The following is a 72,089-nucleotide window of genomic DNA, read 5'->3' as shown; positions in this document are numbered from 1 at the left end:
GATTCACTAATGCATCCCATGTAAAGAGTAAGCCAGGCCACAAATAAACATGGTTATGAGGACTATAGAATGAAATTGCTCAAATTGCATTGCAAAGTGAACAAAATTAAATGTCTACCAAAGAATTGTTAAACATTGCTATAGAAACTTACTTATGATATAAATGGTTCTGTAAATATGGAGTGACCTAAATTATCTGGGCTAAGTAATCACAAGTCACATATTCTGAAGCCAATAAGCTTCAAGCTGAATATTGACAGACAACACACATGCTAAGCCCTGGTGACTGAGTCACTGAAAATAACCACACCACACAAAGTGACACAACCATTCATGTGTTAACATACAGATTGCACAACACAAAAAAAAAAAAAAAAGAAAAACAGCAAAATAAACATTTTTGTAAGGGAACAAGCCTACATCTGCCCACATGTGAGTGACTGCACCCTATAAAAGCAGTAAAGCACAAGGAAGGAGACAAAGTCACTAATATGTAATAGTAACTGTCTACCATTTCCCCTTAATGCCTGATGCTTCCATGCTCACCAAGCTGCAAGTACAACGTAAAACAGTGCTCCTTCGTGACTGACACTGGCTATCACTAGCAGCAGTTGATAAGGTGGGTATTTCACAGGTTGGACTGCATGCATTTTCATTTGCACATTTCGTTAATAACTACTCTGCTTGTCTCTTCACTGTTTACTCCTGTCTCAGCTGCAGTTTTCCAGTAATGCCACCATTTCCATCGCTCCTTCCTCACACGACCTTTTAACTCTTCATTCCTATGACTTACTCCTCAGCCTTTGTTATGGTCTGACTTGCACCTTGGCTAACTCATTGCCTCTCAACCTTCTCCTTTCCCTTCTATACTTCTCTCATTTCACATTTCACCCAGTACTTTCACTTCCTTTCTACTTGTGTTTACATCATCCCTCTGCTTCTCCTCCCCTCTTTTTTTTTTTGTTTTCTTTCCTCTTTCTTATAAAGTCATGCCGTTACGGTATACTGTAACATATAGGTGGTTAGGCCATAAAAGTACAGAAGCAGATATTGGATGATATATTTTCAGCTTGTAGACTCTATCATTTCAATCGCACAATAGTATCGGAAATGAGACCACATGATTAATGGCTTTGTGGTATTCTACTCAGAGAAAAGGCACACAGTGTTACAGTTCATTGCACATTATATTATTAACTGCACATTCATATTTCTTACATGTCTTTTCATTTTGGATTATATTATACTTCTGAACGGAATGTGTAGCATTCGTGTGCAAATGCAATTCTTTTTAAGGTGAAGTTGCTGCCATTATATATCCATTGTATCTATCTGTGAATCATGCTTGCTACACTGTCATTTGCTTTTCTAAAATGCATTATATGTATTTGGTATTTGGAGCTTTTTTCTCTGGGTCTCCTCTGTGAATGCACTCTGCTCAGTCCGATTTTAAGGTTAAAGTCCAAAATAAGTATAACACAACATAGTATTGTTTTTTTTTTAGTTTCTGACTATTGTAGCCCAACAACAGTCTTTTATCTCTGTGGTCCAGTATGTACATGAGTATAACCTCACAAAATGAGTAAATGTTAGGACATACTGAACTCTGCACTGAGTTATCAAGCCACAGCTTACAAACACATTCAATACCAACACACATGGAACAGTTTTGTGTTCTTTTAGCTGCAGTCAAGTTAGATAATGTTTACATTGCCTTTACTCACATGTAATTATTGCTTTTCCACCAGCTAACTATTTATGCCTCTGTAGACACTATAGCAGTATTCCATAGCAGTATCTTATGATTGACAATAATCCAGCAAAACAGCAATATCAATAAAGTTCATTCATTTTAATTCATGATAAACAAGGTTATAATCCCTTACATATATCATATATCTATACTCTCTGTATTTTCTGTGGATGTCCCAGATTCTTGTTCAAAGAAACTATCCTATTAGGTGACCTAAATACTGACTGGACAGCTTGTGATTCCAACAGCCCCACTAACCATATTAATCTATATGGGTTCTCTCAACTGATTGAAGAGCCCACTAGAATAGATAAAAAAATTAAAAAAAAATCTATTCTTGATTGGACTCTTATCAACTACCAGGTAGGTTGCCTTCCAGATGGTCTCAGTGACCACCTCCCCACATTCCTACTATGCAAACACTCCAACCTACCCAAACCCATTGTTTACAAACTAATACGGGATGACCGCAACCTTACCCCACATTATCTCAATACTGTTCTCATCCACTGTAACTGGGAACCACTACAAACACTTGGATTAGACCAGGCAGTTGACTACTTTAATACTACTTTTATTAACATTCTTAACAAACTTGCCCCCAGTAGGAAAATTAGAGTAAAAGCTAACTATGCATTTTGGCTAAGTAGGGACACTAGAGCCCTACTAAAAGCCAGAGATAAAGCCTGGACAATCTGGAAAAGAGAAAACACCACCATTTCCAAGTAAAACTACCAACAGCTTAGAAATCAAGCCAAGGCTCAAACTAAACAAAATAAACTAAACTACTTCCTCAGTGTACCAAACAAATACTCAAAAATCCACAAAGATTCTGGCATTCTATTAACTCCTTACTAAAACCAGGCAAAACCACTACTCCAGCTTCAAACTCTACAGATAGTAATTTAGACATATCCACTCAATTTAACCACCACTTCACAAAACCCATCCTGGCTCTATCCAGCCAGCTAACCAATCATAGTCCATCACATACCCAAACCAATCAACCAGAAAAGACTCCCTCCTTTACTCTATCACCTGTCCCCACCTCTACAATTAAGAAACTCCTTCTAAAACTTAAACCCACCACCCTTGCAGCTGATAACTTACCTGCTACCTTCATAAAAATGGCCTCTGACTCTCTATCTTACCCCATCTCCATCCAAATCAACCACTCCATACAGGAATCCTATATTCCCAAACTCTGGAAAGTATCTTATATTATTCCTCTTCATAAAGGGGGTAACTCCTATGACTTCTCAAACTACCGACCCATTGCCATCTTATCTAAAATTCTAGAGAAATGCATCCATTTGCAACTTATGAAATTCCTGAACACACATCAGCTCCTCTCTACCACACAACATGGCTTCCACCCTCATCACAGCACAACCACTGCTCTTCTTTCATTCTCTAATCTAGTTAACCTTCACAGGAACAACAACAAATATACATCAGCCATTTTCTTGGACCTCTCAAAGGCATTTGACATGGTCTCTCACTCCATTCTGCTAGATTCTTTAGCCTCACTATCTTTCAACCCATCTACCATAGCCTGGTTCAGAAGCTACCTATCTGACAGGCAACAATCTCTCCAATGACAAGGAGCACTATACCCCCAAACTCCAACTACCATAGGAGTCTCACAAGGCTCTATAATGGGACCACTTCTCTTTTCTATTTTCAAAAACAACCTGAATAGCTCTACCCATCATGGCACACTTATTCAATACGCAGATGATTCAACCCTGATCTGCACTTCCTCATCTCCCACCATTCTAGAGCAACTTACCCAGGAAACCTTTAACTCTGTAGAAAAATGGATCTCAGGTATCCAACTAATCCTAAACCCCAATAAGACAAAACTACTACTATTTTCCCCTAACAATTCAAAAGCTATCCTCTCCTTTTCCATCACATCTAAAAACGGCACTACCATCTCCCCTTCTGACCACACCAAACTTCTTGGTATTGAAATTGACAACAATCTTCACTTTGATATCCACATCTCACAAACTATCAAATTGGTTCACAAAAAAATGGGCGCACTATATAGGCACAAAAACTTTCTCTCACACTAAGCAAGAGTCACCGTTGCCCAGAGTCACCTTCTGTCATCACTACTGTATGCAGCATCTATTTTTACCCATATTAGAAAAACTGGCCTAAATAAGCTAGAATTCTGTCACAATAAGATAGCCAAGTTTGCTACAAACTCCAGTTACAGAACACATCACTGTGTTGCACTAATGAACTAAAATGGCTAAAGTTACCACAACTACTTAACTGCCACCAGTTAGTTACTGCATATAACATCCATAAGTACCCTAAAAAAAATCATCTATATCCAATCTTCTTACCCATTACACTGCAAATCTGCATCTCCGATCTAGTGACAAATCTCTCCTCTGTATTTCTAGGGCAAACAATACTGCAGGCAAAGTGCTCTTTTCCCACACCGTTGCTAAAAACTGGAATTCCCTCCCCCATTCTCTGACCACTGCCTCTACCACCCCACAATTCAAAAACTCCCTCAAATCACATCTACTAAACACCTGGTTATGTCCTTGTATCACTTAACCTTTACTCTCCCATCTCCCCCCTTCTTTTTCCAACTTCCACGCTACTCACGTTAACCCTCTGCAGTACTAAACCCAGCCAGTAACTCTGGCTGTTAGTTGCTACTTCTCATAGCGGACGATTGCTCCTCTTTTTGTCACAATCATTATACACCTGCACATTAAATGGAATTCCTGACTGTTTCTCCTGGAAAATGTCTTTTTCCAATTTATTTTATATATTTTCAGTGTTTGTCTGGCAAAATGTCTAACTCCATGTTGTATTAGTTAAATGACCTTTGTGTAACACTGTATAAATTTGCTTCTCTTGTTTTTTTTTTTTTTTTTTTTTTTGTAATAATGCTTTGAAGCTTTTCTCCCCAGGCCTCCGCTGTAAATGGACCTGGTCCAGTTGGAATTTCCCAGTTAACAAATGTAAAATAATTAAATAAATTATGCTTTCTATGTGCTTTTTCTCACTGTGTTTGCTGACCAACAAGCCTCTCCTCTATCAGCCTACCTTGCTTGTTTCTCTGTCTCAGATATTACCCAATAAGGGTGGGCTGATGTCACAGAAGCAGAAAGATGCATTTGTGCCTTTGATGTTATCCTGGAAATGAGGTCATTTTTTTGACATATTTTTTCTTGCCCCTAATCCTAACCCTGGTGACTGACATGTGCATCTGAATCACCATAGATGTGCCCATGATGGCTGCTATCACTGGCTTAGGATTTACCCCCTACACACTTCAGTCCTGCACTAGTGATCTGCAAGACTCCACTTGCATGGGGGCAGGTTGGCCTGGCTTGGACCACCAACTCCCCTCCCCCAACTGGGAGAGCCAACAAATTCTGCTTGGTTCCATACTCCCCAACAAGCTCTTCCACCACCCAAGCCACAATTTGAAAGTGGGTCTTCTCAGTCATAGAGCTTTATCCCTCTGTGCCACAGCTCTGAGATCAGTTCTAAACTCTGTGTATTTATAGCAGAACAGTAATGCTTACAATAAGAATATAATGTCAGAAGTCACTGGTAAAGTCTTTTTAATCTTCTGCTTAATGCAGATCCTACTATTTATCAACATTTTAATTGAATAAAACTAAATTTTAAAATGTGTCCTTGATTTATGGCCTTTATTACTAATTAGTTTTAGATCTGTTCTTGATTCTTAACATAACAGGATGAGAGCTCTGTATGTTAGTATTTATAAGAACTTACTACTCAGAAAACTTAGGACATTCCAAATTCAACAACAGTGAGGACTGACTGTGTGTGTCTTATATCACCTCATTTTGTTTGGTCACTGAGCAAAGGTCACCAATCAGAAAGCTGCTGTATGAGTAAAAGGAAAGACCACTTAATGATGAGGATGGGGTATTTTTTTCCCAGTGAATGGAAAATCTTGTAGTTAAGTTATATAAATATAAAAGCCATGTGAGGGTGATTCTTCCCACATGGGGGTGCTTAATGCTTAGTTTTTAAAAGATCACAACTTCCTGACTGGTGCAGTCTTATGTCCACTAACATATGAAACTTAGCCATGTGAAACATGCTCTCTGTACCACACAGTTTCAGCACACCCCTTAGTGTGCTGCCTTCCACAGCTGTTCAGAGTCTGAGTACTCTGTTGAAAATCTGACTTCCCAACACACAACTACTCACAGTCATTTTTTTCTGCTTCTGCTGTACTACATTCAAAGGTTTGCTTATGTGCTAAAAATGGGCCAACAGTAACAACAATTCTAAAAAAATCTAGTCATTTTTAAATAGGTGATTCAGACTGGTCATACCCCATAAAACACAATCGTATCTACTTCCAACATAAAGGAGACATGCTTCCTTCTTTTCAGAAAGACAGCAGATTTGGGTTTCAGATAATCTATACCATACATCCCACCAGTTAGGAAGCGGAAAATCTTGCAGAGAACTGACCAGAGCTGGGTGTTCTTTATAGCTCTTGCAAAGAAGTTAATTCTGGAAGCATAAAATCCTGCTGTCAAAAATATTGCAATTTATTCTGTCTTTTCCCAGGCACTCTTATTTTTTTCTCTTCTACACCTCAATGTGTTGCAGTAAAACATGTGTTTCTTTCATACACACTGACTAAAACAGTATACTTATATTCATGTTTAAAACAGCCTTTGAGTATATCTGAATATTGTGCTGTACATTCTCAAAATAATGTCATATTCAAAAGTTCAGACACACACACAAACACACATGTGTGTATACAAACATACACACACATACACATACAGACTCACACACACATGATGAAACATAATGGTTCACAGTATAGCAAGGCAGATCATAATAGAAAAACAGCACATCAATGCACCCGTTAGTAAGTGGTTAACAGTGTAGTTTGTTATAGTATTTGCAATAAGTCAGCCTTATACATTGTATATCTTTTCATTGCAGTACATTTGGCATTCAATTTAATAAACAAAATAATAAGTTGCATTTCTAAATATATATATGTGTTGTACTTCTAAATATATATAAGTGCCTCTGCATACTAAATGATTTTATTTTTCATGGAAATGTGTGAATCTGCAGTTTTGGAAAAGAGCTCCATGGTATGCAACATGTATTTCACATACCATTTTAATATGATAATTTGAGCAATGTAGAAAACTTAGGAACATGCATTGCAGTGTTTCAAATGTATTTCATTTTGGTACACTGTTGTTTGGATGTATGGCCCACAGGGTTTAAGGCACAAGCTGAAAACACATTACATCTTAAAGATTTCTGTTTGCTTCTCAAAATGACTCTTTGCTAATTTAATAACTGAGCAAATCCCTTCACCAGGCAAGACATGTAAGGGTATTCCAGAATAGTGATATTTTTGTGAGCTGTTGTAACAGATCTGTGGCCTTAATTTGTTCAGCTGGCTTCTCAGGCTTGGGAACAAGTGCAAGATTTCTGAATCTCTGCGTCATCGTATCTCTCAGTTGTCACATTGATTTTTAGCCCCTGATTTTGTCTCAAAAATTTGCATTCTTATTGCTAATCCCTCCTAAAGCTGGTGATCTGGAGAGAAAACATGGTGGATTGTACTTAACAGACGACAGTAATTAGAGTTGCTTTGTTTACTTCAGAAAATGCATATTAATCCACATTCTCTCATTCTGTCGACTTCTCTCGTTAATGGTATTGACATCTTGAAAAGTGTTCTTGCCTGCTCCCATTATTTCTGGAAATGACCCTGATTCTGGAGGAAAGAGGATGGGAGCTATAATAGCATAGCATGTCCCAGAACCAGGAGCAGGGAGCTAAATCATTTTCAGCAGTTAAGTAGAAGATTCTGGAAAGATATTCACTGTGAACCAGCTTTCCCATCATTGAAATGAGTTATTCCTGCAGGCTTAGCAGCGTAGCACAGTATCATCATTCAGACAGAACCTCCTGGATAACCAGATGGGCCCCCTCAAGTTTACCTGGGTGGCTAGCCTAACCGTCCTTGAGGAAGAGGGTACAGCCAAAAGGTAGGTATTGATAAGGTGTTGATGGTCATGAATCGAAATTACCATGAAATTCCTATAACTCCTAAGAAACTTATGATAGGTTAGGATGATTTTGCATCTGACAGTAAGCTTTTTCTGTTTATTTAAGTCTATGTCCAAATCTTAATCGTTACCAGAAGTGTATATGGAGTTCATAGGTTCATAGGAGGTTACTAGACTAGCGGTTCTAGAGCCTTGATAAGAATAGCCATGTTAATCTTAGGTTGCCCTAATTGTCCTTGGTTAGATGGACGTACTTTACAGATAAGCATTGACTATCCCTGTTCATGAGAGATATGGGTACCACCCCCTAGGGTGAATTTGTGGTCACCCATCCATTTGCCCAGGTTGTGCTTGAATAGGGTCATTGAAGAGCTCTGCTTCACATGAATTGGAAGTTTATTCCAGAGTAGTGACAATCTCTGAGAAACATACATATTTCTCCAGCATGTTTTGTTAATCTCACTGGCAAGGTTAAGATCCCTGGAGCAAGTGACTCTACTGTCATTTGATTTGCAGATGTGCAGCATTCCCTTCAGGGTGGGGGTCAGACTCTGCCCTGTAGGCCAGGTACAAGTCGCCTCTCAGTAAACTATATGATACAGGGTGCAGTGACAGGGCTTTCAGTCTATCCACATATGTCTTGGTTTGGAGGCCCTGTATTTTCTTAGTGATAAACCTCTGTGGTGTCTCCAGTTGCTGCTAGTGTCTTGTGAGATATATGCAGAAGGGAGCATTGTACTTTATTAATGTTCTGATTAGGGTAGAGTAAAGTCGGGTTATAACATTCTTAGACCTGGATGCTATGCCTTTACTTATGAGATGCGCAATGTAGAAGGCTTTCCTTAACACAGTGGAAACCTGGTCATAAAAGTTCAGATTGTTGTCAACCTGTGTTCCCAGATCTCACACCACTGGGTTTGAACTTCGAGGAGTACTGTTAATTTTGTAATTAGTGAGGAATTCCACTTGGCCAAATGGGATAATAGTGCACTTTTTTGCGTTTAGTTTTAGAGTATGAGTTTGGCACCAGTCATTTGTTTGTGTTATCCTCATGTAATATGTTAGCATCATTGGGAACTAAATGATAGCACCTCATTTACAATCATCAGCAAACTTAGTATGCCAAAGGACGTCTTCTTTAGCCTGGACTTGTGCGAAATAGATTCCAAATAGTAGAGGGTCCAGTACAGACCCTTGTGGTACGTCACTGGTGATGGAACTACTGGTAGAGGTGGAGTCACCTACGTTAACTACTGGTAGAGGTGGAGTCACCGACGTTAACTACTGGTAGAGGTGGAGTCACCGACGTTAACTACTGGTAGAGGTGGAGTCACCGACGTTAACTACTGGTAGAGGTGGAGTCACCGACGTTAACTACTGGTAGAGGTGGAGTCACCGACGTTAACTACTGGTAGAGGTGGAGTCACCGACGTTAGCTACTGGTAGAGGTGGAGTCACCGACGTTAACTACTGGTAGAGGTGGAGTCACCGACGTTAACTACTGGTAGAGGTGGAGTCACCGACGTTAGCATGTGTTCTGTCTGTGAGCCAGTTAGCTACCATCTAGTCATGTAAGGGTTAACACCTAGCTGGCAAAGTTTTTAATGATACCCGAGTGGAGAATTGTGTCATCAGCTTTGGCTAGGTCCACATAGGTGGTATTACCTTCATCCAGGGCTTTGTTGACTTTCACAAAGAAGTCTACTTAGGTTTAATAACATGATCTACCCTTAATGAAGCCAAACTGGATTGGGTCTAGAGTCTGAAAGTCACCTTTGTCCTTGTTGATAAGGTCCATGATGATCCTTCCCATTGCCTTGCAGATGAGGCTGGTTAGACTTATGGGTCTATAGTTCGTAGAGTCAGTTGATGCCCCCCCCCCCTTTATGCAAGAGGATTACTGCTGCTGTTCTCCATTCTGCTGGTAGAAAACCAGCACTCAGGCTATGGTTAAAGACAACGGCAAGCAGGTCAACTAGGTCCTATTTTAGATTGCTTGGTAAGCAACCTGGGGTGTTATCTGGTTCCATTAAAGCAATGTTTTTGGCCTTGGAGACCACAGATATGACTTGATCTCTAGAGACACTAGGTAGAGAACTGGTGTCAGGTATGCTTTGGGGTATGGCTGGTGTCGATAAACGGATGAAGTTTGTGCCAAATCTGTCAGCTCGCAGGTTGGCAATTTCCTCAGGCATAGTGTGGGTGGTACCATCTACTACCAATTTGGCACATAGCTGGGCACTCTATTTTAAATTATGGATGTAGTTAAAGAATGCCTTATAATTGTCCTTGGCTAGGGATGCTATTTTAGCTTCATAATTAGATTTAGAGGACTTTGAAGACTTCTGATTTGCTTGTTCAATCTGTGAAGAGAATTCTTCCTCTGCAGAGGCAGAAGCCTCCTGTTCTTGGACATCAGTTTCTTCCTTTTGTTACACAATCTGTTTATACTAAGTATCCGCCAAGGTGGTTTGTTTTTTTGGGAGGGCCTCGTTTTAATTCGGTCAGATACAACTGAGTCTATACAGTTGCTATGATGATTAAACAGGGCATTTGTGTACATCTCTGCAAAAGAATCATTATTGCCTGAGCTTGCTTGGGGTATAAAACTTTTTATATCATCACTTAGTAGGCTGTAGTTTGCTTTGGAGAAGTTACTCAGTTTTGTTTTTTTTTTTTTTTTTTGCTGCTTTTTGTGTGTTACTTCAAATGAGTCTGATTTATGGTCTGATTTTACCAGTGAGGGCATCACACAGGGGGCAGGGCAATGACCACCCATGTTGGTGAGTACTATGTCAAGGGAATTACAGTCCCTTGTGGGATTGTAGACTTTCTGTTCCAGAGCATTTGGATTGACAACGTCCAGGAACCTCTGGGTGAGCATGATGAGCTTGTTTATGTTACCCAGCTCATGAAGGGATAATTGGAATTTTCCATGACTAAGGTGTTGGGCTGTATAGTCAGTGACTCCAGTAAATTCAGGTAGGCATTGTGCTTTTCTTGGTTCATGGAAGGGAACTTATAGCTAGCAGTGATGTGGTTGGGTGTTTTGCCTATAGTTATCTGGGCATGGAGTAGTTCAAGAGAGTCATACAGTTTGACCAATCCGGACATGTACTTGGTTTTAATGAAGACAAATACACCTCCACCTTTGGTTCTTTCACGCTCATTCTGAGGTATAAACGCATAGAAGGCATTGTAGCCTTGCACAGCTGGGGTGCTCTCTATGGCCTTGAACCATGTTTCAGTGACTGCACAGACATCACAATCTTCCATGGTTAAGAGTCCTTCCAGAGACTGCAGTTTTGGGTTTAGATTCCTAGCATTAAGCAACTGAAAAAGTCAGAAATGTTGTCGTTTTGACATTGCCTAAAAAGGCAGTATGGGGGAGGCAAGCACAGTAACCAGTATCCGAAAGCCTAGGGGAGACATGTGCAGACCATCTCTGGCAAAGCAGTGCGGTCTGTCAACCACATCTTCCCAGGCTGACAAATACTGGATCCCCCTGGAATGACACCAGAAGCTAAGACAATTGTTGAAGTCAATCATTTTTTGTTTATATTGTGGTATCACCCTGGGTGAAGGTAGAATGCTGCTTAAAGCTAGGGTCATACCTGCCTGTGATACATAATCTGAGAGTTCAGTCATGTCTCTCTTCATATAGTCCAGGGAGGTATGTCTCAAGTCATTCACCCCCGACATGGACTATGACAGAGTCATAAAGGTACTTGTTGAGTGACCTGAGTGCATTCATGATCTGATGGATCCTGGCACCCGATAGACAGCTGACCGTGACCCTCTCCTTGTCCAGCCTGGTGAGGGGGACATCTGTGTTTCTCACTATGGAGTCTCTTATGACCAAGACATTAGGTTTTGAGGTGTTTTGCCTTAGGGGCTTGTTTGGTGAGATACTGATATGTGTGTTGTTATGTGCAGTGGTTCTATACATGTTGAGGTGTGTGCAGATAATTTGCACTTGGGAGGTCTATTATCTTTTGGTAGGCTTCTAATGAGTACCTCCGCATATGTGGGTTTATGTATTGTGCCCTGAACTTGTGTGACAGGTGAAGTGTGTGAGCTGACAACCTGTTTGATATCTTGTTTTTTGTTACGTGAGAGGACTGTTTCCAAATTGATAGTGTAATTACATCTCTCACAAATGGTATTTGTTTCAGGGCTAAGTGGTTGTCAGTATACCTGAGGCAATTACTACATTGCTCATGATGCCTAAGTCAATCAGGCTGGCCTGAGAAATGGTGGGAAAAGTGACCATCCATAATGCAGGTTTATACAGTTTATACTGTAGCACTGTTGGGGACTGGGTAAGTTAGATCAGTTTACAATGTAGAAATAACAGAGGGACTTATTCTCTTGATGGTTTAGGGTGAAGAGCTGTAGCAATACTGCTCAGTGTGCAGTTGAGTTGCCTGCAGAGCAACAGGGGACTCTTGAGGATTTTACTGACAGGCATCTGTAAGTTTCCAGGAATTGGCATCTATACAGGGCACTAACCCCTGTTGTGTGATGTGCAGCTATGCACAAACACGAGACTTAAATACAGTCAAAATTCAACAGTTTTAAGACAAACTACCAATGTGAAAGCCCCACAATGAGCCTTTCTCCTGTAATCCCTGACTCAGATGGAACCTGAGCCACACACTTCTGCCACAAGGGTACAGGGAGGTCCTCTTAATGTAAGATGGCTGGTTTAGAGCATAGTTATACCAAACAGTGTAGATTCAGCAAGTCTGAATCTAGCCTGTGCTATATAAGGCAGTGGTACAGAATTTCAAAGTGCAGAAAAAAAATGCAGACACAATCAACCAAAAGAAACAGCAATTCAAATAAATGCAGTTAACAAAGTGCAATACAGGCTTTAAATATACTTATTTTTCAGTTATGTGGATACACTGGATTTCAGTTCAGATGTACTCCAGATCTCTGGCTAAAGTCATCAAACTCAGAGCAGCTCTGGTTAACTGAAAGCAAATCCTCACAAACATGAGGCTTAAATGCAGATGAAATTTAACAGTTTTAAGACAATTATACAGTATACATTATACATTATATATTTTTATTACATCTTTTGTTCTGTTTAACCTTGTTGGGGAGCCCCATTTTAAGATGAAGCTCACAGTAGTGTGATAACAAAAACAAGTAAACTTAAAAACAGATAAAAACAAGCATGAAATTCCATACTATATCGCTAATTTACTAGAAAGTTTTCACTAAAACAGTACATGGTATGCAGGATAGATATGATTAATGTGTGATTAATGCAATCACAAAAAAGAAAAAAACAAAATAAGTACATCAGAAAAAAAAAGCAAAGCAGCACTAGATGTGAACATATAAAAGATGATAATGTATAGATGCTATGGGATATAACTGTATGAAAAATGCAGTGCAGAATAGTAAAGCTTTATGCTATAGTAACAGATAGTAACTAGGTGACATAAAATGGATTGGTTGCTGACTGTGGAGTTGTTGATGTAACATCATTTGCAGGAAAGTCATTAGAGGGGAGTTAAAAATGCATGCACAAGAGGGAAGGTTGAATCTTTTATTTACTTGGGTAGTATTATGGTGCGTCACGTGTGTGTGTGTGTGTGTGTGTGTGTGTGTGTGTGTGTGTGTGTGTGTGTGTGTGTGTGTGTGTGTGTGTGTGTGCGTGTGTGCATGCATGCATGTGTGCGCGTGTGCGTGTGTGTGTGTTATACTAAAAGAGATCCAACAGAAGGAACGATAAGCTTGGAGACCGAGGTAGGCTCTACATAGTTTTTAAAGGTGAGTCTATTTGTATTTTCTCTTAATCCACAAGGAGGTTTATTCCATTCACACATTAAGTATGTCCCATGTGTTCTCTGCACAGTCTTATTTTGAAGGAACATTCATATTTTTATGCCTGGTTTACCCTTACACATGATGTTCCTATTTTTGGAGGCATGTCCCTAATTTCAGGCTTGATTTACCCCTTCACACAATTTATTGAATTCCTCCTCATCATACATTATTTTTGAAGCTGTCTAGTACATGTGAAACCACACAACATGACCAACATACTCATATCACCAATACTTTTAAACAGGACACACATTTTACATCTCCCTTTTTCAAAAGTACAAATAAATGACCTTGTGCAGTAGAATTTTGCAATACTGTTCATTAAAGTCTATGGATTTGTACCTTGTTTCTTAGACACTGCGCCCCATATTACCATCATTTTTGTCACTCTCTGCATTTTAAACAGGTGCTTCTGAGTAGTATCCCAAATTCCACCTGGACGGGAGAAGAGTTATGCTCTATTTGAAATTCAGATTTTATGCTATGGCAATGTGTAAACTAGGATTTGAGCTAGATATTGAGTAATGCTCTTTGTATAATATTTTATAAGCAAAGTTAAGGTGTACAAATCTGTGTTTGTTTTAATAATGCATCCAGCAGCCAGTTTACTTTACTGAGTACTTTACAGTGTGGGGTGGGGGAGGTGATTCATAGTATGTGGAAGCCCATCTGTTCCCCAGAAAAATTCACTTGCAAGGAGTACACATTAACTGACATGGTATTTCTCATGAGGGAGGGGCAATGTAATAATTACAAAAAAAAAAGAAACACAGCTGATAACTGGTGGTCTCTCTGGGCTACTTCTAATATAGGGACAAACAGGATATAAGCTGGAAGGGGCAGTAGCAGCCAAACATCTTCATGAAAGCAAAAGTACACGTGGGAATATTTGTTTTTGAAATCAATACATTTATTCACTAATACATTGTATGTGGTGCATTTTATTTGCTTAGTATGAAATATTCTCTAAAAGTAAATATGTTTGTTGGAAAGAAAATCCTTATTAAGTGTTTGATTTTATTTCACATTATCTCTGAAGAAAGGTCAAATTCACATGCCAATGAAAGATAGGTCTCATCATATAACGTGTACATAACTACCTTATTGTACCATAGAGTACCACCAAAGTCATGGGCCGTCATCTGCAGTTGCATAGCTGCCATTGTACTCTCTACATTAGAATATCATTGCTCATTGCAGTGACTGTATTCTGACATGATAGCACTATACATGTTTTTGTCCATAGCCCTAACCTTGACATCAGCAATCCCAGCTCTAGTAGGCATCAGCACATAACCACATTCAACAGTTTATTGACATTATGTGTGCATATATTATTTGTTTATGTAACTACTTTTGTCGAGTGGGTCAATATGCAAGAGCAGAGGTGAAAGTAGGTGTTAGGAACTGTCATGCAGCAGACTGTGTTAGGTTTATGGTTACAGTTAAGGATATTTTTGTGTTATCTGAGAGTATTGCAATTATAATTTGCATTAGACATATTAGGATTACTTGTCCTCTGGACCCATAAGTATACTTTAGACAGTGTAATATTCCATTTCAGACTGCTGGGTTACAGGATCTTTGAGTTCCTAGTTGTAGTGTTCCATACTGTTTTTGGAATGCAGTCTCACATCATATTGTGTCAGAATAGATGACTGAACATTCAATTAGACAATGTTACCACATCGGCACAAGCTATCATTTCATTATCAAAGAGTGAAGTATACCAAAGGGCAACACACTTATCCTGTCCTTGAGTCCGAACCTCAGGGATGAATTTTTAATCTTCACTGCCGTGTTACACGCAGACACAGCAAAATCAAACTAAGAAAACTTATGTTTATTGTCAGCAAGGGGAATTGCAGTTCTGCAACTTGCAGAAGAATCAAACAAAATTTTCAGAATGGATTGAGTTGTTAAACCGAGTTCCAAAGTTAAAATTGAATTACATTCAAAGCTAAAGGCACTGACAATATGAAATGATGATTTTTATACAAAATATATTGCTTTACATGCAGTGGCATGAATTTATGTATAGTGAATCATAGTTTACAAAACTGCAAATATGAAAAAGCATTTTGAAGGTAAAACATTTCAGTAACATCATGGTTAGGATTTGTGTAACTCCTAGCTCTCTGAAGAAACTTAATAGCTTGAACATCAAGCTGTTACAGTATGTACTGATTGAAATAGGATATTTAGTTAATTAAAATATAGGAGTACAGTCAGTTCAAGGCCTTGAAAGCAGTTAAGTAAAGTACCAGAATAAAACGTGAAAACAAGAGCAGGCCAGCAACAGCCTGCTTTGTGCAGGCTTGCTTACTGTTATTACGGCATATTCTGGAATGTTATTGTAGAGGGAGGAAGATAATTGTTGTTCCGTTTTCCACTGCAGTTAACTTTAAAGTAGCAGAACATGATCTGTGATGTTTGTTCAAAGGAATGTGTGAAATTTATGTTTCCCATAAGTAAAGATACATAACAGTCAACAACACATCAAGTAGTTAATGTAGTTAGATGAGTCATATTTTTAAATTAATTTCTTTAAAAACCTTAATTAAGAGATTCCAAGAAAATGTGTTAAGATCTGCATCAGATGCAGTTTTACAGCATGCACATGCTGTAATTATAGGGAGATTAAAGTTCTGCAAACACACACACACACACACACACACACACACACACACACACACACACACACACATACTGAAAAAGAAGAGTTCGGGAAAAACCTGTTTTACTTCTGAAAGAAAGTTTTCCTCACCTGACACCAAAGATAACCAATCATTCATATTCCAAGACAAACCAGTCTTAACTCGCCATGTTCAGATTAAACTAAAATGCAGTAAGCAAAACAAGCTTTAGCTATTGCCCTTCCAAATAACTGTCTGCATTGTCTTCCCATACATTTATACAGCACTGTTTAATGCTATGTCATCTAACACAGTCGGTTCTCCATCACGCTTACTACAAGTCCACTAGGCCACTGCTCATTTTCCCCCTTATTGCTAACTTTTCTAGAAGCATAAACACATCTGTCAGCAAATGAATGTTGATATTAGGGTATACTAGCTTCACATAATAAGCAGTTCTATACTTTTAAAAATGAACAGCAGCATCTGTTCATTAATATTGTCAATATTGTTATTTGAGAAGATGATTGCACAGGTTATGAGGGAGAAACATTCTGTTTATAATTACAAATGATAAGGAATTATCAACAAGATTGACTAGATCAGACACTCCTATAAGGCGATCTAGCCACCCTTGTTTATAATTCCTTATCATTTGACCATCATGGCTCTGCAGTAGGTTGGAAAGCCTTTTAGTGGGCTAATCTAATTTCCAAAGGTATCTCTTCTAGATCAAAAGAAGCCTTAATTATTTTACTTATATTATTTTACTTATCTCGTCAGATATATTATTATATATAATACACCCTTTGACATGCTCTTGTCTAAACAAAGCACCCAGCCTGAGAAACCCCAGAAATTCATAACTAAAAAGATCAATGACCTCAAATATTCTAGTTATTAACATAGTCTGGCAGACTGGCAGCCCTTTCCCTGCACTCATTCTCTTATATACTCTTTCCTGGAGATCTGGGTCTAGGCTTTCAGCCCTTAAAAGATTCAACCCCCTTTATAACCTCATATTCCTTCCCCAAACAAGTGGCACCTCAAATACCCTTTTAAAATGAACTGAACTTTCATCAACAGATAAGCTACACTGGCATGATAGATTCACATCCCAGTGTATCTGCCACATGCAACAACCTTCCTCTATATGTCAAGCAGAGTAACACCATTGCCACCTTCAAGGTAAACCTGGATAATTGGATGGATACTTTCATATTCTCTCCTAGTCTATCCTGTATTGCCCTCCTGGAAGCTGGCTGGAACTTTTAAATATGGGTTTTTATCTTGGCTTGCAATGGTCTGCAGACTGATTGTTTAGAACTTACTTATGATCCCAATAACCGATGAAACTAGGAATAATTACACCAACAAGATCATAAAATCATTTAGCAAAACATAATTAGTACAACCATACTAGCTAAAATCACTGCTAATCCCTCATATACAATTTATACTTCAACTAGTAAGTAATATTTTATAAAAATCTATGAAGGGAGGACATATTTTGTGATTTTTTTTTTAGTGGTGAAGTTTTCAGAATGATTATAAGTCAATACTGTTAGGAGGTTTAATGTTTAAAAAATGGCTTTGGTTGATGACTCGCTATATTACTCTAGGGAGGCAATGTAAAATTGTATCTATATATAAGGATGCGTTCTGAAAAAAAAACACAAAGTATAGAAGGTTATTATTGTTGTGTTTTTGCTTTCAAGCTAGCTTCAGTTATGCAAAATAGGAAAATGTGTCAGTGTTTGTACTTGTACCCATTATATGGATAAAGAATACTGAGCATATGGCTGTTTGTATGCCACCCAGTCTTCAACAAACTGTCTTAACCTAGTCTTAAGAAATCAGTACATATTATAAGAATGTTGTTTGCGATAAGGGATGGCAGAATGTGTTGTGTTGAAATAATTTATCCTGTCCTATAAATATGCCTCAAGAAAAGTATTTACATCTCACTTCTGTCACCATTAAAATGGGTGAACTTTCTACAAAAGTAGATTGAACAGTCACAAACTTAGTGTGCCCCTTTCTGTAACACGATAAAACAACTCAGTAGAATGAAAACACTCCCAAATGAACACAGTGATATGGCATAATGTACAATAAGTGATATAATTATGACATGGTGATATGGCATAATGTACAATAAGTGATATAATTATGACACGGTGATATGGCATAATGTACAATAAGTGATATAATTATGACATGGTGATATGGCATAATGTACAATAAGTGATATAATTATGACACGGTGATATGGCATAATGTACAATAAGTGATATAATTATGACACGGTGATATGGCATAATGTACAATAAGTGATATAATTATGACACGGTGATATGGCATAATGTACAATAAGTGATATAATTATGACACGGTGATATGGCATAATGTACAATAAGTGATATAATTATGACACGGTGATATGGCATAATGTACAATAAGTGATATAATTATGACACGGTGATATGGCATAATGTACAATAAGTGATATAATTATGACACGGTGATATGGCATAATGTACAATAAGTGATATAATTATGACACGGTGATATGGCATAATGTACAATAAGTGATATAATTATGACACGGTGATATGGCATAATGTACAATAAGTGATATAATTATGACACGGTGATATGGCATAATGTACAATAAGTGATATAATTATGACACGGTGATATGGCATAATGTACAATAAGTGATATAATTATGACATGGTGATATGGCATAATGTACAATAAGTGATATAATTATGACACAGTGATATGGCATAATGTACAATAAGTGATATAATTATGATATATAAATAATGAAAATAATAGTTTCTCAGCTTAGCTGGCAATGTTACCGAGTTGTTAGTGATTCCTGCCAGTCCTTGCTGTAAATGCACAATGAAAAATTATTTTACACTTATGATATTTGGAAATATAATATAATGTAAGTGCTTATGTAACTGTTTTTGGCTCAGGTCATAGCTGAAAAGAGTTTGTGGCTGAGTGTCCTAACCTGGTTAATAAACAAGCAGATAAATGATTAAAACCCTTGGGGGGGGGGGACTGCGCAAAGAAAAATCAGTTCTTCCTATAACTAGGAATCATTGGAATCCTAACCAAGATATATCCTTTAAGGAGTCTTGTTTCAGTTATGACATGAATTTATTAACTAGTTAATTAAATTTGAATACTAGATAAAAAGAAGAAAGGAAAAACTTTGTCAGCGATTCATATTGTTTAACTGTAACCTAAATGTCACAGGAAAAATACCAGCATGAATGCAATGAGAAAATGATTGCATATTACACTGTGAGATATCACGAATGGCTTAAAAATATTGAAGTTTGAACAGCATTCGCTCAGAATATTAACAATGTGCATCCCATTTCCAAATATGCTTTTTCTGGCAGTTTTCCATTAACCACATAACTACAAACATCCTCCTTTTGGTCCTTCTGCTGCCCTATTACTAATTTGACCCCTATCACACCGATCATTGCATACCATGTTAGCATGTGGGAGATTGCCGTTAGCCTTCAGCATTTATAGTCTTTGAGGCCAGTATGTTGGAGGCAAGATCTATTTGGAATAGCAATCATTATTCGAGCAGTGATGAGGCAGCTAATTTAATTCTATCTGAAATGGTGAAGAGTAGCACCATGACACAAGTGCAAGTTGCACAGTGCTATCTCAGGGATCCGTGTGCACATCTGCACATGGTTCAAATTATGTCTACTGAGTGACTCAGCAGTCTGGTGAGTGCATACATCCTGGCCTTCACTAGCCCATGTTATAACAGTGGTCTCCGTTAGGTGGCAGTCACACAGTTATATGAGCTACGTCCTACAACCCAAGATGAAAAAGCTAGAGTTAGCAAGTTGGCAACTCATTCCCACCCTTGCTGTCTGGTTCCTCCACTGCCTGACTATGTCTCTCTGAAAGTTAATTCTTGTTGAGTCATCTGAATCACATACTCTTTCTGCCTGTCTGCCTCTCTCTCTCTCTCTCTCTCTCTCTCTCTATGCACCATTTGAGCTGCTAGAATATGCTTCCCATTTAATGAAAGTAACTACAGCAACAATCAGTACATCTGGATAATCTTGAGTTGAGAAGTGTCATCTTTCATTTTTTTCTACCCTCAAGTTATATATAAATGGCAACTGTTCTTTAAGAAAAATAAATACTGCATTAAATACCTGCCATAGACAGTTTTTCTGACAAACATACCTAAATTTTACCAAATACTATATTCCCACTGTAAATATCATACAGTAAAGGGTCTGAATGGAGAGATGAAAAGTAAGCAAGCAAAGGCAAGTACTAGTGTTGAAATTGAATTCATCCTCAAGTTTTGGTGAGTACCTTTATGTGATAGACCATGTTTTTCACAAAATCTCACGAAGGCAACACTGATATATAGACTGTATTTATATAGCATATATCCTGGACAGAAGTAGGTCAAAAACTAAAAAGGATAGCTGGGTGCACAAGACCCAGGATAAAAAAGTGTCCAGTCCTGGTAGGCGCACTGGTGCCAGGACTGGAAAAAATGACAGTGTAGAATACTCAAAATATGGAAACATTCTTACAATGGGGCCAGGCTAGGCCAGGGGGAGGATGGCCCCTTTGTTGTAGAAGGAAGTAGCAGTCCACAGAAATCACAAAAATTAATAGGCCAAAGAAGAACCATAAAGACAATAGAGTGGACTATTGAAGATAAGAAAGAAATTTGTATTGTTACTATTACGCAAAAAGCCCAGCATTTCCAGACACAAGATATAGAAAAAGATTAAGAGATAAGTTAGAGGAAAGAAAAATATTTCTGCAGGAAAAACTGTCAGAAGCTTCAAATAAAAGTTTTGGGTCATTAATACAACATATTTTTGAAAAATAGTATATAGATCAAGAAACTTTGATCTGTTTAGAAAAAGAAGCATCTGAAAAAGTACAAAAATATAAACAACAAAACCTAGATAATTTTGAAAAGCATAAAAAAGAAATATGGACATGAAAGGAAAGAGAGATTTCATATGGTGCAATATATATGCAAAGGCGAAAGCCAAATTAATCAACATAAAATAGGCAGCCCCAAAGATATTCAAAGAGAAATACAGGCAAAGACATCCAGATACGGAAAATTTCAAATTAAAAAATAATATTGCAAATAGGGAATGTAGAAAAGATTAGTAAAGTAGAAATAAAAAAATAGAAGTTGAAGTTATAGAATGCCTACAAAGTGAAGGATTTGGTGTAGAAGGTCTAGCACAGGTTGCATCACAGCATGATGGAACCACTTCCCAAAGTAAGGAGAAACAGGAAGTTCAGAAGACATCTGAAAAAGAAATATGGACATGGGAAAGAAAAATAGATTTAATATGGATTAATGGCTATGCAAAGGAGAAAGCAAAACTAATCAATACAAAAATAGCAGCACCAAAGATATTTGAAGAGAAATATAGGTAAAGGAATCCAGACATGGAAAACTTTGCAATACAAAAAAATAAGACAACAAAGATGAAAAGTAGAAAAGGAGATCAGTAATGGAGAAGTTAAGGAAAAGGAAACCGATGTCATGAAGTACCTCCAAAGTGAAGGATTAAGTGAAGAAAATTTAATTCAGAAAGCACCACAACAGGACAGAGCAATGGAACTCCAAATTAAGGGGAAACCATTGGAATGGGAAGCAATCGGTCAAGTGTTATATAAAGATATATTGGAGCCTTCACAGAAATCCAGTATAAACATCCACTTGAAGCTGGACAGCAAGGGAAGGAGCAGGAATCTATGGAAACTCTGACACAGTAAATGTTAAGGACGGATAGGCCAGTGAGTTCTCATATGACAGAGCAATGGATAGTACAGGATGAAATTGAAGAGAATGTACCACAGGAAGATGAAATAGAACTTTCTATAGAATGCCCACAGGAAATGGAAAACAAAAAATGTGCCCTCAGTCTAGAAGGAACCGAGCTAAGAGAAGAGTTGATTGACTTAATAGAGATAGATAGATAGACATATTAAGATCAATGAAAGAAATAGACTGCAGAAAGTCAATAAAACCCAAAAAGTCAGACGTTTGATAAAACAAATAAACACAGTAATTAGGACTGCCCATAGAGATCCATGCAATATAACAGAAGCAAACAGGATATATTACTGTGCAGCTAAATTAATAACTGATAGTTCTACCACAAGAACACAGGGTAGTGAGGGAGAGAAAGGGGAGAAATCGAATACCATCATGAAAGTATCGAACAGAGAAAACTATAAAGCAACTAAGACAAGAAGTGTCATTATTATAAAAGTATAGAAGAGGGAACAGATCAACAAAAATACTCAGAAAGATAGACATGATACAAGCAATGCGCAGTATTAGAACAGATCAGGATCTATCATGCACTATTGCAAATATCAAACTAAAAATCTCAGCACAGGCAGAAAAACTTAGAAGATACATAGACAAATATAAAAGAAAAGTACAAAATAAGCAATATATTGATGACCCAAAAAATTTTTGCAGAGAATTGGGAAATAAGGTAAAAGGAATTGAAAGACCACAAAAAAAAAAAAAAGAAGAAATAGATACATTTTGGAGAAGTATCTATGAAGATCATGTGGAACATAACAAAGATGCTAAATGGATAGGAGAAGTAAAAGAAAGAATAATAAGTTTAAAGGTACAGGATATGAAATGGGATGCAGTAACAACCGGAGAGACTGAATCAAAGTTAAGAAAAGTCTCTAACTGGAAAACCCCAGGCCCAAATGCAGTACCTAACTTCTGGTTAAAAGTATTAACATCTTTTCACGAAGATTTAGCTATGAGTAAGAATTATTTATATGCACACCCCGACCAGATACCAACCTGACTAACAACAGGAAAAAAAATAAGAGTCCAAGGATACAACGATCACTGAAACAAAAAGAAAACAAAATCCCCAGGACAAACCACGATCCACCAAACTCCTTTCTGTAACACAGCTTTATTGTAGCAATGAGAAACACAAATAGTGCCAATCCTGGTTAAGCGCTTTCACGTATCTCCATACGCTTCATCAGAACAAATGTAAAGTGTTCATGGCACACACTAAATACTTAAAAACCCGCCAAAATCATTCACAAATTGAATAATTGTACAACATTGTTTAAAGTAACAACTACAAGAATAAAAAATCAAACAACCAGGTTTTGTACATATGCAGATGAAGTAAATAACATGCTCTTCCAGCGTATTAAACGCAGTACATCTTTAGAGACCAACCTGTAATAATTCGAAAAAATATACATTTAGTTCCAGTTGTCATATAAATGTATTAAATATTTGAGTAAATAAGTAAAAATACTGTAAGTATTGTAAATGTTGTAAGTGAACACCCAATCAACTATACTTAAAATGAAACAAAATTCCAATATTTAAAATATTAAAAACCTTTCAATATTTAACAAGTGGTTTTGTTGAAATCATTTCATTTAAACCAGTGAAGCATGCTGCATTCAATTTTAGTTGCCATTTTATCTCTCTTTCCCCCACAATTTTCTTAATGTCACCACCTCTGGGGTTGAGATTCACCTTTTCGAGAATGGCAAAGTGAAAATTGTGACTTATGTCATTACCAACTATATGACGAGAGAGGGCATTATTGTCATGCTTCTTCCTAATACAATACTGGTGGTCGTATATTCTATTCTTTAACTGTCTGTCAGTCTTCCCAACATAGAAACAAGCACATGTGTTACACATAGCTAAGTATATCACGTGACTTGACAGTTCCCATTCGCAAACCACACAGTATTCCTATTGACATTTCTTAACGTACACTTGGCACCTTCAAAAATAAAAGGACATTGTGCGCAACATCCACATTTTTGGGTGCCCTTGTTGGAGCCCAACCTTCTAAAGTTCTGTCTATTAGATTTGAACTCGATAATCTTTTTCATATTGCATCCAGTTTTGTGTACGAAAGTAGGCTTGTCGTTAATATATTCCTTAATGCCCTCGTCACTGGAAATAATATTCCAGTTTTTTCTAATTATATCTTTCACCTTGTCAACATGTTGTCCATATCTTAAAACACATGATTTAGAGTATTGTAAATTAATCTCTTTGTTTGGAGTCTTTTTTGAAAAATTCAAACTATTACCTTTACCTAATAGTGGCAAATATTTTTTGCCCCATTCTTGTATTACATAACCAGTCACGTCACTAATTAAATGATCAGGATAACCTCTTTTCCTGAATAAACCACCTATATATTCAATTTCTTGCCTCATCTTTGTCTCAGTAGAGGTCATTCTTGCAGCTCGGATACACTGCCCTTTTAATATGTTACGTTTTTGACTATAGGGATGTGTACTTCTAAAATCTAGGTACCCATTGCTGAATGTTTCTTTTCTGTAAATCTGTGACTGGAAAGTAGAACCATCATTGAATATATAGACGTCCAGATAATTAATACCTGTTGTATTACTTTGATACACAAATTTCAAATATGTGGTGGTGTTGTTTATATATTCTATAAAACTTTGTAACTGTGTATCATCCCCCTTCCACAAAATGAATAAGTCGTCTAGGTATCGTACATAGCATCCAATCCATTTCATCCAGTCCGAACTAAGAACGAATTCCTCTTCCCAGTCCAATAAGACCAGATTGGCATAAATGGGGGCACAAGAAGCCCCCATTGCTACCCCTGAAGTCTGTCGATAGTATTCACCTTCGTAATAGATGAAATTGTTGTCGAGTACTATTTCAGTAAATTCAATAAGAAGTTGAATTTTGTCCCAACAGTAGCCACTATGTTTTGATACACAGTTGGTAAATCTCTCAATACCCTCAGTTCTAGGTATACACGAGAAAAGATCTTTAATGTCTACAGTGACAAAAACCATATTTGGGCTCCACAGATCTTGATTGAAAATGCCCAAAAATTCCCATGAATCTTTCATAATGTGGTGGGTATTGGCTGGGATGTGTTTGAGCCAACTGTCCACCACTCTGCCATAGGGAAAAGTCTTACTGTGGCTCCCCGAAATGATAGGTCTAAAAGGGGGGTCGACTGTGTCTTTATGTACTTTGGGTATTCCGAAAATAGTGGCTAACTGCGGAAAATCAACTTTTAAAAATTTGTAAAGATCTTCATCTATTCTCCCATCCAACAGAAACTCTTCGAGATATAAATCAATTCTGTGGTGAGCTATGTTGACTTGATTAAGGGATGATTCTTCATATTGTTCCAAATTGTTGAGGATGTCAAAAATTTTTTCTGTGTAAGTATTTTGATCGTATAAAACAATCCCACCACCCTTGTCAGCAGACATTATCCTGATATTGTTGTCACACAAACTATCAATAGTCTTTTCTACCTCACTACTGTAAGTTCCTTGGATTCTGTCTCCTTTCACTGAGTTGAGAAGTGTGTATACTTCTTTACTAACAACATTTTCAAAGGATGTCAATGTGTAGTGCATTGGTGGGGTAAAGGTACTTCTTTTTTTAAGGGAATCATTGTTCCTACAGGTGGTGGAACTGTCACGAAAAAATACACCTAGATTTAGTTTCCTCAAAAAAAGCTTAATTTCAACAAGAGTGTCCACCAAATCAAAACGTTGGTTGGGAATGAATTTCATACCCTTGGAAAACAAAGAGATATGTTCTCTAGTGACCGGTAAAGATGTATAATTGAACAACTTAAGATCTCCTACTACATTAACTATGTTATTGGATAATGTATCTGTCACCAAGGAATCAATTCCACCACATCCGTTATTACCATCTTCTAATAGTTCCAATGTTTCCTGCCTCTCTGATTCTTGTCTACTTCGTCCCATCTGTTGTACCCCCTCCCCCCTGCGGATAAAAAATCTTTGCCTTCAATAAAATTGTTCTTATTAAAACCGTCCCTTGCATTGTAAGTATGATTGCCACTGTTTTTACTGAAACCATCTATAAACATGACCATTTTCATACTGTTTCAGGTCTCTAAGAAATTTCTTAGATTTTCTATCAAAACTTCTTTTCCCATTCTTTTCAGCATATTCAAATTGTTTAAAAAACAGTTTATCCCATTGAGGGAACACCAAGTCATTAGTGATTGTTTCACTCAACTCTTCTGCCTCTTTTAGTAAACCACTGAGTTTGTGGTCATTACAATTTAAAATAAATTCCATAAATTGTTTCCCAAAGTTGTCAAAAAGCTTATTACATTTGTTCATATTGTCTGCATTCAAATCAACCCCAATGGGTTGTTTGAAAAATCTAAGACCCATCGGAACAATATTACTGTCTAAACATTTCCTTAAATACATGTTGTCAACTTGTAAATTCTTAATTTTCATAAGCTTATTACCAAATGCAAATATCGTTTGTTTCAATTTTGGGTTAGGCAACCCTTGGTTAGCATTCCCTTCTTTCACTCTACACTCAGAACCTAACTCGTACGGCAAATTCAAGAATTTATCAAAATTGTCTTTAAAGTTACCATTGACATTAATCCCTGCACGGGGATTACATGTAGGTTTAAGAACAGTACCTTGAGTGTTTTTAAGTGTATCACACTGGGGCAACTCCAAAACGGAATAGGTCCTTTTGGGTGGTGCACGTTTCGGTTTGGCACCCGAAATTAAATAAACCTCTTCCGGATTGTTGCCAGATTCGTGCGAAAAATCAAACAACCTCCCGTGTTTGTCCATTCTGTTGATAGAACCACCCAATGTAGAATTTGCGGACACGGCAGGTCTTTGCCCGTTGGGTATCTCATCCAAACTGCCGTGGTCGGACAGTGAACGTGGTGATGTCAACCGCATAGGTGACGTCAACTGCTGCCCAATCACTTTAGATGCAATGTTTGTGGAAACTGTTGGCGGAGTCAAAAGTTCCAATAAACGGGTGATTTCACCCTTAAGAATAGCGACTTCAGAATGAACTTTATCTAGTTCTTCTCTCCACCCTGGAGAGAAGTTGACTGAAGTCTCCTCGATGGAATCCATGGCGAAAAACAACCGATAAAAAATAAGAGTCCAAGGGTACAACGATCACTGAAACAAAAAGAAAACAAAATCCCCAGGACAAACCACGATCCACCAAACTCCTTTCTGTAACACAGCTTTATTGTAGCAATGAGAAACACAAATAGTGCCAATCCTGGTTAAGCGCTTTCACGTATCTCCATACGCTTCATCAGAACAAATGTAAAGTGTTCATGGCACACACTAAATACTTAAAAACCCGCCAAAATCATTCACAAATTGAATAATTGTACAACATTGTTTAAAGTAACAACTACAAGAATAAAAAATCAAACAACCAGGTTTTGTACATATGCAGATGAAGTAAATAACATGCTCTTCCAGCGTATTAAACGCAGTACATCTTTAGAGACCAACCTGTAATAATTCGAAAAAATATACATTTAGTTCCAGTTGTCATATAAATGTATTAAATATTTGAGTAAATAAGTAAAAATACTGTAAGTATTGTAAATGTTGTAAGTGAACACCCAATCAACTATACTTAAAATGAAACAAAATTCCAATATTTAAAATATTAAAAACCTTTCAATATTTAACAAGTGGTTTTGTTGAAATCATTTCATTTAAACCAGTGAAGCATGCTGCATTCAATTTTAGTTGCCATTTTATCTCTCTTTCCCCCACAATTTTCTTAATGTCACCACCTCTGGGGTTGAGATTCACCTTTTCGAGAATGGCAAAGTGAAAATTGTGACTTATGTCATTACCAACTATATGACGAGAGAGGGCATTATTGTCATCCTTCTTCCTAATACAATACTGGTGGTCATATATTCTATTCTTTAACTGTCTGTCAGTCTTCCCAACATAGAAACAAGCACATGTGTTACACATAGCTAAGTATATCACGTGACTTGACAGACAGTTCCCATTCGCAAACCACACAGTATTCCTATTGACATTTCTTAACGTACACTTGGCACCTTCAAAAATAAAAGGACATTGTGCGCAACATCCACATTTTTGGGTGCCCTTGTTGGAGCCCAACCTTCTAAAGTTCTGTCTATTAGATTTGAACTCGATAATCTTTTTCATATTGCATCCAGTTTTGTGTACGAAAGTAGGCTTGTCGTTAATATATTCCTTAATGCCCTCGTCACTGGAAATAATATTCCAGTTTTTTCTAATTATATCTTTCACCTTGTCAACATGTTGTCCATATCTTAAAACACATGATTTAGAGTATTGTAAATTAATCTCTTTGTTTGGAGTCTTTTTTGAAAAATTCAAACTATTACCTTTACCTAATAGTGGCAAATGTTTTTTGCCCCATTCTTGTATTACATAACCAGTCACGTCACTAATTAAATGATCAGGATAACCTCTTTTCCTGAATAAACCACCTATATATTCAATTTCTTGCCTCATCTTTGTCTCAGTAGAGGTCATTCTTGCAGCTCGGATACACTGCCCTTTTAATATGTTACGTTTTTGACTATAGGGATGTGTACTTCTAAAATCTAGGTACCCATTGCTGAATGTTTCTTTTCTGTAAATCTGTGACTGGAAAGTAGAACCATCACTGAATATATAGACGTCCAGATAATTAATACCTGTTGTATTACTTTGATACACAAATTTCAAATATGTGGTGGTGTTGTTTATATATTCTATAAAACTTTGTAACTGTGTATCATCCCCCTTCCACAAAATGAATAAGTCGTCTAGGTATCGTACATAGCATCCAATCCATTTCATCCAGTCCGAACTAAGAACGAATTCCTCTTCCCAGTCCAATAAGACCAGATTGGCATAAATGGGGGCACAAGACGCCCCCATTGCTACCCCTGAAGTCTGTCGATAGTATTCACCTTCGTAATAGATGAAATTGTTGTCGAGTACTATTTCAGTAAATTCAATAAGAAGTTGAATTTTGTCCCAACAGTAGCCACTATGTTTTGATACACAGTTGGTAAATCTCTCAATACCCTCAGTTCTAGGTATACACGAGAAAAGATCTTTAATGTCTACAGTGACAAAAACCTTCTTTTCATGAAGATTTAGCTATGAGTAAGAATTATTTATATGCACACCCCGACCAGATACCAACCTGACTAACAACAGGAAAAGCAATGCTCATATTTAAAAGTGAACCTGCAAGCTACCCTAAAAATTATAGACCAATAACTTGCCTTCTGACGACTTATAAACTATACAATGGAATTGATGCCAACAGAGTTTATAGTCATTTAGAAGAAAACTCAATTATGGCAACAGAACAAAATGACAATAAAAGAAAGTCATACAGAACAAAAGATCATTTGTTGTTAAATAAAGCCATAGAGGAGAACTGGAAAAAGGGGAAGAATTTAAGTATGGCCTGGATTGACTACAAAATAGCATTTGATAGTAGATAAAAGAGTGCTTAAAAATGTATAAAATACACTCTACACTGATCGATTACATTGTAGTGACCATGAAACAGTGGCAGACCACTTTACAATTAAGCCATGATAAAGGCAACTTATTATTTCAGGGATAAAAATCTAAAGGGGGATATTCCAGGGTGACTTTCTGTCACCACTGCTATTCTGCCTTGCCCTTAATCTGTTAAGCTGTCTACTGAACAGCTCATGTCATGGCTATAATTTGGCTCCTAGAAAACAACAAAGTGCAAAGACTTCTCATCTTCTCTTCGTGGATGATTTGAAACTGTATAGCTCATCAGATGAGGAACTGAAAGCACAACTGCAAGTTGTCAAAACTTTTTCAGATGATATAAGAATGTCATTTGGTCTTGATAAATGTGCAAAGCAACCTTTAAAGCAGGAAAACTGCAGCACCAAGAAAACATCAGTTTGGGACAGGAATGTGATATAAAGGAACTTCAGCAAGAGGGAGTGTATAAATATTTGGGAATTGATGAAGGATGAACAATAAAATCTGAACAAAATGCAAATAAAACTTTGTAAGGAGTACTTCAGAAGACTTAAATTAATCCTGAAAACAGCTTTGACATCTAGGAACAAAACCAAAGCTATAAACCAATTTGTCCTTGCTGTCCTAACTTACAGTTTTGGAGTGATTGACTGGCCCTAAAAATTGATGGATAGATTAGATAGGAAACCAAGAAGGATGCTTCATGCTCACCAAATGATTTATAAAAATCAATGCATACCAAGATTAATATATTCCCCGTTCTGAAGGCAGAATGAGCCTACATTAAATTATCTGCTGACCTCACAAGACCCAAATGTAGTAAAAGTTGTGAAACATGAGGAGAATAAATCTAAGATGACTTCCCTGCTTAGGCTAGCAGAAGCATATCCCATCAAGCAGGAATGAAAATCAAACCACAAGTAAATAAAAATCAGGTAGCAACTGAATGTGCTAAAAAACAAAAGAAAGAAAGAATATAAGGTAAAGAACCAGATGATAAGGAAAGAAATGTGGAAAAAGCATAAATATAGTTGCAAGTATAGAAACCTTCTGGAAGAACCTCATGTTAATCAGGAACAAATGCAGGAATGGTTATAGAGAGGTGAATTTAAACCAAGAGATGAAAGGTTAATATTGGCAGCCCAAGATAGTGGGCTACATACACGTTGGTTTACAAAGACCATTGAACATGTGGGACAAACAGACAAATATAGGTTTTGTAAAACAGAATTGGAAACAGTTTCACACCTCATTGCTGGTTATGACATACTAATGGCAGAAGGATTGTATAATGAAAGGCATAATAATCTGGCAAGGAAGAACGACCAACTACAGTATATTTCTACAAAGCAATCTATTCTTCACTGTCTAGCACCTTGGTGTAACCACCTTTCCAGAGAATGAAAACTAATTCACAAGCAGAGCATTTTATAATCAAAAACACTCCATCAGATACCAATTAGAAATCTAATTGGATAACAAACTAATACAATTAAAGTAAACATTTCCAATTTACTTCAGCATTCAGTCCTAAAGAGACCAATGTCTCATATTTTAAAATATATATATATATATATATATATATATATATATATATATATATATACATATATGTATATATATATATATATATATATATATATATATATATATATATATATATATATATATTCTTTATTGGAAAGTTTTTCCTTTAATAAAACTTCATTTTCATGATATAATTTAATTTGTTCTAAAAATTTCCCTGAAGTAATAAAAAATTAGGATTATGTTTATCTTTAAAATGTGCAGCAATAACTTTGTCTACCCTATGATTCCTGATATCCCTAATATGTCCCTTAAATCTTGCCTTGAATGATCTTTTTGTTTCTCCTATATAAAATAAATCGCAGGAGCATCTCAAGGCATAAATTACTCCATTACTATTACAAGAGAAGGTACCTCTTGGTGTGAATTTAATTCCATTTATCTATTCAAAAGAACTTGCAATATGCTGGCATACCATACCGTTTCCACATCTTTTGATGCCCATAAAATTAATACTACTGGTTGTTGTTGTTTGTCTTTTTGGCTTTTCCCAGTTAGGGGTCACCACAGTGGAACTCCGGTCCACTAATGATTGGCAGTAGATTTTTTTTTTTTTGGTGCCGAATTGCCAGCCCGACGTTCAACCTTCAGCGAAGGCACGCCCATTCACGCATGTCTTTCAGAGGCCATTCGACCACGGGGAGGACATGCAGACTCCACACAGGAGGCACTCCAGCCAAGAATCAAACAGGAGAACCTCTTGCTGTGAGGCAACAAAGCTACCACTGTACCACCGCGGCTCCAAAATTAATAATGCCCATATTTGGTAATACAATTTTACAATGTATGAGCATGTCTTTCTAGTTTTTACTTCTCTTATATGAAATTGTGGGCAGCAAAGGAAGTATATTGCCCAAGACGCTATCTTTTAATAGAAAATTCCAATAATATTTGACTGTATTAACAATTTCATCACTCAACACATTGTAAGTAGAAATAAAATATATCTTCTCTTTTTCCTTATTTTGTTTCCTAACATATCCTATCCTAGAGGCAACCCTCTCCACAGAATGCATTCCTTCATTAATATTTAAAATTTTATTTTTTGCTTCTCTTATAATGTCAGAACTATAGCCTCTATCCAGAAACATTTTCATTAATTCAGTAATTTCCTCCTGTACATTTATTTGATTATTTAAAATTCTAGAAAGCCACAAAAACTTCACATATGGAAGTGAAGTTATTGTATGTGGGGGGTGGCAACTAGAGGCATGGAGATATTGACTACCATCTGTAAATTTTCTATGAACCCCCATTAAAATGGCGCCACCTTCTAAAACTTTTAAGATCAAATCCAAGAATGTGGCCTTGTTACCATATTGCAAGCCATCAAATGATAGACTAAAAGGATTCTCTTGTAGGTCACGAACAAAATTTTCAACTTTGTCATACCCCCCTTTACAAACAAAAATCAAATTCTCTATGTACCTAAATTAAAGTTTAACATGTTCCTTCATAAAACTATCCCTGGGATTCATGAAGCTTGCGCCAGGCGCAGGTGTAGCGTAGGCGGTATAACGCCAAATATGGCCACCGAGCGATTCAGGTACGATCCAATTCCACGTGCACTACCAGCGTACGCCAGATCTGTGCAGCTCTCGGCTCAGGAATGCTAATCACCCCATACGCAGTACTGCAGCATGCAAATGAAGGTACATAGCGATTCATGAAGTGGTGCAGGTGTAGCGTAAGCATACAGAAATGTAAACCAAAAAAAAACGGTTTACATTTTTCCAAACAGAATATTGGAGCCATGAAAGCAGACCGGACTCATGTATTACAAAGTTAACATATGCCAATGACTAAATATACAGGCAATGGCATAACAAAACATGCACAACACATAAAAAATAACATTTAATGTCATGGCCACAGTAACGCAAAGTATAACTGCAGGCCATGTGTGCGGAAATGGGAACACAAGGAAAATATATACAGATGTCATAAAATTGCAATGTAACACAAATCATGATTTCATCATAATAGTCAATAGTATGCATGCTACACCACAACCAAGCTGCAAGGGTTGCTAAGGGTCTGTGACACTGTTCTGCATGGTAACTATGAATTAGTAGTCAATGCCATGCAAATGAGGCAAGTAATACTGAATCGCAAACGTCCCACCTGCCTAAGGATGTACCATACGGCGCAGCGCTACAACACAGAGGAGTGGTCTGGAGGTATACATGACATCAGCAGTGGGGTGTGCCACTGTAGCTGTAAGCACATTGGAGCAATGCAAATCTGGGTTGCCCATTGCTAAGCAAAGCCGCAGGATAGGGGTTTGGATGTAGGTATAGCTTTGCTTAGCTGAGAGTACATATGGTGCCCGAAAGCGCATGTGTAAGTGGATGACAAGGTGCCCGAAACCCGGTAAGCAGACTCACGCACCGCACACCACACCTCAAACAGGAAGTTTACGGGAAGACAATAAGGAAATGCCACAGTAGGGTAATTGGAGTACAACTGAGTAATTAATACCTATTAACTCACAGTAGGCCATTGATGGCAGCTAACAAGGCTGCTAGTAGCAACCTGCAAAAGAGGATAGGGGAGGTGTCGGATTGCAAAGAAAAGAGAACTGTCACCGCAGAGCAAAGCAAACCTGCAGTAGATTGGCTGTAGAACACATTTTGCAACACAATCCTGGTTTGGGAAAGTACAAAGCAAGAAAGCAGTCTGCTGGATGTATGCCCAACAATGGGAGGGGAATCGTTAAGAAAAGTGAAGGCAAGGGCAAGAGGTGATCCACAGCAGCTAAATGTAATTCAACACCAAAGGCACCACAATAGCAGTAGCTGTGGTAAAACACATAAGTAAGATACGCTGCAGCTCTAATTGTACATACACACCCTATGACATCATCAGTGTACAAAGCACAATAGTATAAAGTGTGAAGGCACCTCACACACACTTGTGTATTCCCAAACACTGCACCATCGGTGTAAACAGACGGGGAACTTTTACAATGTACTTGTTGGGAGCTGCCATAGCTGTGATTCATCACCATGTGTTGGAGACTGAAGGTAGTGTGGAGGATGATGCTGACAACCACCTCAGGCCCTGGAGGAGGAGAAGAGTGTTCAGACCAAGGGTAACCTACCAGAGGCTACATGATCTGGAGATAGTAGAGCGTTACAGGGTGGACAAGGACATCATACAGCAAATTGTTGAGCTGTGCCGGCCACGCCTCAGATCCAGAAACAACAGAGGGGAACCCACCCCAGTGGACACGAAGGTATGTGTAAGCTTGAGAATACTAGCCACAGGTACCTTTCAAAGGCCAACTGGAGATATCATGGGGATCTCACAGGCATCAGCATCCAGGGTACTCTACCAGTTCCTGGATGTCATGTTACCACATGCCAATGAGTATATATACTTCCCCCAAACTCAGGAAGAGTTGGCCAGCAATATGCGTCTCTTCCACCATGTGGCAGACTACCCAGAGGTACTAGGTGCAATAGACTGCACACACATACATATCAAGTCACCACCCGGTGAGCATGGTAGGTGCTACATAAACCGCAAGGGATACCACTCCATCAACTGCCAGGTCATGTGCAATGCCCAGGGCATTATCATGGATGTGTGGGCTGGCAGCCCTGGAAGCTACCATGACTCCCACATCTGGCATGCCTCACAGCTGTATCAGGTATTTGTCAGGGGGGACATCCCATATGGTCACCTTGTGGGGGATGCTGGCTATGCACTGGAGCCGGGGATGATAACTCCCATCAGAAATGCATACACACCCATGCAAGAACGCCATAATGAGGCACACGCACAAACCAGAATCATCATAGAGCATGTGTTTGGGATGCTGAAATCATGGTTCTGTTGCTTGGACATATCTGTTGGAGCCTTGCAGTACTCTCCAGGCACGTGTGCCCACATCTTCATAGTATGTGCCATGCTACATAATATGATCCTGCGGAAACAGCTGCAGCCGGGACATAATGGTGAAGGCCTTCACAGCCCAATGCAATTGCCAAGGCCATCACAAGCACAGAGGAATTTAGACCATGAAACCCTGTGCCAGACCCAGTAGGCAGACGGAGGTGTGCCCCAATATGCCCATGCCTTGGCAAAGAGGGAACGTATAGCACATACACTGACAGTGTAGGCCCCTATGGACTGACACACTTTTCCACCTGCACACACAGTAAAATGGATGGCACACACACATGACCACCTGTAAATTGTTATGTATAGGTGGTCTACTGTGTGAATCCTACATAGGCAGCCCTCAACTATTGCACACACAACAGCTATTGGAACAAGGTAAGTCAACACCTGAACAGTAAATGAAGCTAACAGCATGTGTTGATACTGTATGTATAGGTTCCTAGGTACATCGGTAGGTACATGCCTCCTTGTCAGAGGCCATTCATCACCCTAGGCAAAATGTGTCTGCTGTCACCACCCCATCGATTAACTAACTGTCCCTCTGTGGAGTAGAGCCAATTGCGGGATCCATGTGTGTAACCACTGTTCCCCACCCACTCTGCATGGATTCCCTGGTGTGTTAATGAGGGGCGCCATATAATGTAATCAGGGATGTAGTTCCAAAGCATGGGGAGTACCCATGACAGGTATCCATCACCCCAGCATTCTCCAGTTATAGTTGTGGCAAGGTGTAGCACATTACAGTGTGTGTGGCTCACTGTGACATGGATTCCCATAGTTGGAGCACATCCATTAAACATCACTTGGACATACCATTAATAGGTCTCATCCATATATAAACTAACTGAGTTACACATTTGATTGCAGTATGGAGGAACAGCCGTAGTACAGTCCACATACAAAACACCATAACACTTGTACATATCCCAGATACCCAAGTGGTAAAGCCACTGACTGTGTCATGCATGTTCCCTGTTCCACGACCTGCAAGGGCCGTTACATAATCCCATTGGCACGAATAATGGATGTTGGATGCAGGTCATTAGAGCACGTTTAAGCACATGTTAGTGGGTTTATGCGCCGGCAAGTGATTTTAAGCGTTGTTTAAACATGACTACATGGATATGCGCAAAACAGGTCTAAGCTTTGCTGAATATTGCGCAGATCACGGTCAAAGATGGCCAGAACAGGTGAAATCAGCATTATTCACCCTTGTACTAATAATGCCTGCTCTGAGAGGTAAAACGACCACTGCCAGGAGTAGAACACGCAACCATGTACACAATCACCTACCACTAAGCTACCCGAGATGTACCAATGGCAGGTGCGTATTGTGACAGGTTAAAACACAAAAGGGTGGAGCTCAGGAAATAGTATGCACCGCCATGTACCCAACGAAAGGTGTGTTCACTCTCATATATATACAGATAGAAAGGGTGATAGAGAGATATATGTCAATATATACGGATATACATATATCTGCAAATATATAGATAGGTTAACAACATGTACACAACCATGGAGGTACAAATAAATAGGATACTGCCAACTACCGATTGCTTTACATACCGACACACATAATCACGAGGCTTTAAGACGGAAAGACTACAGTACCGTAACACTAGAACCGCGAGTACTATTATCACAATGTTAAGGGACATTTAGTTATTGCTGCTGGTGCTGCGGTCCAGGTAGGTACTGTGTTTAAGTGTGTTTCTGATTGCTGTAGTGTGTGTACGTGTGTGTTCTGAGTGCAGTGTGTGTTTCCATGGGACTGTAATGTGTGTGTGTGTGTGTTTGCTTTGTGTGTCTGTTTGTGCTAACTCAGAGGTAGATTATTACAGTAGGTGTGGTCATAGCCGGCCTTAGGCATAGGGTTACCACCTGTCCCACTTTGAGAGGGACAGTCCCTCTTTGGGCAGTTGGGTCCTGACAAAAAATATTAAAAAAGGCAAATGTCCTGAGATTGTAGGACATAGTTATGTCCCATATTTTATGTAATAGTTGCATAAAATAGTTATTCCTGTATCTAAAATACATAAATGTTACAAGAAACGTAATAAGCAACTAAACTGCTACAAGAATAAGGTTTTATTTAGGAAAAAAGGTAAGTTCTATCCGTGGGTATGTGTCTGTCTCTAATATCCTATGTGTGTCCTGCAAATGTCACACTATGGTCATTTGAAAAGGTGGCAACCCAAGCCAAAGAGGTTCAGTCACCAACACAACTGCAATGAGTGCAAATATCTGTGACAGAAATACACGAGACAGCTTTAATGTAGCAACATTTCATTACATATCGATGTATTTCCGGTGGGATTGAAGGATCAACATCACCTGCATGCTATATAGGAATCAATTAACAATGGCTTAATGAATAAGCCTGCAATAACCATAGTATTAGTCTACTAAATGATAGGTCTTCAATTAGGGAAGGAGCCCTCACACATATATGGAATATGTATAAATGCAGTCCCCACAAACCTTTATCTGCTATGTACACCCACCTACATCTCCCCCACACGCGAAACAATTGCAATACACACTGCAATAACATCACAAACATTCACTCACTCAATGACATCTGCAGAAGCCTTAACATACCTTGTGAGTGACACACTTGTAATGGCGCTATGTGAAATCATTGCTGTTGTACAATGGAACAGATGCCGATGTTACAGGTTTTGTTTGCAATAGTCACGTATCAGACGGTTGAGATAACAGCTACACTCACATGTAGAACTACATACTCTAGCCATCACACACAATCCATGGGGGACATGAAGTCAAAATATCTGTGTCTCTCCATATAGCAGTTGCAATTCGTCACAAAAAACACATCCAGGCCATCTTCCTCGAAGGTAGGGCAAAAGGACAACACCCAAGTGGAGTATTCAGTTATACCCCACTGTTGTGGTGTAATTGGCTAATGGAGTAGCTGCACAGCTGATGTGCATGTAATCATCTACTCCGGAACACCAATTGGTGGCAGGATAGCACATGTTACTGGTATCTACGTATAAAAGGATGGCTTGCCATACATTCAAACCATATGCTTATACCATAGAACCGTTGAAACAGGAAAGGAGTAAGACAGATATTTTCGTAAACTCAGGCCACTAAGAAGGTATGTAGAACACTCAGTATGTCAGTGTATGTAGTGCCTGTTCTGTATTAATGAAAGTGTACGCAATGCATACAGTGGGAAAAGGTATTATATAGTGATGTTTTGTTGAGCATAGTAACGCTTGTAGAAATTGTGTGTACTGCTGTGGGCCACAAGGTAAACACCTCATACATCACAAGGGATGCTACATAAGGGCTGTAAATACAACAATTCCACTCCAGCCGCTGTCAGTGGTAGGGTTTGTCCAACAAGTACGTGCCATAACAGGGGATAGTATATGTTGATATACTGTAACAGTAGGCATATGTATGGGCGTATAACTGAGAATAACATGTCTAAGGTGGTCCTGCTGTGCAATTATGCTTTGCATTATGGGATATATTTGCAAAAATGTGAAATGTACAGTATTGTAAGTAGATATGTCAAATATTTTACATAGCATTACTGTTATATTATGCAAACATCAGGTATGTCTACTTGCATGTACAATACACAATAACAGGATACATATGGCTTGTAGTCACCAGACAGTGTAACAGCATGATAGCTAATTGAAATGGAAGAGCTACTCAATTATCCATGCACAAAGGACATGTAATAGCTTCATAGGTTCATAGTTAGGTACTATGCTGTCTGGCCAAGTCCATTCGCAAGCCCAACTACAGTGTTTTCACTTGCGGCACCTCCCTAGGTTAGTGTCCTGTGCCTGTGAACAGCAGAGCCATTTGTGCCCTGCACCTGTGTACAGTACAGCCACTGCAGTGATCCCTGGTGTACATGTCTGTCTCCCATCCACCCATCGAGGTATCTCTTGAAGAGTGCTAGTGAGGGTCCCTGCCTGATGTAAATAGGAATCATGTTCCAAAGCATGGTGAGTGTCCAGTTTAAGAATGTATCCCTCCAGCATGTCCTAGTCATCGTTGTGTTTGTGTACATATCCCAGAGCATGTTGCTCTCAGTGGCTTTTGCTTATGTTGCTTATGTGGAGCATATCCATCAATATTGTTGTGGACACGGGCCTTGTATGTTCGGCAGAGATCACCTCTGAGTATGCAGTAAGCTAATGAGTACAGTTGTGCTGCATACATCATCCTTCAGAAGTCAGTAATCCTCTTGGTGTGTTAATGTTGTGGTATTTAAAGCCATTGCTGTTTTGTAAGGTTCACCCCAAATGGGGTGTTGTACCCTTGAACGTGTTTCATAAGTCAGGAGTACAGAGGTACAATGGCTGCCTTTGTTCTGGCTACAAACCCATTACAGATTAGGGTGGCCATGTAGAAGGATATCCATGCCACCTTGGCAATATGGTTATCAAAGGAGTGGGTGCTATCTATGTGTGTTCTAAGATCCCTCATAATGTCTTATGTATGTAGGGGACTACCGCCTATGTGATAGTCAGTGGGTGATTGGTGTAATCCAAAGGGGATGTCTATGCACCTTGTTGCCTGCATCTTGAGGTCATGTTATCGACACCAGGTATTTGTTACAGTGACACCCTTATGGAGGGTGTCTGTATCAGCTGGTGAATCAATCATGGCCCCTAGTTTGCAGTCATCTGCAAACCTATTCAGGGGAGGTCCTTCTGTGCTAGCCTGTACCTCAGAAAAGCATATACTGAACTTGAGGGGCCCTATGACCGAGGACTGGGGTACGCCAATTGTAACTGATTTACAGTAGGAACTAGTATATGCTACCCTCACTGTGTGGGTCCTGTCCGTGAGCCACTTTTCATAACATCTCGTGACGTAGGGGTTGATGTGCAGGTGGATGTGTATGTTGACAATACCAGAATGGGGAACTGTGTTGAAAGCCAATGAGAGGACAGGGTAGGCTGTGTGGACCTCCTTACCCTCATCTACTACCTTGGTAACTGTCTCAAAGGACTCCACCAGGTGTAGTAGTCATGGTCTGGCCCTAACAAATCCAAACTGGGTGGTATCAAAGGTTTGGAGGCCACCATTGTCTCTGTGAATGACTTCCATGATGATGTGCTCCATAGCCTTGCAGAACAGTCTAGTCAGGTATATAGGGCAATAGTTCCTCTGGTTCATTGTGGCGCCACCTTTGTGGAGTGTGATAACTGTTGCTGTGTGCCATACAGGGGCTACAATGCCTGATACAAGGCTATTAGTGAATTTGGTGCCCAAGTGGGGAGCCATGTCGTTCTGAGGTTTATGTAAATCGCAGCCTGATGTGTTGGATGGTCACGTGAGTTTGTGCTCCAGGCTTTAGAGAGTGCAGCTTTGAACTGCGTAGTTGTGACCACAGGGACTCTGCATTGTTCCTGTATAGATTTGGGCCCTTTAGGGTGTGAGAGGGGTGTAAAGTTAGTACTGAACCTATCTGCCAGGATGTTGCCAATATCAGTCGGTTCTGTAATGTTCCTACCTAACCACTGTAAGTCAGAGCAGATGTGGGTATTGCCATCGAGAGTAGTGACATACCTCCATAACGGTTTGTGTTAGTCCTTGGAATGAGTCACAGTAATGTTTACGTAGCTAGCTTTGGAGGATGTGATAAGGGATCTCAGATTTCTACTGAGGCTGACCAGGGAGCTACCCCACCCATGGGATTGTACTGTACTTTGCAACAGTCTCCTCCCTCTATTGTACATTATGTCCATGGCAGTGGACCCCCAGAGTGGAGTCCGTTATCTGGTGGGTACCATCATGGCTCTGTTTGGGATAGCATGATCCATGCAGTCGTGTAAGTACTAATGAAGTGCAGTTCTGTATGATTCAGCATTTGTAACTATATTGTCCATCTGCACAGGTGTCATGACGTTTACTACTGCTGTCATAAGAAGCCTGAAGTTGGCTTTGTAGAAATATTGTACTGTGTTTTCCGTGAAGGGTGTGGTGCCGGGATGTGGAACACAAGGGTGATTAGCATATGTTCAGATCTGACCAATGAGGGGATAACCTCAGGTGTGGAACACCAGTCACACATGTTGGTAATGTCCAGGTCTAGGATATTGTTGGCCCTGGTGGTGGTGTGGATAGGTTGATCCAGCTGATTGGAGGTTATGAATCCCAGAAAGTGCTGGCCTAATGTGTTGGTACATGAGTAGGTATCCCAGTTAAGTGTGGGGTAGTGTCAGTCTCACATCAGTAGTTCCTGTTTGAACCCAACTTTCCAGTACACCAAGAAGTGAGGGCCATTAACTGTGGGGTATGGTGTGGAATCCGCAGCAAGCTACAATTTGTATAGCAGTTATGGCCACAGTTAGTTGCACTTGGATTACCTCTGATGCATTGTGCTAAGCAATCAGCCTGGAGGTGTGTACATCCTTGTGAAATATGGACACACCTCCGCCATGGGTGTTCCGGCCCTGGTTACTTGACTGAAAGGTGTGGTCTGCGTAATAGCCTGTTAGTGCAGGGGTGCTCTCAGGAGCCTAGAAGCAGGTCCCAGTCACTGCAGAGGTATCAAAGTGGTCCATTATAAGGAGTGCCTCGGGTGAGTGTGTTTGAGATAAAGATGTCAAGCATTGAGTAACATTACCCTCAGGTTTTGCTTGCCTGTTCCTGTTATGGTGATGAATATGTTATTTGAACTGTGTCTAAAATAGGCACTATAGGAGCAGCAAGAGCCTTAGACATTATCCGTAATCCCAGGGCCGACAGGTGCAGGTCATCTGTGCCAAAGCATCATGTTCTATCGACCATGTCATTCAAATCAGACAGATACTGGGTACCCTAGGAATGACACCAGAAGCATAGCCAACTGTTGAAGTGAATAATTTAGTCGTTGTACTGCGTTATCAGTCTGGATGAATGCAGAATGCTTCTCAGGGCTAGGGCGATACCTGCCTGGGCTACAAGATCGGATAGTTATTGCAGGTCTCTGTACATGTAGTCCAGGAAGTTACATCTCAGGACATTCACACTAACATGGCATATTGTACCTGTTGAGGAGTGACCTGAGTGCATAGGTTATGTTGCGGATCCTGTTACCCGACAGCCAGATGAAAGTGGCTATCACCTTGTGTAGCCTGCTGAGTGGGACATCAGTGTGACCGCCTACAGAGTCACCTATGACTAGTGTGTTGGGTATGTTATATCACCCTATTGGTTGTAGTTGATGAGCACACATGAGGCTGTGGGCTATAAGTAATTGGTGCTGGTTTGATGATGGGGGCTGCCTGCATTTCTGCTTCAGAGTCCTCTGTTGCTTACACAGAGTACTATTGAGAAGCTCCACAAATGTTGTAGTCTTACTATGTGTGGCCTGTGGTGGTGGAGATCTAGTGAGACTATGTGATGAGTGGGGTGTGCTGCAAACGTTTAACATCCCCACATGATTGTCAGGTTCAGTCTGGGTTGGAGAGAGCATTACCTCCAGCATGGCCACATATGTGCATCTCCCACAGGTTGTAGTGTCGTATGTTAGGAGGTGAGCATTGACTGTGTACATGAGACAATTGCTATATTGCCTCATGATGCCCATATTCATCATATAGACAGACGATAACACTGGGAAATGACACTTGGACATGCCTGAATATTCAACCATTTCTCACTAGATATGTGAGGTAAGTGTGTACAACAGCTGTTGTACTCTAAGCAAGCTGGAAATGTAAGTACAAACAGTGTTTACCTGTAGGAAATGAGTAGGATTGAGTGCTATAGTAATTAGTAGCTCAAGAAGTGCTTACATGTTCTGAACAAGTGCTGAGCATGAATAAGCAATACAGATAGGGTGTCGGATAACATAAACTTACTGCCCCCCAACAGGTACACAATAACATATCCATGAACATTACAGAACCCCTGTAACCATAACTATGATGGTACAAGGTGCACTCAGGCTGCATGTGACCTGTCCACATCCCTGGTTATATCATACACATATGGCAAAACAGTTTGCTCTACACATACACATCCATGTAAAACATAGGTTCATGTCAGTCTGTGAAAACACTGAATGGTGCACACCAACAGTTATCACAACCCACAAAGTGGAGACCCCACTCATAATGGAAGGCACTGCACTATTACCCTGCTGAGTATGGTCTGAAAGTCCATGAACCTTAATCAACGTAGATGTTGTTAGCAGTACAGATGTAGATGACAGTACGGATGATTTCACACTGCATCTCATACCTGTGGCAGGTCATAGGACATCATCACCCATACTGTGTTCCACCTACACTCGGTATAATAGATGTACCTTTGTATGTCACAGGAGTGTTCTGCCAGTGGCCTGTTGACAGAACCAACACTACAAAAGGTGTCTGAGTAACATGTGCATATCACACCAGTGGCAGCTACAGTAAAACAAGGTTAATGTTTTGTACTCCCCCCTCATTGTAGCCCATACCACACAGACAAATGGGAGGTATCTGCGTATGTAAGTATGTGAATGGCCATGACCTAGGAGCAATAGCTGGCTCAGTGTTGTGGACAACATACAGAATGGGATTTGTGGGTGAGGTGCGTGACATATGTGCACAATCTGACAGCTGCTTATTGCAATGTCACCGCTAGGTTAATAACCCCTACCACCTAGGCAGCAGTCAACATTATGGACACTGTGTGTAAGGGATGGTGCTGGCAGTTTACCTCCCTGAGCTAGTGACATCACCAGGCTTATTACGTAGTCATAAGAGGCAACCATAGTCATGACAGGGTGCCATCCATGAGCATGGAGATCATTGTACAGCCATACTGATCACTCAAGTGACCAATATCGGATCACATATCACCTTTAAGGGGTATTGGCCATGCTTGGATGGGCGACACCAGCCTTCACAATCCTCATCTCCATTATGCAGCATGCTGCCTACCCTGCATAAAGACATGTCCAACACTGTGATGTTGGACATGCTACACATACATATCCTGATCTGAAATTCATACGTCATGGACAGCCACCTTCCTAGTACAAGGATCGCCACATGCTGGACAGATCCCTGTGCCATACATGTTACATACTCCTGCCATACTATGCAAAGCTGCACGTCATCTCTGTCAGACATGGTGTGATGACTGCATGGTAGATGTATCATTAACTGTCTGGCTCAGTTATGTGGCACTGATTCACCTGGCGGCAGGAACATGGCTGTTGGATACAGCTAGAAAACCTTACATCCTATGCTCATACATGGCCCAGGGCATACACACTACCACATGACCTTGGCCGTACATGCTATAGTTGATAACCATCCCTGCAAATACCATCCGGCTAGCCATTGTCCCATGTGTATCACATGTGCAACACAGGCGATACGTGGCAGGGTGTTGAACTGCTGTACAGTGCCATTTAGATGTATATGGCAAAACACATGCATGTAAAGGTTTCCGTGTGCATGTCTGCATTGTCACAGCTCATGTCCGTTAAGGCAGTGTATGTGTTGATATGTGACATATACACAGCATCAAGGTCAACAGCATTAATGTGGACACATCCAGGCATGTGCTGATAGGTAAGAACACCAGTACAGGCAAACAGACATGCCCACATCAAGACAGCATTTACATGGAGTATGAGCAATGTATTGAGGTGACACACATATGTGGTGATAATATCCAATCCCCATCGGGTGTTACATGTGTGTGTGACACAAACATGTCAGTGGTGTCAGTGTCATGAAAATTTGCAAAGACAACTGTTCACATGTACTAAATGTAATACACATGTATGTGCAGCTGTATCTCTGTGCATCTCTGAGATACTGTGACCTGCCTCCATCATTATGTCTTCCAGATATGCCTCGATCAAGACTGCCAGAATATAGCCGCTTGGAGGATGAGGCCCTCATACCTTACCTCCAGGATAACTATGAGGTATTGTTCAGCCATATGCCACAGCATGCCCAGCAGCATGATGACCTGTGGCAGGAACTTTGCAGGAGGGTTAATGATGTGGGTGGCCATAACTGCACCTACCAGCAGGTGTGCAGACATTGCATGGACCTGATCAGACATGCAAAACAGCATGCAAATGCAATTGCCAGGGAACAAGGTACAACAGGTGGTGGGCCACCAACCCAGCCCCCACTCACACCTACCGAGGAGCTACTGGCCAGCCCTGGGACCCCATCAGAACAGCATCCACAAACTCTAGCTGCCATCATGGAAGTGGGTATCTCCCAACCCCCGAGCCTGGAGTTGCCTGGTGAGTCACTACTGTACATATAACTATTATATCCCATTTAGTTGCATGTGTCACTGTACAATATGTAATGTAACATCATATGCAAGGTATGTTTACACACATGCTGCATACAATAGTATGCTACCCTGTGTATGCACACATGTGCATACTCCATAGTATATCCTATTGTACTGGTGAATGTGTTAACATGCACATTGCACCCTGTAGCTGTCATACAGTCATGGATAATGATCATACTGCTGTGTCACCCCTATACAGGTACCTCTGGTGTGCCACAGAGACAGCAGGCCATTGCAGGTGAGACAGTTATCAGTATCAGGCATGTTAATGCACAGATCTATTCACCATGTGGCCAGTTAACACATGTACACATAATGTATGGTCCAGTCACGATATACAGGTCGCATCTTTAATCAATCACACTGGCTACCCATGTGCAATACATACATACTAAATGAAACACCGACATGAAACCACAGAAACTGTCATTGCTAGATGTGTGGACAGCTGTGCATACACCGGTGGAGGTGTTGTTCTATGTAGGAATATGTACTAAACATCAGAACAACACATGTAGGGTACGCATACAGTACTACACAGTGAGCTGGAGTATGGGCAGCCCACAGGATTCACCATTGTGGAATATGCCCCTGCAATGAGTGCACAAATTGGGATGTGCCATCTGACATGTCCATGACATGTAGTGGTCCGGCTGCAACATTGTCTCACTATCCCATAAAACATACCCCGCATTCCAAACATACAACCCTTTGTCTGCATAACCCTGTGGACAGTGGAGTATCTGACATCTATGGGTGTATGTCATATGGGACAACACAGACATGTGTGATAGATGGCCATCACAAACATTTGGCCAACACATGTTCACACATGGCCATGGAGGATGGCCAGAGACATGTAGCAACACACAGTAGATGTGATGTGTATGTGTGTACACCCTGTTGCACATTGTCTACACAAGGTCCAACTATAGCCTTTGTCGAATGGTTATATAGTATATGTGGAACACTGGACATCCTAAAAGCCTGTGCACAGCTTGTGGAGGTGTCACTTAATTCAACCACATAAGATGTGTTGAACATCATGACTGTGTCACAGCATGACAGTAGTCACCTGTACAGCTTCCACATACATACCCAGACACCACATCAGGCCGCAGATACCATACATTTCCCTTGCTGCTGTTGGAAATCACTGACAGCTGTGCACCTCGTGTGTGTGGTACATAAATGTCATGTGGGACATGGTGTATTGACAAGTCTGCCATGTGTGGACACGGTTGCCAGGCAGCTAAGAAATGTTAGCAGTTGTGCAGGGGTGTCATCCGTATGTCTTTCGGTGACCTGTCACACATGACACATCATGGTTTAGTACGTATACACCTCAGCGACACGGGTCACAATCCACAGTATTTATGTATTGTGTATACACACAGTCATGGCTATGCACTGTGTATGTATTCCACACTGTATAGCAATAGAGACGCCTCATGATTCCATGCAATGGCACTGTGTCTGTACTTCACACTGTATAGCAATATAGACGCCTAATAATACCCTTCAATGGTCATGCACATCTGCTAAAAGTGCATTCTATCTGTAGGGCATACAGACAACACTGCAATGTGACACCATTACACCGCTGTACATGTGTCAGGACACCATTGTGTCAAACATGTATGCATGTCAATGCACACGTCAGCAGATTACATGTCATACTACATGTTAATGTCAAGGACATATGCCTCACATCAGCCATGTGTACTGTTAACCTGTGATGGTCCACATGGTGTATCACAGGGATGCATGCTTACTACCATGATTGTGTGAAATGCATGGCTTCTGCTATGACACATGCTTGCTGTTGTGTGCAACCCAGGGATGTATGATAACTACCACTATTAATGTCTGAGCTGCATGTCATCTGCTGTATCACATGCATGTTGCATGCCTTCTGTCAAATCACATGCATGGTGTGTGTGTGTGTGTGTGTGTGTGTGTGTGTGTGTGTGTGTGTGTGTGTGTGTGTGTGTGTGTGTGTGTGTGTGTGTGGGTGTCTGTGTGTGTGTGTCTGTGTGCGTGTCTGTGTGTGCGTGTGTGTGTGTGTGTGTGTGCGTGTGTGCGTGTGTGCGTGTGCGTGTGTGCGTGTGTGCGTGTGTGCGTGTGTGTGTGTGCGCGTCTGTGTGTGTGTCTCTATTGTAATGTAGAGTCTTTGTTTGCCTTCACAGGTGATGTAGGTGCGTTATCCTCCTGCGGTCCATCTGATGTTAGTGTCCCCACAGACTCTAGCAGTAATGATGAACATATGCTTGAGGTACAGGCAGGGTTGTCAGGGGCTGAATCTGTGCCATTGGTTGTCATCCCACCTATATCCCCCTCTTCCCCGCATGCAGTTCTCATGCCAACACATACCCATCACCATAGAGGAAGGACAGTTAGCGTGTGTTAGCTTGGAACAGGAACGTGTGGTGGCTATGGAAGATGTGTCTTCACACCATGGTGTCAGTCAAATGACTGCAGATGTGCCACACAGGCATGTGGCCAGTGCTGCTCATAGGAGGACCTCTGGCCGACATGCACCTGCAGGACAGAGTGCAGCAGCTGGTGTCACCAGACTTAAGCCAATTGTTGAAATTGATCATCTTGTCTTCATATTGTGGCATAATTCTTGGTGAGGGTAAGATGCTACTCAAGGTCAGGGTCATACCGGCCTGGGCTACATGCTCAGAGGGCTCCTCTATGTCTCTTTTCATGTAGTCCAGGGAGGTACGTCTCAGGTCATTCACACCAGCATGGACAATGACTCAGTCATATTTGTACTTGCCTTGGAGTGACCTGAGTACTTGAGTTATGTGGCGGATCCTAGCGCCCTACAGGCAGCTCACCGTGACCTTCTCCTTGTTCAGCCTGGTGAGCAGGATGTCAGTGTGCATGACGACAGAGTCACCTATTACAAGTGTATCAGGTGTGTTGTTTAGCCTTAAGGGCTGTGACTATTTGGCACACTTGCTTTGTGAGCTATGTGTTGCATGTGTTTTGTTTTGGGGTAGCGGTTGCTTGGGTGTCTTCTTTGGAGGTCTCTGCTGCTTAGGCAGATTTTTATTTAGGGCCTCTGAGTATGTTTTTGTGTGTTTATGTGTTTGGTTTGCTGTCGTGGTCGGTCTATGTGAGACTGGAATTGTAGTGAGGGTGGTTTCCTTCTCCTCCTGACTGGTTATGCCAGTACTAAGTTGAGAGAGCTTAGCCTCCAGTTTGGCTATATGGTTGCATCTCTCACATGTGTTGAAATCTGTTGGGAGGAGGAGAGGGTTGTCTGTGTACATGAGACAGTTGTAACATTGCCTCAAGATTCCCAGATTCACCAGCTGGACTGGAGAGGAGATTGACAACTGACCTTTGGACATGCTAGAATAGTATTGGGAATTCCTTTATAATTGAAAAGAAGGGCCAATGGGGAACAAGGTACTCAAGGGGAGTTTGTGAGGGTGTAGTGCTTTTAATTTTTTAGAGCTGACTTATATAATTGCTTTAGTGAGCAAGTGCCAGGTAACTTAAATGCAAAAATGACAAACAGTAACTTTCTTTCAAGTGAAACAAGGAAATAAGTACAGTAAGCAATGCAGATATCACTAGGGATCCACAGAAGCGCTGAAAAGCCGCTTTTAAGTGGAATTAGCGTTTCAGGGAAATAAGCAAACAAACAACAAGCATACAAACAAAGCTAGATTCAGCAGGCCCGGATCTAGACTATGGTACAGCAAACAAGGTGTACCAATTTCAGTAAGAAAAAGTTCAAATATGCAGGCACTATAAGCCTTTAACCAGAAATTCCCAGCTCAGAAGGGCAGAGTCCAGCCTCTCCTCCCACAAGAGTGCAGACCATGAACCTTCTTAATGTAAAATAACTGGCCTGAAGGCCAAGTGCTTAAACCAGAACTAATACACTTTTAGAATAACAGACACTGAGCCCTCAATCAGCAGTTCCCAACTTAGAAGGATGTAAGCTACCTGTCCTGCCACCACAGTGCAGGCCACAAACCTTCCTAATGTAAAACAATTGGTCTGAAGCCCAAGTGCTTAATCCAAAAGACTTAGAATGATAGCTACACTTTAATCAAGTTACTACCAAGCAGTAATAAATACAATTGAATACTTTAAAGAATGCCTGGATTAGTGCTCAAGTTATACAAACAAAGCTAGATTCAGCAAGCCTGGATCTAGTCTATGCTACAGCAAACAAGGTGTACCAATTTCAGTAAGAAGCAGTTCAAATATGCAGGCACTATAAGCCTTTAACTAGAAATTCCCAGCTCAGAAGGGCAGAGTCCAGCCTCTCCTCCCACAAGAGTGCAGACCAAGAACCCTCTTAATGTAAAATAACTGGCCTGAAGCCCAAGTGCTTAAACCAGAATTAATGCACTTTTAGAATAACAGACACTGAGCCCTCAATCAGCAGTTCCCAACTTAGAAGGATGTAAGCTACCTGTTCTGCCACTACAGTGCAGACCACAAACCTTCTTAATTTAAAACAACTGGTCTGAAGCCCAAGTGCTTAAACTAAAAGGCTTAGAATGAGTTACACCAAGCAGTAATAAATACAACTGAGTACTTTTAAGATGACGCAAAAGCAAAATAAAGTAGGAAGAAACACAAATACAGTAAAAGCAGATACATTTTTTTTTAAGTGGAAAGAGAGAAAGGAAAGAGAGAAAGGAGTAGCAGAAACTAAGCTGATTGGCCTTCTCAAATGTTCTCCCTGTACTGGGTAGAATGAGGTAATGACACTAGACTGGGAGGAGGGTCCCAGATCAAATTTACACTAGGGGCGGGCAACTGCAAAGCCACCAACTATAAAAACACTATACCAACAGTGAGGGAGGGTGGGAAACAAACTGCAGAAATGTTTCTCACAGCTGAAAAGCAGCAGTGAGCCTTTGAATGAAGGTTTTAAACAGCTAAAGGAGCCTCTAGAGAAAAGAGTTTAACTGCAACAAGTTATCAGAAACAAACAGCCCAACAGATGCTTAATAAAAGTGGACAATTTCCAGTTAATACCTCACACACAGTGAAACTAGCTAGAAAAATACACAGTACACAAAGTGCTATAAATAACAAAGAAATAAAGAACAAAATAAACAAAAAAAACAGAAGTAACAGTGTTTGCAGTTAGAATGCATTGTTTTATGTTCACAGTATGTGTCTTGGTAACAACAGTAACAGCATGTTGGTAATGATGTCCTGCTTCCCTCCTTAAGGTCTAATTGCATGTGCCATTAAGTACCAGTGTTTGCAGTTTCCCATGTGTAAATGTGGAGTACTCACAGGCATGTATGGCAATACCAGCATGCTATACGTAGCCTCAACCTCACTGTTAGAAAGGCTGACATTCCAAAGATGTCTACACATCAACTGATCCAGGAGCATGTGAGCTGTGTACTAAGCTACAATGGCTAGAGACGTGACATCCATACCGGGTGACATCACAGGTACAGTAACATGGTGCAGGGGGTTTACACAGCGGTCTAGGTGATGTCAAGGGTAGAGGCCAGTTGATAGCATGAGGCCTCACTGTGTAGCAGTAATACACTTTCACATTACAGGATGAGAACACACACAGACACACACAGTAACACACCCACACTCACGGGGTCAATGACACTATAACACACACACTTATTAGTGTTGAGGTGAGGACCCCTGCCTATGTGGTAATCACCATTACAGTACTGTGCACCCACATGATGCGACATGGAGAATGAACATGTACAGGTAGTCAGTAATGCCTAAGACCGATGGCATCAACAGGGTAGTAGATTGCATCACTTGGAGGGGTTAGGGGTCCTATCTGTTCACTATGATAGCATACATCCTCACTCCATGCACCAGACAGCCATACATACATCCACACACACACACACACACACACACACACACACACACACACACACACACACACTGTGGAGTCCACAATTGAATTCACCTATGTCATGCACATACAGATAGCTAACATGTGTGTGATACACACACCACCCCCTGCCTATGTCTTGCTTTCTACACTGCAGTATGTACAGATCTCTACAACAGTGTACAGGGGTGTGTAACAACTGGGATGTATTCCCCACCATAAGTGGCATATATGGACACACAAGCAAACACACATGGCAGTACTGTGAATCAAACACATGCTATCTTATGATACGTCTGACAGACATGCAGCAGTATTGCCCGCATTACAATGTGTACCAATGCTACCTTCGGCGATTGTGCTGCTATATGCACATGGGAGGACTTAAGTGTTACAGGTGTCAAGTGATTTACAGTCAGTGACACCATGACCGCTGTGTAGGTTGTATGTCTTCACCTTCAATTAACAGAAACAGCTTAGTGTTTGCACATGTTATGGTAGGACAGCTTGTGACACACCTGTGAGCTGTCTTCAGCAAACATCCATCTGCAAAGTTGGCCCACCACTTTATGTACACACATCCATCCATACCTAATGTACATCTTACCGTACTGTCAGTATTTCACCATATACAGATGTCAATGATGGGGCTGCACTGCAACTGCATGTTGTAGTAAGACACAGATGAACTGCAAACATCAGCTACTGCACATGCATAGTAGCTGACTGCACACCACTACATGTACATGTGTGTAGGTCCTACCTTCCTGTCATGTAGCCATGTTTGAATGCATTGCAATTGGTGGACATGTGTGATGACATACATGACACATGGGCTGTTGTATGATATGATAGCTGTTATGGGTAACCAGTACAGAGGGAATGTTAACTCAATCAATATTGCTATCACATCTTATGTACTGTTAGCATTCAACAGCCATGGACCTACCTTCCATGTGCATGCGTGTAATTGCTGTAGCCACTTGTCTGCACAAAGGACAGCAAAAGCAATGCTATGTACATATGTGTTGCATGTGTGTGTGGGGGGGGCATGTACATATCCACAGCAGGTACATGTATGTTATATCCAAACATGAGTGTGTTTACTGGTGTACAGCAACAGTTATCTGTTACAGCTGTATATGACCCAGGGCCCAGGGGATGTGTACAGCCGACCTGGTTATGAACAGTGGTAACATTGCATTGCACAACACATGATGGAACCCTGTCAGTACATGGATAGTCTGCACAGTTGCTGTAGAGCTAGGTACAGTCCACTGGTCATGAGTAACATGGTGTTGTACTAATGTATGGATGTGTGTTGCTGGTGCAAGGACATGGTGATGTCTGAGGGCTATATCCTAGAATGTGGCATTTGACACTGATTTGCACCTGACACATCTGTGATGGCTTTTGAGAGTGTACTGGTCAGTACATGTGAGTGGCCTTCATGTACGTGGGGACACTACCACCTGGAGCGGTCTGTAACGGTGTTATGGCCCACATGTCTGCATCTGAGGTATACAGTGGTAGTGCTATTGTGCACAACTGAGCCTTATGCCAGGTGTTCCTCACTGCACAGATGTCAGTATTCCCCATTGTTGGATGTAGATTGGCAGCTGTGATTACAAACGCTACACATCTAGCACTGTTTATCATACACATATAATGCAGTTGTCTTCTAGGTGTCAGGGTGTTTACCTGGTCTCAGGATATTCATCTATGAATGGTACTATATGTGCAAAGTAGCCACTCCTGGCAGGGCATCACCACGGGTGGTATTAGTGTGCCAGGTTTAGATTGGTACAGCTAAGGTGATGGACAGCAGCAGACTTTGTGTAGAAGACCGGTGTCTGATATATGTAGTGTAGCGTTCATGCTAACAATGATGACTATCGACACACTGTGCCCTTCTGTGTTTAGAATCAGAGTGCATACAAGACAGCCCTTCACTACTGTGTGAGCACGCCCAGTACGCCATTGTGTAGATGGACACATAGTGCATTCCAAACGGACGTGTGCTACTAAGTGTGTGAGCATACCCAGTGACACCTTGTGTCAGTTATGTGCCTCTATGTGTATGGGCATGACCATTGTAATCCTGTATAGTGATAGTGGTCATGCAGGCAACAGATGGCCATACCCCACTTCAGGATGGATTCCTACATTGAACACACTGGTTCACAGGTATGTACACTGTAACTGACAGCATCCATGTCGATGTCCGCATTCCTAGAAGGTCATATTGACTGTCTTGAAGGGTGTAGTGTCTGTGCTGCATCTCGTATCTATGTAGTGTTGTAATAGTAGTCCGTAGATAGGCAGTTGTCCTGCTCACACCACTGGTGTGTGTTTGTCTCTGTCTGCCTTGGGACAGTAATATGCTTTTAGACTGCTCACACTCCATACAATCCCTATCAGCGTTTGTTCCATTGATGATGTTACCCACCTAGAAGTGTGCCTCTGGGAGTGCTGTGCTCCAGTAATCTTGGTAGCGTGTTCTGTAACTGTGTAATGCTGTAGTGTGATAAGGTAGTTAGGTCTATATTCTAATTCCAGCCCTGCCAAGTGTGTGTGTGTGTTTCCAGCTGCCTGGAGACAGAGTAATGCTTTTAGACTGCTCACTCTCCATACAATCCCTATCGGCATCTTTTCCATTTCTGATGATGTCAACCACCTAGAAGTATGCCTCTGGGAGTGCTGTGCTCTAGTAATCTCGGTAGTGCATTCTGTAACTGCGTAATGCTGTAGTGTGATAAGATAGTTAGGTCTATGTTCTAATCTCAGCCCTGCCAAGTGTGTGTGTGTTTCCAGCTGCCTGGGGACAGAATAATGCTGTTAGACTGCTCACTTTCCATACAATCCCTATCGGCGTCTTTTCCATTGCTGATGATGTCACCCACCTAGAAGCATGCCTCTGAGAGTGCTGTGCTCCAGTAATCTTGGTAGCGTGTTCTGTAACTGTGTAATGTTGTAGTGTGATAAGGTAGTTAGGTCTATGTTCTAATCCCAGCCCTGCCAAGTGTGTGTTCCCAGCTGCCTGGGGAAAGAGTAATGTTTTTAGACTGCTCACTCTCCATACAATCCCTATCGGCGTCTTTGCCTTTGCTGATGATGTCACCCACCTAGAAGTATGCCTCTGGGAGTGCTGTGATCCAGTAATCTTTGTAGCGTGTTCTATAACTACATAATGCTGTAGTATGATAGACTAGACAGGTAGGTGTTCTATTCCAAATCATGACAGGTGTGTGTGTTTGGCAGTCATATCCTATGTGTTGGTATCTGTGAGTGGCTAGCTCCAGGATGTGTTGAGTGTGTTTTGTTGCTTTCCAATATAGTGTTCACAAATGTCATGATCGCCGAAGAGACTGGGTTGGCAAGACATACACATACATCCGCCAATAGGTCTGGTGAGTAAATGTCAGCAGCCCTACTCTTACCCTTAATACAGTCTGACCCATGTGACGCAATGAAACACACTTGCCTTGATAGTAACACCACTACATAATGCAGGTGGCAGGTGTGGTTTCCTTTTCATTCTTGTCTAATGCTTTGGTGTCATGTGGTCTGCTGTTGTGATATAAATTCTATATCTACATATGTGTGTGTGTATATGTATATATGTGTGTGTGTGTGTGTGTGTGTGTGTGTGTGTGTGTGTGTGTGTGTGTGTGTGTGTGTGTGTGTGTGTGTGTGTGTGTATGTGTTTGTGTGTATATATGTATATATATATATATATATATATATATATATATATATATGAATATATATATATATATATATATATATATATATATATATATATATATATATATATATATATATATATATATATATATATGTATATACATGTATGTTTGTATATATATATATATATATATATATATATATATATATATAGATAGATAGATATAGATATATATATGTGGACATTAGCACACATAAATCTACATGATGGAATACATGTCCTATACTATTGAATGTCTGTGCTGGATGATCTGTACATGATCACCTCAGATGTATGTATATCTGCCATGGCTTAGTGATAAAGCACATCGTCTGTGGTGTGCACGGTCCCAGGTTCTAGTCGTGTAGAGACCGGTTATTTTGTTGCTGGGAAGAACAAGGGACACCGAATACGGTGATAGTAAGGCACCTTTAACCAATTGTGTGTGGATCTGGGCGACAGTAAGCAGTGGTTATTATTTAGGAGGATCAGCATGGGTCATATAACTATGTATTAGAAGACAATACTATGCAAATGAGGTTAAAAATAGTGAATCCCGTTTATCCCCAGGGTGTGATGCAGATCCCAAGAGTGTATGTGTATAGATAGCTGGGTGCAGGACTAGAATATAGGTAAAAGCATGGGGGGGGGGTGTCAGGCATACTGTACGTACATTGGAGCCCTGTGCCTCGGGATTGCTCCTGCCTTAGCACGCCTAAGCTAGGGGTGTGTCTATACCTACCTAGTGAAATTGGGAGGGACAACAGCAGTAGTGTAGTAGTCAAGGTGAACAAGCTGCGCAAACAGGTAATAATTAGCACAATCAGCAGATTACATGCCCAGCCTGGACCAGAACACTACGGAAAAGTGGCCAAGCACCATACACACAGGTTTCTTCCACACTCTACACCACCGGTGTATACATGCGGGGACATTTCTCGACACAATCTAACCAAATGAGAAGGGCTGCAGCAGGCAACATAGACCAAGATGCGCAGGAGGCTGAGGGTGGTGAGGATGTGAATGTTGCTGAACAACCCTTAGTAAGGAGACAGAAGACTTTACAGACCCAGGGTAACCTACCAGGGGCTACATGAGCTGGAGATAGTGGAATGCTATGGGGTGGACAGAGACCTCCTACAGCAGCTTGTGGAGCTGTGCGGGCACACCTGACACATCCAACAGGCTGAGGGAAACCCATCCCAGTGGATACCAAGGTATGTGTAGACCTAGGTATACTAGCCACAGTTACCTCCCTAAGCACAACTGGGGATATCATGGGGATCTCACAGGCATCTGCATCCAGAGTATTGCACCAGTTCCCAGATGCCATGTCACCACATGCCAGTGAGCAGGTACATGTCCTCAACACACGTAAGGTGTTGACCAGCAATATGCGTATCCTCCACTAAATGGCAGACTACCCTGGGTACTATGTGGTATAGCCTGCATGCACGTATGCATCAAAGCACCATCTGGTGAGCAGGGTAGGGCCTACATTAACCGCAGGTGCATACCCTCCAACAGCTAGGTCGTATGCGATGGCCAGGGCATTATACTGAATGTGTGTGCTGACTGCCCTGGAAGCTATGATGACTCTGATGTATGGCATTTGACGCAGCTGTACCACACCTTTGCCAATATGGACATCCCCTACAGTCACCTAGTGGGAGATGCTGGGTAACCACTGGAGTCGTGGCTGATGACACCCATCAGCAATGCACACACACCTGAACAACTAAACCATAATGAGGCACATACACAGACAAGACATATAATTGAGCATGTGTTTTGGATGCTCAGGTCACGGTTCTAGTGTCTGGACACATCCGGTGGAGTCTTGCAGTATTCACCAGCTACATGCACCCAAATTGTTATGGTATGTGCTATGTTACACAATATGATCCTGCAGAAACAGTTGCAGCAGGAGCAACATGGGGCAGGGCCACACAGCCCCCCACCAATGCCAATGCCTGTATAGGCACACTGTGACACGGAGGAGGAACTTACCTGAGCTGGACCCAGTAGGCGAAAGGAGGCATGCACAGTAAGAGATAATGCATGGCATATGCACCGACACAGTAGATACCCAGGGAATTTCACCCTCTCTGACTCGCACAGACAGTAAAAGGGATGCGAATCATGACAATACCTGTGCTCAGCCATGTATAGGAAGTGCACTGTGTGCATCTGACATAGGCAGCTCTCCAGCACCATCCTCAGGTCTGGCACACCACCAAGGTAAGTCAATCAACCTACCAATTGGCAGTTGTATTAGAATGTGTTTATACCTGTAGCTATGGTATGGATGTGAGCATACAAGGGAATTTGGTGGCCGACTGTTAGGGCAGCAGACAGTACACATCCATGGTGGCACCATGACATCTGTAGCACATACCAAGGTCACAATAGTAACCAGTAGTACACAGGGTGTCCTAACCCACTGCAGGTTATGGGTTGAACATCATGTGTGTCCATACAGCCCACACAAGTCTCATACAGCTGGGCAGGTGTAGACCAATACCGACAAATGCTATACAATGGCCTCTGGATATGCCCAGTGGATGACCCCAACCCCCACAGACACACACACAGACTACAGCAGGCCAGGCAGTTGGATGTAGGTTGTGAAGGCTAGGACATCTGAAACCACTATGCTGGTAATTAAAGCTAGGATCTGAAGTACACTGGTATGCCTCTAGCCAGCAAATTAGGTAGGTCCACACACTGAAATGGAGTACCTGGCATACCAGTACAGTTGTAGCAAAAGTGTACAACTGTCAGCTGTGCCCCCCTTCCAACGTACACATGTGAAAGTCATGTGCGCCACCCCCAGTGTTGTGTAGGAATGTGGATACAGTTAGATGTTCTCCCACACTGTGCAGAAATGTAGCAACAGTCAATGCCACATGACCGTTGGCTACCCTGCAGACACAGCATGCCACCTGTCAGTGTACAAAGCAGGAGTCGGCACCACAGTACTGACTACCTGGACATGTGACACATGCAATCCAGTTGACCATACCGGGCATGCTCAAACACATGAAGGTATGATGGTAATGTCAGTCGACAACATGCGTAATGGTCATACTGGGCATGCTCACACACTTAAACACAAGACGGCCAGGTCTGCAAACACCAGTGGTCTGGACATATCTGCCAGTACATTGCTATACTGTTGGATGACTGTGCTGCATGGTATGTGTGTGGTACTGTCTGTAGTCTGTATATATGCCATGGTGTATTGGTAATTCAAATCAGCTGTGTGTGCAGGGTGTTGCTACCAATACTTGCAAAGGACGGTTCTTTGTTTGCGGCCAGAACAAGGCCTTTGGATACGGAGTGGGTAAGGCACATTCCAGCAGGTGGGAGCGGTTGTGCATGGGTTTGCGTAGTGTTAAGCACTGCTGACCTCTGGTAACAGCTCCTTATACTTGTTTAGACTCCACATTTCTTTAACAGTGCAATACTCACATACTGGTAGACAAACACGCTTACACCTGCTCGCTCCCTCATTTGTATGTGCACCGACATTGGTGCTTGCATTTGTCACTCATGCTAGGTGGGCGTGATCCCTTGTGATGCCTAATACATCAGACTACATGATTACAGTATTGGGTATGGCTGACCATTATGCGACGGCAGGCATTCGACGGTACAAAATCGGCGGCCTGTCCAGTGACATAATCATATTATATGCATGTTCCTCATACAATCTGCTCCCATCTGGCTGATACATGGGAACCGATACTCTGCAATGCAGACATGTAAATGTGTTTTGGGAAATGCATCTTTCTGCTGGGTCATGCTACCGCATACCTATTGTAGATTTTCCACCTTTTAAATTGGCTGAAGTGAGACTTTAGGAGTAACACCTTTCCCACTTTGCATGGGACAGTCCCTCATTAGGCATATGTGTCATGCGAGAATAATCTAGCCATAGCAAATGTCCTGATTAGAGGACAGTATTATATTCTACGTTTCTCTAATAGTTGCATGTAACGGTTATTGTATAAATGACACTTCGATATGTTATGTGAAGTAGCATAAGCAACTTGACTGCTGCTAGACTAAGCTTTGATTTGTGCTAATATGTATATTTCTGTACTAGACATGGCTGTAGGTATGTTTTGACCTGGTACGTCTGACATTTCAAAAAGCAGGTCCCACTTTGGCCATTTGGAAAGGTGGCAGCCCTATAGGACCTATATGTAGAGATGTCAGATTTGGCAAGGCAAAACATACCCACAGCCATTAGAAAACTGACTACTTCACCGGTTTGCATAAGTTAAGGTTATTCTTGTAGCATTATAGTTGCTAATACTGTTTCCTATAACATCTAGGTGTTTCAGCTACAACAAAATCATTTTATGCAACCACTACAAACAATATATGAACTCTTTTCCCGAAATCACAGGCCATGTGCCGTAACATTAATTTTGCAGGACACAACTGCCCAGAGTGGAGTGTCCCCCACAAAGGTGAACAGGTGGTAACACCAAACTATTATGCTATCATCTACCTAAGGTGGTCGGTGGAATATGCGCTTTCCGTCACTAGCAGACCTCACATACGAATGGGGGAGAATGAACACTGTATCAGGGACACTGCATAACACCCTGAGGGACACATTTAGATGATTGGTTCTATTAACCTGACACATTGACAGTCACGGGGCATATGTATTCATTCACATTTGTCGAGGTACATGCGGTTTATGACTCATACATGTTGTCATTAGTCATTACGTGTATTCCGCCACCTGTCCACCTAATATCACTAGTTCTGGAAGTGTTTAGTTAGGACTGCGTTACATTCTGATTCGTAATCATGGATGTCCATGATAATCGGGTACAAGGCACTGATATAGTCCCTATGTGTTCCCCCAATGGTTTACGGACTATCCAGTAGATGTGCTCTTCAGGTTTGGGAGGTATACGCGTCTGCTATTCCCACATAGGAATATTAATTACTTCCACGGGGCAGGCCTAAAACATCTCTGCCAACCAACACCTGCACACTTAGGCCCATTATTGCATACCCATGATTCCCTTACCTGACACCCCTCTAAAGCACTCATGACTCATACTTACTATGAGTGCAGCTGGAGTATGAACACACCCCTACACACTGCCCACTCTGCCCGTCTCGGGACACATGTCATACGTTTTGTCAACCCATGTGATATTACCCTTGCACAACCTACTGTTCCGTGTACAGCTACATCCTGCTCGCATCGATTATCACAGGTTCACCTGTGTGGTGAATTTTTGGTGTTCCGCAAGGGACCCCGTTATCCATGTTTAAAGTGTAGACCTTGCAGATCTCTCCCACTGGTACTTTCCTACCAGTGGTTTGGAAAGCAGTGGTGTATTTACCTTTATTGTGTGTCTGTATGTCTGACCGGCCTAGCTGGGTGGTGTGGGAGGTAAACGTTTGTTTATTGGACCTCCCAGTATTATATGTCCGGTCTGAACATATGTTACCCATAATTGCTGTAACGTAACCTAGTTATGTACATGTGTATATCTATAGTAACATATATATATAATATTATAAATAAATTTCTGTGTGTGTGTGTGTGTGTGTGTGTGTGTGTGTGTGTGTGTGTATATATATATATATATATATTTATATGTTATCAGTCATTACATGTATTCCGCCATCTGTTGACCTAATATCATTAGTTCTGGAAGGGTTTAGTTAGGACTGTGTTAGATTCTGATTCATAATCACGGACATCCATGATAATTGGGTACAGGGCACTGATATAGTCTCTATGTGTTCCCCAAATGGCTTACGGACTATCCAGTAGATATGCTCTTCAGGTTTGGGAGCTATGAGCGTCAGCAGTGCCCACATAGGAATATTAATTACTTCCACTGGGCAGGCCTAATACATCTCTGCCAAACAACACCTGCACACTTAGGCCCATTATTGCATACCCATGATTCCCCTACCTGACACCCCTCTACAGCACTCATGACTCATACTTACTGTGAGCGCAGCTGGGGTATGAACACACCCCTACACACTGCCCACTCTCCCCATCTCAGGACACATGTCATACGTTTTGTCAACCCATGTGTTATTACACTTGCACAACCTACTGTTCTGTGTACAGCTACATCCTGCTCATGTCAGTCACTATAGGGTTGCCTGTATAGTGAATTTTTGGTGTCCCGCAACGGACCCCGTTATCTATGTTTAAAGTGTAGACCTTGCAGATCTCTCCCACTGGTACTTTCCTGCTGGTGGTTTGGAAAGCAGCGGTGTATTTACCTTTATTGCGTGTCTGTATGTCTGACCGGCCTAGCTGGGCAGTGTTGGAGGTAAACGTTTGTTTATTGGACCTCCCAGTAACATATGCCCGGTCTGAACATATGTTACCCGTAATTGCTGTAACATAACCTAGTTATGTACATGTGTATATCTACAATGACATATATGTTGTATGTATATATATATATATATATATATATATATATATATATATATTTTTTTTTTTGTATATGTGTGTGTGTGTGTGTGTGTGTGTGTATATATATATATATATATATATATATATATATTTTTTTTTTTTTTGGTATATGTGTGTGTGTGTGTCTCTATATATATATATATATATATATATATATATATATATATATATTTCTTTATTTTATGTCTGTGAATATATATATATACACACACACACACACACACATATATATATATATATATGTGTGTGTGTGTGTGTGTGTGTGTGTGTGTGTATATATATATATATATATATATATATATATATATATATATATATATATATATATATATATATCTATATATATATCTATATATATATATATATATATATATATATATATATATATATATATATATATATATATATATATATATATATATATATATATATATATATATATATATATATATATATATATATATATATATATATATATATAGATATATATATATATATATATATATATATATATATATATATATATAAGTTATATCTGTACATAACAACATACATTTGCTATGCTGGGAGCTGCTTACAACCGTGCAGGCGCACTTGCATATCCTTATTGTGAGTTACATATGTTTACTGCCAATTCTTTGTGCTTACATGTGCCTTATTCATTATGACAGTACCACTTTGATTGAAGGAATCCAGTTAATGGCCCCATGCAAAACACACGTTCACCTTTACATGTTTAAATGTTCGCTTTACAACACAGAGGCATTCATTACACAAGAAAATGATATGTGCTATAGTCGTACTTGAACCGGGAATGCCTTTACATTAGGCGGATGCTCTAACCACTACACTATTGGTGTTCTGCTTCATTTATATGTATACCCATGGTTCATAGCTACCCTAACATATGCCTCACCGCTTCACTTACACAGCAGGCATCCATTCTCCTGCTGGGAAAACCGCAGTACTACACATGCGACATTTCCTAATGACCTGTGCTGCATGTTTACTCACTCCACGGATATTCAGAACTCCAAAGCTTATAGTCCTGGCACATACGTGTGTTTGATTGTCAGGGTGGTCATGTGGTGATCCAGGTTTAGGCTTGTCCAACTGGTGACCAGAACTGCCTTGTACCTGTTCAAATGTCAGACATAGCACATGGACAGAGTTGTTCCCAATTTTAACATTCTACCTGTCTTTACAGACGCAGGGGTTTGGGCACCTCTGACCAGATTATTATGTTGGCAGTATATAATATAGGGTGGGGGGTGGTTCCACTACATAATACAGGGTGGGGGGTGTTTCCACTGGTGTTTCCCTTCACATTCATTACGAATACTTTATTGTGACCATTTCATTCATTTAGATATATATATATATATATATATATATATATATATATATATATGTATATATATATATATATATATATATATATATATATATATATATATATATATATATATATCTATATATCTTTGTCTGTACATACATCTACATACCTATTTACATTTCCCGTGCAGTTGAATGTACACCATGCATCCCCGCTGCCTTTACCTCCCTGTATCTGATGGATATTATTCTGGACATCACTTATGACTTCACTACAGGTATTCAATAGTACTGTCAACAAATGTGACAGTTGGTTGGTGTACATATGTGTACGGACCTCTGTAACACTCAGGGACTAATTTCAACAGTGACAGGGACAAGGCAATGACAAATCAGGGACAATCACAGACACTTCTACAATATTAGTACTATTAACTCGAAACGTGTTGACTTATTCAGAGCCATATGTATTAATACTTATTTTCTGCAGTTAAAAGCGTCTATTACTCTTAATTATTGTCATTAGTCATTCAAGTGTCATTCAACACCTTTCCTCCAAAGGTCACTGGTTTTATGAGTGATTAAGAGGCTGGCCAGTTATTCTGCGAATGCTCTGACCATTGGAAGGGTTGCCACATTTTCATATGTCCAGGATGGGATATATTCTGGACACACCAGATTGTTTAGGCCAACACATACCCATGGTCAGTACAGGGTTTAGAACATTCATTATTTTCCTAGATGAGAGCCTATTCCTGTAGCACTTTAGTTGCTTATTCTGTTTCTTGTACGATTTACGTATTTTACATCCAGAAATAACTGTTTTAGGCAACTGTTACGTGAAATATGGTACATAGTTATTTCCTACAATCACAGGACATTTGCCATTGTATCTTTCTTGGTCAGGACACACCTACCAAAATAGGGACTGTCCCTCACAAAGTGGGGCAGGAAGTACCCTGCTTACGTCAGTGCCTTAATCACCCTATTTCCAAGTGCCACTATGCGACTGTGTACAGTATATTCTCTCGATAATTCATGTGGGGAGACATGCATCACGGGCAGGTGTTTGATCCCGGGTAGTAGGTTCTGCATGATGGCCAGGAGGCTGAGCAGTCTCGTGAACCACTACTGCACATACAACTTGTGTCCAGATGTCTACAGGACTGGACATCATGTCGTGATACCAAGTCTGATGTTTACTCAGGATACTTATCCCATGAGGGATATCCAAAAATTGAACAAGCAAATGACCTTCGCTTCTTTTGGACTTACGAAACTGTGATGGGGTTTTACATGCAAGGAATACATAGTTTGCAATCCTGACACTGCCTAGGGTGACACTGCCTACTACATATGAGTAGTGGTCAGTATGTGTAGATATGGCTGCGTCAAGCTAGTAGCCCAAGTATGGCTGGATTTGGTGGACGTTCAGGAATGGGGGTGGGTTGTGTGCTGTAGAGGGGATGATGGGTATTTAATTATGCATCCAGGTGTGTTGCAGTTGGATGGCTCAGTTCTGTCCAGACCATTCTGTGGGTATGTGCCGGTGATGTTTCTGTACATGTGTATCACACATTTTAATATTCATATGTTTGTGTGATTGTGTTCTACAGTATGGCCTGTCAGGTTGTATTGCGGATGTGTATGTTTGTTCTTTGTGTTTCTTTCTGATTCACCCACTGCTCCCTCATACACCTCCAGTTCACCTACTGTGCATCCAACACAGTCTCGCCTTTGTGGATTTTAACTTTACCCACCCCCCCCCACACACACATATTCCAAACACTCCAACCATCCTTTCTTTGGTTGATGGCCCATGGCATGGTCAAGGGAACACATTGCATACACTACATACGTCAGGTACCTGTATGGTTGTGTGGACTACCCTGGCATGTTTCACCTTCCACATGCTATACATCATGCACATAGGTACACGCCCATACTTAACTTTCATGACATGGTTGGTACACCCGGGTAATACCCGTTCAACTGTGACACATCCTAACAAGAACGGCTTGGACCACATATGGGCGGATTTTGGCCGAATGCTCTGACCATTGGTAGGGTTGCCACCTTTTCATATGGCCAGGATGGGATATATTCTGGACACAAATCAGATTTAACAGGACAACACATACCCACGGTCAGTACAAAGGATAATATTTTTGTTTTATGCCTACATGTTAGTTTATTGTTGTAGCAGTTTATATACTCCTTCTGTTTCGTTTACTTGCTTATTCTATTTCCTGTCACATGTGGTATGTTACATACGGAAATAACTATTGTATGTGACTATTACATGCGATGTGGGACATAATTATGTCATACGGTCGTAGGATATTTTACATTTATAATGGTTTTGATATGGACACAACTGCCCAGCTGTGTACTATCCCTCACAATGTGGGACAGGTGGTAACCCTGACCATTGGGCTAGACTTAGCTATTGGCGGCGCGCTAACATGATGTGTTTCACTTCCACTTGGTATAACTAGCAACACTGCATTAGAATACGGGCACACAGTTTTAAATGTCATTTGTTCAAGGGATGCAGACTCGATATTCGCTAACGTGCATTTGTGTTTGCTTCTTAATTTTGTGTTCGCAAGAACTGTCTTGCATGCTTTGCATATGTTTCAGTATCCACGGACACTGACAGGTGTGATTACTATTGCAAGCCGACTGTAATATTCAGCATTTTAAGTTTCACGTCAACAGCCGACATTTCCACGCCTCCGTGTGGCACTTCGACACGCCCCATGCACTCATGCTCATTTCCTATGCACATAGCTGTGGTGGCAGCGCGCCTTCATTAATATGCATATGGTGCTGCTGCGCCATCTGTACACTGCACGGTTGGCGCAAGCCTAACCCCAGCCTTGCGCCGAGCTTCATGAATCCCGGGTTATGTTTCTATAAACATTTTACTTCAAAAAATGCCACAAAAAGATTTGTATGCATGGGGGCAAAAGGAGACCCTGTGGCTGTACCTTGTTTCTGTCTATAAATCTGATTATCAAAAATAAAATAATCTCTTATAATAGTAATGGCGTAATTTATGCCTTGAGATGCCCCTGCAATTTATTTTATATAGGAGAAACAAAAAGATCGTTCAAGGCAAGATTTATGGAACATACTAGAGATATCAGGAATCAGAGGGTGGAGAAAGTTATTGCTGCACATCTTAAAGATAAATATAGTAGTAATTTTTTATTACTTCAGGGAAGTGATTTAGAACAAATTAAATTGTATCATGAAAATGAAGTTTTATTAAAGGAAAAACTTTTGTATAAAGAATCTATATATATTTTAAAATATGAAATGTTGGTCCCTTTAGGACTGAATGCTGAAGTAAATTGGAAATGTTTACTTTAATTGTATTAGTTTGTTGTCCAATTATATTTCTAATTGGCATCTGATGGAGTGTTTTTGATTATAAAATGTTCTGCTTGTGAATTAGTTTTCATTCTCCAAGAAGGTGGTTACACCGAGATGCTAGAGAGTGAAGAATAAATTTCTTTGTGGAAATATTCTGCAGTTGGTGGTTCTTCCTAGCAGTTGATCTGTACCAGTTGTTGGCAAGTTTTGGCTTTTTCTTTCAGTTGTTACAGCATAATAATGTGGTGAGGCTGTTGCACTGGGAATTGTGCAAACATTATGGTATTGAAGTGGCTGACAAACACTTGAAATATAAGCCACAAAGCGTTACAGAAAATGATGACGTCTACATCACATGGGATCACCCATTACCAACAGTTCAAAAGATAGACATCAGAAAACCAAATATAGTGGTCCATGAAAAGAAGAAAAAAGTAGCACTGCAAGCAGAAACGAGACCAACATGGAAGAAAGATACCCAGATAGTTTCAATAGCAGTAGGAGCACTGGGTCTTATAAAAAAGAGTCTACAATCCTATTTAAATACATTACCAATACATGTAACGCCATACGAATTGCAGAAGGAGTCATTACTGGGCACATTGCGGGTAGTGGGAAGAGCACTTTTGGCTTGCATCAAAGAGTGAAACAATACTAATTTCATGAACTTTAATCATACTTTGACTTAGGAATAGGTTCCAGTCCCATCGTGGTATTAGAAGCCCAAAAGATTTGGAGAAATTAAAAAAAATAAAGAAAGGATTTAGGTATTTTTGAGCATGAATGTGTGCGTTTAAAAAACAAAGGTTCAAAAGCATCTGTCTTTGATCTTCATTGTGCTGATGGCCATATCATTCTTTTGTACACAAGATTTACAAAATGATTCCAATACTAGTAGATAAGAACTACAAATTCTGTTGGTGCTCTAAATATGAATTGATCTTTTTTTGCTGAAAGGAAATATATGAAGCTACATGTAGCTTGTTTGAAAACTGAATTGAAAATTTTGAGCTGTATCACATTTTGATTAATGTTAGGGTCAATGTGCACTCTGTCTTTAAAAAAATAAAAAAAAAAGGAGACAAACAAGTTGTCAGCCCTGAGAGGAAGATTTCAGACAGACTACAAGCTAAAAAAGTGGAAGGCAATCACAGCATTCAAGAGTCACAGAATGAAACACGGTGACCCTACAGACTTGTATGATTCATTGATAGCACATGGAATTGTGGGTCTTACCAACAATGTAATGTATGAAGCAGGCTATAAAGAGAAGTATATGACACTTGATAAGGCCTTTAATGTATGTGTAAACCAAACAAATATATTAAGCTTAAAAGAATGACTACAGAACTGGAAGTGTGCAAACCAAAAATTTTGTGTGAAAACTGAAGGAAAATAAAGCTCAAAATGAGTCTATCACAGCAACACAGAGAGATATGGCCCTAACTATGACCCAGACACATTGAGTACATCTAGTAGCTCTGCTGCTAGAAGAGCTGGATGGGGAGGGCAGCACTAATGGGGCGATGCTTCAGGACATCTGATTATTATCATACAGGTGAAGCCTTACATGGCATCAAAAAGGCAAGGTCTTAGGTCGTGGGCTCACCAATTCCAAGCCAGTGATGGCGACCCTCATTAGCTTAATATAGATATAAGGGTGCCTGCAGCTTTGTGAGTGTTCATTTAGCCATCAGGGCTGAGGTATGAGCTTTAAAAATATACTCACATTATCAGAATTGTAGTGATGGATATAAACCTCCTCCGTGGCTGCCTCAGTGACAGAGAAGACTCTGTTCTTGACTCTTTATTGTGGATATCCAGTACAGAGGAACACAATGGGTCAATACTAATAGAGAAAGGCTCGATGTCTAATAGGCATGGAGATGAAAACACATTGAAAGAGTAAAGTTCAAAATGAATGAAAGACATAAAAGTAAAAACAATGTTCTAGGCAAACACATATAATTTAGTATAGCATCTGGCAATTAAATATGTACTTAGAAATCACATATTACATACACAGTGTGGATGTAGGCACAAACACAGTGTAACTCTAACAACCATATCTGTAGCCTGTTTTGTGGTCAGAATCACTTTATAAAAGTTGTATAAATAGAAATGAATTTGTACAGAAATATTTACATGTAGTAGAGTTAAAAACAGAGTAAAACAGTAAGGTTAAAAACCCAACCACACCGCATAAAAGAAAACAAAATCAGTGCAACTCATTGCACTGTCTTATTTTCTTTATGTGAGATGCGGTCTTGTTTTCTTTTATGTGATGTGTGGTTGTGCTTTTAATCATTGTCATTTTAGTTTACTCTTCCAAATTGTCATTTTTTAAACAGAAAGATCTGTGAGCAAACTTGATATACATAGTCTTAATGCTGTACAGACAATGTGCAGAATACAATATCCTATCAGAAAGTACTGTTTTTGTAACTGGACTTCTTTAAAAGTGTGTACAAATTGTTGTGCACTCTTTTGATATAAATAGTCCAAAAAACTGAAGCTATTAGCTCATCTTTTCCCTGATTGTGAGAATATGTGCAGAAATGATATTTAATGTTTATTAAGTTATAATGCTTGCCAGTCACTTGTTATGTTTAAGAGCATTCATAGTGAGCCTTTAGAGAAAGTTTTAGAGATATATGCAGTCTACAATATGAATACTGCTTACAGTGAGAAATACAAGTTTAAACGAGCTGGTGTTGCTTGAAATAAGAGTATGAAAAGAGATGGAAAGTAAGCATTAAAGTACATGAGATTCACTGTGAATATGCCAACTGTTGCAGAGAACTTAATAGTGATAGAGACAATGGCAATATAAGTTTCCCTTAAGATAGCAGTCCTGGAACAATCTGCTAAAGGTGTCAGTACTATTAGCAAATGATTTGACAGGAATGCTACTTTCAATGCTTCACCGAGAGTCATGAAACAGAATGCTCAAGACACTGACATTTTGCAGATTTATTCTAATTTATTTACAACTGTACAAATTAGCCATTACTCTATAGTCTCAGTCACAAATAGATTATACACCTATTCTTACTAAGTCCTGTTACCTCGTAGCCAAGGTAGCAATTAGGCTACGCTTTCATCTCCTATCCTATCTCTGTCTTAGTGGGTAAAACAAGTGCATTACCCACTTTACTTTCTATCCAACAGATAGACTCTATTTTAATTTATTACCAACACTTCCTATCCATGCAGCCTAGGTGCCAGGTGGGCAATGCTTCTTCTTCTTTCTTTTCTTCTCCTTTCCTTCTTTTACCCATCTACCATAGATAAGCTAAAAGATATTTTCTGTACACTTGAAGATAAACTAAACATTATTTCTGTGCACTATTAATGGCACCTAACAACCGCCATCCCTTCACTGTACCACCATGATCACTCTAAATTTACCTCCCTACCTGCAACATTTACCTCTCTGCTATCTCTGCTACACTTTTGTCTCTTTACCTCTCTTCAAGTTATGGTTACATCTTTACCATCTCTGTACTTCTAGGTCAATACCTCACTTCATCCGCTCCTTGACACAGTCTCCACATTCTAACCCTTACTAATTTGCTGCTTTATTACGGTACCAATGTCCAGACACCCAAAACTTACAGCTGCACACTATTCTTTAAATTGTACATTATTGCTTTGATAAAAGTCTCTATACTGGTTTTAAGCTTTAAAGGAATTATGACCATTTTCCTGCATCCAGAAATAAATGTGAATTAAAATGCTATAAAGTAAACAGGAAGTTGGTGGTTTTCAGTTTAGCCTTAAGTGTCACTTGGGGGAATGGGCCTTAAATGTTGGGATAATAAGGCATTATTCTGTGAAAAAGCTACATTTTAATCCATTTTGTAATACAATAACAAAAAAGGTGACATACGTAATTGACATTAGGTTTATGTTTGGTTAAACATGCTGCGTCACAGGAAATGAATGAGAAATTATGGAATATAAATGACCACAAAGTGTCTCTTTATAATGATTTTCTATAATATTAAAACCTTTCTGTTTTTCTAAGGAATTCCCTCAGAGTATGTCACGTATTAAGGGCAGTCCAATTCATTGCATGGTTTTATTGTTGAAGACATGTAGAAGCAAAACAATTTCATGCAGGTCAGTTGAACAAGAGTGACAAAACAATTTCCATATAAGTCATAACATCCTGTTTTCTGAAATGGAATATTTTAGAAGTGCAGTTGTCTGTCCATCAAGTTCCAGCAAAATTTAATATGCCTGTCAACCACCCTAAGTGGCATAATTTGCTAACAGACAACAGATACTGTGAAGGTTCTGCAGTCTATTGGACCTCTAGTTCATTATAGATACCCATATTTATAGCACCATTAAACTTATTGCAAATCCCTTTGAAAATGTGGACATTGAGGTTATTCTTCAGCTATACAGTGAGTGTATTCCATTTTTCCACAGTCCACTTTTTCTATTACTTTCCTTTATGTTTGTCATACAGGGGTACAATTCAAAATAATTAATGGAAAACAATAGGGAACAAAGACAGGCAATAAAAGCCTGACCGGATTAAAAAACTAAGAAAAATGCACATGATAAATCATATAAATATGCAAAGAAATGATAAACTTTACAAAAATAAATAGCACACTGTCAAGGAGGGAGGCAAACTCCCCTGTAATCCCCAAATGGGGAACTGCTACCTCTATATTTCTGTTACTTTTATAAGTATAAGTTGCATTAAAAGTTTTCATTTTCTGTATAACCAAATAACTCCTGTTTTCTAATGTTTGTAAAAAACAATTTACCTGTGAGGAATGCCAAAAGTTGTTTCATGTATTTTTTTTAGTCGTTCAGCACTCAATAATAGTGCTAGAGGCCAATCAACATGTAGCCTATATATATTTTCTGCATTTTGTACCCTTATATAATTTACTGTATGAAGTGCTACTTTTAGCACTGTTGGTTTTATTTCTTGTCTTATGCAGAGTTTTTTATCATTAGCAAGTAAATTTTTTGTGTGAACAAATGTATTAACAGCTTGTGTACCACAAGTAGGAACTGTTTATCTTGAGTCATGGTTTATTTTTGTTCTCTTAAATATCATTTAGGACACTGTAGGCATGAAATAGAATTGCCAGCCTTTCTGCTAACACATTCAGTATGTTGTCATTTCAAAAAATAATTTTAACTTTCTAAAAGTGTTTGCGGACTTTCAACTTTTTGATTTTTTCACAATGTAAGCTCAGCAAGACATTAAAAATAAATAATTTGAGCTAATTTTCAGCTTCTTTGTAATCAGCATGCATTTTGGTTTAACAATATACTTCAAGCTAATACTGATTAAAAACAGTATGAAGTTTTATTGGTCGACTTTAGCTTGCCAGTGTTGAACTCTCTTATCACGATTTTCATAGGAGATCACTTTTGGTGCAGTTTCCAAGTGTACATCATCAGTGATTCATTTGTTGTGACAGATTTCCCCCTTCCTCCTATTTCTGCATTCATGGATGGTATTACAGTACATACACACACACACACACACACACACACACACACACACACACACACACACACACACACACACACACACACACACACACACACAGATATTACTGAGATGTTAAACCAAGGTCCTATCAGCTTGAGTTGGTGGTAACTCAGGTGCATTTGAAAGATCCCATGGTACCTATAAAAAAGAGCAGGTATCCTTTATTTATATACAAAAAGAACTCTTGTTTGCAACATATTTACAAATATTTAGAAATGTACAAATATATAGACATAGAAATC

The sequence above is a fragment of the Protopterus annectens genome, chromosome 3.part1 (genome assembly GCF_019279795.1).
Source record: "Protopterus annectens isolate FY-2018-M chromosome 3.part1, PAN1.0, whole genome shotgun sequence".
NCBI classification, from domain to species: Eukaryota; Metazoa; Chordata; order Ceratodontiformes; family Protopteridae; genus Protopterus; species Protopterus annectens.
Note: the sequence above shows the minus strand (reverse complement) of the source record.